The sequence below is a fragment of the Cryptomeria japonica genome, chromosome 4 (genome assembly GCF_030272615.1).
Source record: "Cryptomeria japonica chromosome 4, Sugi_1.0, whole genome shotgun sequence".
In the NCBI taxonomy this organism is placed as follows: Eukaryota; Viridiplantae; Streptophyta; class Pinopsida; order Cupressales; family Cupressaceae; genus Cryptomeria; species Cryptomeria japonica.
Genome location: NC_081408.1, coordinates 441,554,952 through 441,627,040, shown reverse-complemented (window position 1 = coordinate 441,627,040; position 72,089 = coordinate 441,554,952). Strand labels below are relative to the sequence as shown.

Genomic DNA, 72,089 nt, shown 5'->3' with positions numbered 1-72,089 from the left:
CGCTGATGTTTCACTGGGTTGCGAGAAATGTGAATGGCACTCTGGTTGTCACACCAAAGAATAGTGGGACAATCTGGAGGAAACCCAAACTCTGTCATCGACTGCCGAAGCCATAAAACCTCCTGACTGGCTAACACTGCTGCTCGGTACTCAGCCTTTGTAGATGATAATGCAATAGCAGACTGCTTCTTGCAAGACCATGTAATAGGACCAGAACCAAGGCAAAAAATGAAGCCAGAAGTAGACTTCCGATCATTGACATCACTAGCCCAATCGGAGTCAGTGAAGCCAATGATATGAGGGGATCCTGAAGAGTATTGAATGTCATAATGTGTGGTGCCCCGAATATATCTCAAAATACGTTTGGCTGCTTGCCAATGGCTCTCATGAGGATCATGGGAGAACCGAGAGACAAGGCCAACCGCAAAGGAAAGATCAGGACGAGAATGGGTCAGGTACAACAGACTGCCAACCAACTGCCTGTATAAAGTGGGGTCTACTGAAGGAGTAGAGCAAGTTGAAGACAAAACAACACCTGACTGAAATGGAGTGGGGGCAGACTTGCAATCAAGCATGCCAAATCGCTGAAGCATATCAAGAGCATACTTCTCCTGAAAAATGGAAATCCCATCCGAAGACTGAATAACCTGTAGACCCAGAAAGAAGTGCAAGAGACCAAGATATGTCATCTCAAACTACTCCATCAAAGCTCTCTGAACACTCTGAATCATGGAGGATGAGCTACCTGTAATGATGAGATCATCTACATATAGCACAAGAATCAAAAGATCACCCTCCTGACGCTGAATATACACTGTGTGATCGGAATGACAGCATGTGAAGTGAGAGGAAAGCAGGAATGAGTCCATCTTCTCATACCAAGCCCTGGGGGCTTGTTTGAGACCATACAATGAACGACGAAGTCTGCAAACCAAAGAAATGTCCTGCACAAATCCCTGAGGCTGCTCCATATAGATCTCCTCATGTAGGTCTCCATGCAAGAAGGCACTCTTCACATCCATCTGAAACACTGTCCATCCCTGTGAAGCTGCAAGTGAAAGTACCAGGCGTATAGAATTCATCTTGGCGACAGAAGCAAAGGTCTCAGAGTAGTCAATACCCTCTACCTGAGAAAACCCCTTCGCAACAAGATGGGCCTTATACTTATCAATAGAACCATCTGCAGCATACTTGGTACGATACACCCACTTGCACCGAACCAACTTTCTTCCCTTAGGAAGAGGACAAAGATCCCAAGTATGATTCTTCATCAAAGAAGAATACTCCTCATCCATGGCCCTATCCCACTCTGGGTGTCCTGTCGCCTCTGAAAAATTTTGAGGATCATCTGAAAGGGTATGACTCAAAAGACTAGAACCAGATGTCTGAGCACGAGTGCGACGAGTATCTGAAGGATCACCTACCAAAGAACCAGCTGCATCAATAGTATCACGGGCCCACTTCGGCAAAGACGGAGCAACTGGTGGTGGTGGAGATGGTGGATCATGATCTACATCATCCTCAAGAGATAAGTAATCCTCAAGAGATGAAGAGGAAGGAGTAGGCAATGAGGGAGAAGCTGGTGATGGAGAATCCATCTGAGGATAGCACTCATCAAACTGGACATCCTGCCGAAACAAGACCTCTCTGGAATCAGGATCAAACAACCTGTATGCCTTAACATCCTCATAGTAGCCAACAAATATGAGTGGTCAGCTCTTCCTCTCCATGGCTATCCGCTGAGCATCAGGAATAAATGCCCAAGCCTCACTACCAAAAACTCGGAATGTAGAAACATCAGGCTTGACATGGGTCCAAGCCTCCTCAGGAGTCATATGTCGTAATGCCTTATGGGGCATCCGATTCTGAATATAATTGGCACAATTGACTGCCTCAGCCCAAAATGAAGAACTCATAGCTCGAGACTGTATCATACAATTTTCCATCTCCCGTAAGGTTCTGTTCTTTCTCTCAGCAACACCATTCTGTTGAGGGGTATAAGGAACTGTAAACTGATGATGTAAACCATGCTCAGTGCAAAAATCTCTGAAAGCCTGATTGACATACTCCCCCCCATTATCTGTGCGTATCCTCCTGATAGAAAGACCAGATTGCTTCTCCACAAATGTCTTAAACTTCCTAAAAGAGTCAAAGACATCAGACTTGTACTTAAGAAAGTACACCCATGTACGTCTAGAGAAGTCATCAATAAAAGTGAGTACATAACGGGCCCCTGAAAAAGAAGGAGTTGGAAAGGACATAAGATCACTGTGTACCAACTCTAGGGCTGCCCTAGCACCAGAGGCTCGACCCTTAGGAAAAGGATCTCGATGATGTTTGCCAAGGACACAACCATGACATACACCATCCGTACAAGAAATCTGTGGAAGCCCAATCACAAGTGCCTGTGTACTCATCTGCTGTAGATATCTGTAATTGACATGACCAAAACGCTCATGCCAAAGCCTGCTCACTGAATCTGCATGTGCTATAAGAGAGGAACCAACAATGTCTGAACTCTCAAAGCCATCAAAACTATATAAGTGAGATGCAGAATCCACACTCCCAGTAGCCACAACCAAGTCAGGATCATGAAGATCTCGAATAACCACATCATGAGGTGAGAACTCAACCGTCTTACCAGAGCCAGAGTGGCAAATCTAATAAACGGATAGAAGGTTTGTCGAAATGTCAGGAACCAAAAGCACATCCTGAAGACAACCACCATCCAATGAAACAGTACCAGAACCCTGAACGAAAAGTTGTGCTGAGTCACCAACTGCAATATGTCTAGTGCCTGTAGGAGCAAGAGCGGTGACCAAATCCTGTGTGTGTGTCATATGGTGAGAGGCACCAGAATCTAGAATCCAAGTGGATGTGGAGGACAATGCTCGTGCAGAAAGAGCATGACCTTTCCCTGTGGGCTGTGAAGGAGGCTGTGGTGCACTGATATTATGCTGCTGCATGGCTTCCTCCAAAGCCTCTAAACGTTTCCAACACTTAGAAACGGGATGTCCTTCCTTGCCACAAAAACTGCAAGGATCACCTGATTTCTTCTTAGTCTTGGAGGAAGACTCACCAGACTTTGAAGATTTACCCTGTTTAGAATTGGACTGTGGTTTTGAATCAAACTTAGGTGGAGGCTTGGAGGGATTCTCATTAGCCTCTGAATCTTTCTTAGGCTTCGGTTTCTGCTTCTGTTTTCCTTTGGAGGTCTGGGCTACCAATGCTTGGTTCTGTGAACCTGAAAGTGAATCCAACTACTTAAGCTTAGCTTGCTCACGAGTCAGACGATCACAAAAGACCTCAAAAGAAGGCATGACATGGCGAGCACCCAAGGCATCCATGGTGGAATAGAAGGTCGAAGAGAAGATCTGAAATGGACCCCGAAGCTTGGAGAGAATTAGGAAAATGCACTCTGTATCAGTCTTAGTCTTACCACAACCCTGCAAGATAGATCGTTGTTGTTTGAACTTCATCAGAAAGTCCTCAATAGAGGGAAACGAATCAGGTACCAAGGAAGTTAACTCTGCCTCAAGCTGTAAGGCTCTGAACTCGTTGACAGTACCAAAAAGTCCATCAAACTTGGTCCAAATGGCTCGAGGAGTGATACAACCCTCAAGATGAAACTGGAGACTGTCGGAAATGTGTAAAGCCATCAATCCCATAGCCTGATCCATATTGTTCCTGTGCTGCATAATCTCAAAAGGACGTGTCAACTGAGGCTAAACCTCATCCAAACAGGACCATAACCCTTTTGACTGGAGAAGAGTCATCATGCGACCCTTCCAAGTGTGGTAATTATGCGGTGTGAGAGATTCAATAGGTTTGTCTGCCATCCTGTGAATTGTGCCTCAACTGCTCTGAATTTTTAATTATTATTAAGTGGTCTTTCAGAACTAGACAGAAGATGCAGAAGGGGGTTTGATTTTTTTTGTATTGGTGTTTGTAAATTCTGGTTTTCTGATGTAAATAACAGAAAGCAAGAGAAAACACCCCCCCACAATGCAAAAAACTAATCCCCAGTACAAACTGAAAGCCAGAAAATGATAGAAAGCAATAACGGGTTGAGAAAAAATTTGGAGCACCTGAAGAATTTTCTGATGAAATAGACTGTAGATCTAGAAAGAGCACAGAACCACCTTTCTGACGCCTATTCGCTTTCGAAAAACGGAGTCCGTATGCAAAAGATATGGCTCCTGGAGTGCAAAAAACTTGTTCTAACTTTTACTGGCAAAAAACACTGCAAAATGGCAAAATCAGAGAAAAAGACCTCCATCAATTAGATCGGGCTCGGAACCAGCGTTCCAACGCCTATTCGTTTTCGAAAAACGGAGATCGGACGCCCAAGTTATGCCCGATTTTGTAAAACTACTCCTAAAGGGACCCAGATGGGCCTTTAAGCCCTCAAGGGCTTAAAAAAAAAAGCCCCTGGTCCTCTGGGCGACCAGGGGCGGGCGCAGGGGGGCGGCAGCGCGATGGCTGGGCGCGGGCGGCGCGCGAGCTGCGAAGTGGCGGCGCAGGGGGCGGCGGTGGAGACCGGGCCGCGGCCGGTGGTGACCGCCAGTGATGGTGGCCGCTAGGCTGCGCGTGCCTCCAAAAAGGGCTGCGCCCGGTGGAAACAAAAACTATGGTTTTTATATTTTTTTTTTATTTTTTTATTTTTCGCCTTGGTTTTCGTGCCCTAGGGTCGTACGGCCTTGGGGCCAAAAAAAAATTTGCCTCCTGGTGCAACTGTGTCCAAATCGGACGAATTTTATATGGAAATAGGGGTTTTTGGGCGCTACGAGCTCAACGGTGAGGTCTGTTTGGGCTCAAAGTTCACCAAAAAAAAATACCCCCTATTCCAAAATAAAAAACAGAAGACAAACACAGATCTGATGCAACCAAAACCTGGATCTCAAAATCTTTCAAAAGTCTGAACAAGCTGCAGCAGATCTGGCTCTGATACCATGTAGGATTTGAGAAATACAAATCCACATAACCCAAAAGAAACCTGCATGCAAGAAACTTGTCACAGAGAAAGAGAGAGAACGAATACAAGGGTTTTGGCTCTGACAAAGAGAAAAGATGTATTATCAGAGAAAAAATGAATCAAGAATATGAATAATACAAGAGATCAATCCTTATAAAGGAGATCAACACCAAAAGGAAAACCTAACCCTAAGGTGTGAGCATTTAATAATTAAATATTAATTATTAAATGACTAATGTATGCATAAAGAGAAATCTTAAGAGGAGAGCAAAGTTAATTAATTACTTTACTCTAACAGCTTCTTCATACTCATCCTCAGATTCAGGGTTCCTCCACAAACCAGCCAATGTGTTCTGGATTTTGTTCCTCACCTCATTCTTGAAGTCCTCCATCATCTGCTCTTCTCTCTGGGGGTTTGTCCTTCTAGGCGGCATCTCCTCTTCCGCTACGGTGAACTGCCTCAACTCGGTGATCTGACTACCAATTTTAATTGCCTCTCCTCGGCGATCTATTGAACACACGTGCACCCTACCTCCAATCGGCGATCTGTCCACCAAAAGGAATACCTCAAGGTTCGCAAACAACTCTTCCACCAACCGGTTCATAACCAGCTCTGAGACCAATTGATGCAGCCATAACCGGTGAATCCTTCAAAAGAGAACTGGTCGGCTTATGCTGCAAGAGTAACACGATGAAAGCAATAGGAAAACATAGAAAGAACACAAATTTAGATCATATTATTGTCTTAGAACCTCCAGCAACCAACCGGTTATCATCATACAATCATCATAGAACATCTGGTAGTTAACCGATTACATGCAGGCTACAAGCCAGATACAATCCAACCAGGACTCTCAGAATCAACCAGATCACTAAAACCAAATCTCAATCCCTATTTTGATTTCTACCTCCTCTGTCCTACAAATGATTACATAATACCCTATATATACCCTCTGGAACATATCTAAGCCGGCCATAAAATATTACATTTACCAATGCAGGAAAATGAAACGTGTAACTAGGTCGGCCCCAAGAATGAAAGAAATCCTTCCGAAAAATAACAACCAAGAAGTGTAGATCAGCAGGAAGGTCGGCCACACGCCAAAGAACATCGAACAATATCCCAAATAGATCCACATGCCAAGAACCATTCCGATAAAGAAGGAAGACTAACCAGTAAGCTCAAGAACTGTCCCGGAACCCAAAAACAGTCAACCATGATCAATAACTAGCTAGAAAAGAATCCAAAAGGATTGAAAATCTGGAATTAAGCACATGAACCAGCCTGTAGACCAAAAATAGGATCTGCAATGAAAAGCAAGCAACTACCAGTAGGAACAAGAACTAAACTGAAAGGAAATATTTTTGGTTGATGAAAGATTGCTCAAAGACCGGGGATGCTACTGACCACACTACTAAGATGTATTCAAGGTTTGCCTAGATTTAATTTAATAATTGCACATGTCACCTTTTATATTTATCATTTTTTATATCAATTAATATATATTTTTGTATATGCATAAACAGTCATCATTGTGCTTTTGGCCCTGAGGATAAAAGAAACATTGAACATAAAAACATGAAAAGGGTACAAAAGTTTACCCAAAAAAGGGGTTGTCAAACCCACTTTTATGTTAGGGTTATGTATGGCAAACTAAATGTTACGATTATCGCGTACAATGAGTTTAGCCATCAAGATGAGAATGGTGAATTTTCTCATGGAAAAGATGACCCTTATGGTGATCCAAGAAGCAGTTTTGCATCGAGACTATCAAATGAATATAAATCATATATTAAATCTTTATTATTAATGGGTGTGGGGATTGACACTATATGCGAACAACACTACTTAGATCATGTTCTAACAAAGTTGATGAATAAGAGGGGCACATGTTTGTTGAGGAAAGATGCAATGAATGCATGGAAAAGAGTGTGCTCCCTTCGATCACAAAAAAATGAAGATGATGCAAAAAGTGTAAGCCTATTGCATGTAGAGGAGGAAGATTAACTTCTTCTACTATAAAACACTAAACAGTGTGAAAAATGTTCCATTTATTGTAGGCATCCAAACACCATGGATGCGAGAGATGATGGTGAAACATTTGTTGGCATTTGCATGAAGATTGCATTAATGATATGTTATGTTGTCATTGATGTCAATTGAACCGGTAATGATATTAATGATGGTGTTGATATTGTTGTTATTGTTGATATTGTCTTGTAACCGGTAGGAAGAGTTTTGTGAAGGTTATTGTAAACTGGTATGTAAGTTTGTGAGTTGAACCGATAATCGGAGTAAAAGGTTAAACCCTTTCTATGTTATGTAACCGGTAAACCCTACCAGTTGTTTTTGTTAAACCCTAACCGATTAAGGTTGTTGAATTGGTTATGTTGGTTTATGATTTGATGTTGAGCGGTAATGATGATGACACATAAGGTCATTGTATGAAGACAAGTTCAAAATGTTTTGGTGCATTTGTTTGTCTAGGGAAGGAACAAAATGTATTGCATCTAATGCAAAGCGCATCATGAGTTACTAAGCTCGATGAAACGGTAATCAAGGAGCGGTTGAGGTTTTCTTGATTGATGTGATGAGATTGCTATGAAATCCAATGGTCATGCTTGTACCGACTTGTTTGCAATCTCGATGAGAGGATTAGATTTTTGTTGTGTTACCAACCTAGTTGATTTGTATTTAAGGTCGATGAAGTTGTTTTGTTTTAGTGTTGGCAAGAGTTGGCAGAAATCAGTGGAGTGTGTGGTTGCCTCACCGGAGAATGAGTCTGCAATTTGAGTACAGGCAGATAGAAGCTTAAATGGATCTGATCAAGCAAATGTAGTGCTATTTAGATAGATCAAGAAACTCCTATTGTTTTCTGACAATTATAGCAGAATTGAAATCCCCTAACCGGGTAAGCTCTAACAAGCTTGGTTACTTATTAAATCCTCTAACAAGGTGGTCCATTAGATTGGATTTTGAAATCCTCTACTGAGGTTACTCCTTATAGGGTATTTGCTTCTAACAAGGCATTTGTAGTCAATCCCTTAACCGAGTGATTCCTAACAGGATCAATTCTTAACAGGGCTTTTGTAAAAGCTTTAACAGGCTAGGCTCCTAACAGGGCGAACTTCAGAAGAGTTCAAATATTTTCTTGTGAGTCTCATCTCACCGTGGTTTTTACCTATTTGGGTTTTCCACGTATAAATACTTGTGTCATGTGGTGAATGTTTTGTGGTTATGACCTTATGATTGATTTGATTAATTATTTTTGATAAGGCATGATAACTGAAAGTGTTGAGAAATGAAGCATTTGGATGTTTACAAGTTTGGTGTTGTTTACTGTTAAGTTGCTATAACAGTCAACCGGTATTCTTATGAGTATTGATCTTGACAGTGGTATTTCATTGATAAGTTTACTTTGTGAGTTTGAGTTTGATTTTGTATCAATTTTTCTAGTTGTTGATTCACCCCCCGCCCCTCTCAGTAATCTACCGAATACTTATTCTTTCATCATACCATCAACATTCACATCACTCAATTATCACAATGGATTCCACATTCTCAACAAATAAACATGTTGTAAGTAGAACAATGTTTATTATGTATTTATGAATATTAATTTAGTTGTTGATTTATTTTATCTAAAAAAATAACTCTTCATAGAATTTTTCATGTGCAGTATCAGTTATATACCTTGTTTGTCTTTGATGAACAAGAGGCTGGCATACCTATTGCATGGGCCAAATCCTCAAGAAATAAAGTTGAGGATATTAATGAATGGTTAACAGAAGTTTACAAAAGAGGTAAACAATGGAAAGAGGATTGGCATGTCAACACAGTCATGACAGATGATGTCAATGTTGAGATTGAAGCAATCAAGTTTTATTACCCCCAATTTATATTTATGTGAGTGTACTTGCTTAATATTTAGTTTATAATAATATATTCTTTGTAATTTATAATGCTACTTATGTACATTAAAAATGTAAATTGTAGATTATCCTTTGATTGCCGAATAATTTTATGTATTTAGCATGTATGTAGGGCATGGTTGAAGAATGTGTATAGGTAAGCCAATCTTTAATTAAAATAAATGGATTAAGTTATATTCTTGAAGATCATAACCTTGATATTATGTTTTATAATCCAGGTATGTCAGTAATAAGGATATTAGAACAATTATGTTTGATAGATTGGATCAGATAATGTATGCTATGAGTGATGACAATGAAGACATCACTACTGACCTGATAAAAAAAAATTGGAGGAATTCAAAGAAGAGAAGAAATTTATTGATTACTTTCAGAGAACTTGGTGCCATGATGAGAGTCGTATTGGTAAGATCACCAAATTATTATTTATGGTATCCATGCATTTGCATCATTTAAGTTGTTTATTGTGTATATGTTAAGACATCAATATGTTTCTTTATATAGCGATGTGGGCAAAAAAAATTAGAGGTTTTCCTCATGCGAATCAAGAAACCAATGCTTCCATAGAGTCATACCACTGCCACATCAAGAGTCACCATCTAAGTGATCATTCTAAGAAATGCACAAGGAGAATGGATTGGCTTATCCATACACTTCTTCCTAAGGTGGAGCCATTCTACAAAGATAAAAGATAATTGCAATTATATGGGTTTTTGACTAACTTCAAGAAGGAAAGATATTACAAAACTTCTTTACAAAGATCAAAAACAATAGTAGATAGACACTGTTGTCCATATGATCTCCTCCCCAACACATTAAATAAAAATCCAAACAGATCCAACAAAATGGTACCTTGTCAGAAAATTTGGACCAGATTTGCGTGTGTGTGATTGGCGATGGGCAAAAAGAGGTAACACATGCAAACATGTGTTGAAGATTTTAGATCTTGTAAAGAGAACCCAAATAAATGAACAAGGTCAAGTTGTTGGTAAGTGACTTTTGACATTTAAGTATGTTCTTGATATCTTGTAATGATTATTATTTTTTCTCTAAACTATCTAGAAATTTTTTCATTGAATTACAGATGGTGTCACTTTATTAGTTGATGGTGATCATGATGTTAGTGGGGGTTCTAGTCGTAAGAATAATATCATTGGTAATGTTTATAGGTTTCATAAATTTTTTATTTATTTGTATGGTTCTTATAATAAATTATAAGTCCAATTACAAATACTCACAATCCATCAAAAGATCAAAATGTGATTGGGTTGCAAGTGGTGAAGACTAAAGATCTGGTAAATTTCAATATCATAATTTTTTAATAGAATATTGAATATTTTTAATATTCTTTTTACTAACTCATTTTATTTTATTATAGATGGTTTGAATTCATCTAGTGCTTCCAATGATAAATTTCAAAGTCTTGTTGACTATATGAACTCACTGTTGCAAAATCTACCAACCAAAGAAGATGATAAACTCATTTTTATTGAATGTGCTAAGAGATTTAAAAAAGATTTCCATGCATATCTGTCTTCCTCTTCAAAGTTTTCATCGATTCCTAGCTTATAGGACATGTCCATGAGACGAAAATCACCATGGTTTAGTCCAAGAAAAATGCACAAATGTCATTCTCTTCATCGAAGACACAATGCCATTCATCAAGATTTAAATGAAAGAGTAGCAGAGCATGAAGAATTCTAGTTCCCTTATACAAGTGGTAGAAAACAAAAGAAAAAAAAGGTCTTAAATCGTTCATGCATTGGCGTACAAGAAGAAGTTATAAATAAATTAATTTATAACTAATGTAATGTACATGTTTTGATGACATTAGAATGGATGATCATGATCAACACTATTACCAATAATTTTCTACACTAATGGTTGGGGAGGAAAGATATTGTTTCAATGTGTAAATTTGATTACCTTCTAGTTAACAATGAGAGCATGGAGGAAGTAGCTTCAAGATTCACAATAGACACGTCATTTGTATATCATACTTTTGGGCATACTTTTGACTTACATATTATATATGTACATCATTTTTTTCTATACAATTACAAGCAAACATAGCTTAACATCTGTAATTTTTTGTACATTTTAAAATAAATTTAGATTGTATACCTTAATGATTACCTTGCTCTTAATGTCATAATTAAGCAAACTTAATCATATTATTCACATGTTTTTTGAATTTAAACTTTTATGACTAGAAATATAAGGTGGTAAATTTTATTCAACCTTCTGATCATTTAAATGGTTCAACCCTTATAACTTCATGCCTTTTATGCTTAGAAATTGTGATATTATTCTAAGTACATACTTTCATTTGAGTTATTATTGTCACCATATAGTTGTGTCTCTTAGTTTCAATATGCGACCAAAAATAAACTATTTCAAGCGGCTCATTCAATATGCTATTTTTTAAATTTTTGCGCTAATTTGCTTCTTATACATAATGAATATGTAGTTTCACTTCACCTTTTGTATAATTTATAATTATGACAAAATTTGCAATTATGGATGTTCTTAATTTCAGCTTGTTTGAAGAGGGCCTGTAGCTCAATCATTATGCTACTTTTGGAATTGAAATCAATGTGCTACTTTGCATGATATTTTCTTGAGTGATTGTGAGGAACAACATTATCAACACATCTACATTCTCTTGGAGGGTTTTTATGGCTTCTAGGTGATCTTGTTCTATTTTGTTTAATCCTTCTTATGGTATTTGAAGATCTTTAGTGTAAAGATGGTGTAGCTAGATTATTTTATCACATCAGATTGTACTTTTATTTTGAAGGAATCGCATTTACATTTCTTAATACCATTAAAAAATCCTAGCAATCATGAAGGTATAAATTCCAAAATGAGGATTTCATCAAGGCAACCCCCTCAAACAACCAACCAAACATTTTTATTATCTTTCCTTATGTACACATTTCATGTAAGAGAAAAACATAATCTAGTGATTTCATTCACCATCTCTCTACTGCTTTTTTTGGTTATTTAACTTTAGTTTTAAATAGTTAGTTTAGTTAATTGTTTTGTCATTTTGGATATTTTATATATGCTATGATCTTGTTATCTTTATTGTTTTGTCATTTTGGATATTTTATATATGCTATGATCTTGTTAACTTTATTGTTTTGTCATTTTGGATATTTGAAATCTAAACTATATAAATATTCAAAATTTAGCATAGAACTAAAATAATGTTTTAAACTACTTAACTATTTTGAGACAGAAAACCTACACTACCATACTCTTCAAGACAACTTCAATGCATGAGAACAACACACAATAAATTATCTTAAAAGTAAAAAACTTAGACAATTTATTCTATTTGTTGAAAATAATTACTTCAAGAGAAACATAGTAACTCAAAATAACATCATTTAAACATAAACATAGTAACTTACAATAACATTAGGAATTAAAAACACTTATCTATGAATCACTATTATTTTTCTCTAATCAAGAGGTAGCTTTCCAAAAATCAGAACTTCTAAGAACTCACAATATCATCACACATAGATTGTCACATTTACTCAAAATCCTTAGATTGTCATATTTACTCAAAATCCTTAGAACCATATCTTGGTTTTACTTGTGAAATTTGAGATTCTCAAGCTTAAAAGGTCAGGCCACTTAAAAGAAAACAACAATTATGACAATATTGAGTAGTCTTGATAGGGTGGCCTTGTCAAATGGTAAAGTGGAGACCAAAAACATATTAGAAAGGTTCTTAACAAATTTTTCTAACTCCTAAAAAATTAAACTTATAAAATATGATTAGAAGGCATGCAATTTAATGGAAAATTATGAAATCTTGATCCACATAACTAAGATAGATAATGAAAGTTGGAAAGACAATGATTTAAACTAGTAAATGATATTCTATGGCCCTAAAAATGAATAAGGATGTTGGTAACAATGCATAAGTGTTTCCCTGTAAAAGATTTCATGCATAATGAAAAATAGGAAACAAAGAGGCAAATGGACCTCTTCCACTCGATAATATGAGAAATCTATTACCATATATTGAACCTTGGTGTCGATATGGACTTGTGATAGACAATTGATCTAAAAAAGACGATTATTTAACATTATAATAAAATAACGATGATCTAGACGATGGTCTTCACCTTCTTAGGTGGAATATAGGGCGATGGTCTTCACCTTCTTAGGTGGAATATAGGGCGGCCTTAACATGGGAGACTGGCCTATTCCATTAAATTCTAATTTTCTAAAATTGTATAGGGAAATTCCTTTTATGATATTGATCACTTATTCAAACTATATACTTGTATTCCACCTATAAGAGCATAAAACATATACAAAAACAAAGGTTAAGGGGAGGTTTGTCTCTATCGGTCCCGTGTGGGATTTCAAGTATGATTCTACATCAAAATATTTTATTATTTAATATCATGTATGGGACCAAGAAATTTAGTGGACATGGAATGGAACCTTATAACATAATCATCAATATATACATTTTATTCTTCTATGCAATGATCACAGCCAACGCTCGGAGTGGCTCTCTCAAAGAAGCTCTTGCACTGTTTCATGGAATGCCAGAGCCAGATGTGATTTCCTGGACTGCAATTATAACAGGGCATGCACAGAATGGTTATGTCGAAGAGTCGTTGAATTTATTTAAGGAAATGCAAAAGTCAAACCTGAAGCCAGATGGTTTTATAATGGCTAGTGTTCTGAGTGTATGTGCTAACATAGCAGCACTTGAATCGGGTAAGCAGTTCCACGCCCATATTATTGTGAGTGGATTTGAGAATGATTGTGTGTAGTGCACTTGTTGGTATGTCCAAATCTGGTATCGTAGAGGATGCGTATCATATGTTTGACAATATGCATCAACAGAATGTGGTCTCCTGGAATTCAATAATATAAGGTTGTGCCCAGCATGGAAAGGGAAAGGAGGCCCTGCAACTGTTTGAACAAATGGTGCAGGGTGGCATTAAACCAAATTGGGTTAGCTTTGTTGGTGTGCTCTCTGCATGCGGGACTGCGGGATCCCTGCCTTCACCTTTCACGGCACCACCTTTCAACGCCCGCTCACGAGTTTCCAGACTGCAGGGAAGGAGGGGCCACGTGCAACAGATGTCAGACAGGAGGGTAGGGAGGCTATCGTTCAAAGGAAGCGGTAGCATCAAAAGGCTGCTACAAATGATAAAGTGCAGTGACAGTACCATATACATTTCTTTTTGTTATTATCCAGTAGAAGGAGATGCACTTTAGACCTTGAAGAAGTTGTCAATGACAGTCATTGTCATAACACAAAGAATGAATGCTTAAAGCCAAACTTCACAGTCCAAAGGATGAATATATAAGTCACTATATACCAGTGTGTGCATCCTATGGTTGGTAATTTGCAGAGAGAAAGGTCACAATTCAAAAGAAACAGAGAACATATTGGAGTCCACTGTCAAGGAAAGTGGACTGTTAAAGCCTGAAGTTCCTACAAATCGCAGCCAGGACAATGAAGGAAAAGACAGAAAAAGTCATAGAAGGTGTATAGGTTATGAGCAAGAGTTGCAGTCCAAGATAGTCGCCCCATAAACTCAGTCTCATGATAGTAGCAGCCCTGTTGAGGCATATATGAGCCCTTAGAAAGCAGCCCTCATCAAAGGAAGTTCAGGTATTACTGTCCAAGAAACAACCATCAGCTTTGGCCTAATATCACAGTGATCATTTGAAGTTTTCTGACAATCCATAGTCAGAGAAAAGAGAGTGTTTTGCAAGTTATAACAGTTTACTAAGGGGCTTGTCTGTGTTAACTGATTTCTAGGCAGAACTAATAAAAAAAAAGTTAAGTGAAAACATTAGTCTCCACCTATAGATAGGCGGGACTAATAAGGACAATTCTGGATTCGTTCAAGGCGCTTGATAATAACAGCTTTCCATAATTTCAAACTAAAAATACAATAAATAAGAACTGAAGTACCCAATCAATAATTTGGTTTGCAATTTGTACCTTTGAAACTGTCAACTAGAGAAGAATTATATAATTAGATTAGTTGCAATTATGTAATTAATTAATATGAAGGAATATAGATTGTGTAACTCCATAGCCTACTGTACAAAAATCTTGGACACTATTTGCAGTTCAATGAAGAATTTGTTATAGTCAGGGAGGGTGAAACTGAAGAGAACGATTTCTGAATTCATTCAAGTGGCTTGATGATGACAGCTTTCCATGGTTTCAAGCAAACAACACAACAGCTAAGCAGAAATAGATTATGTAAACTACTAAAGCTGTAAATATCCCAGTCGATTCAGTTATAAGGTCTGCATGGCCTCTGTTATTTGCCAATGCCACCTTATGACTCCCAACCACTACCTCCAACACTCCCATTACTACCTGCTGCTGCATGATCCCATCCACTAGGCTGTTTAGCCCAATCTTTTGAAGTGCTTGGCATGTCATCACCAACTTTACTGAGACCCTCTTGTCTGCCTGTACTATCTTTCAATGTAGCATCACGATCACTAACTTTGGCAGAATTCCAGCCATCGCTTAATTTTCCAGTATCCCACCCATCACTTCCCCGTCTGTTCAACTCACTTTCCCCAGAGCTCACAGGCCAAGCTCCTCGTGCAGGAGATTCCGGAATTCTGCTGCCAGAATTGCTGCCCCATTCCTCAGTTTTTGATCCCCATGCATCACCAGAATTTCGCCCCCACCTATTGTTAATATTTGCTTCATTGGCTCCCCTTCCAGACCCTATACCTCTTCCATTATTTCTTCCCCATCTGTTTCTTCCATCCTCGCTCCACCTACCTCTCATACCTCCACCCCTGCCCTCATTTCCACCTCTATCAAATCCACCATCTCTTCCTTCGTTCCAACCAGCACTGCTACTGCCACCACCTCTTACTCCCCTTCCCCTTTCTCGACTGTTTGGTGGCCTAGGTAAACCACTTGGAAGCCCACCACTGGCACTATGAAGATGATAATCATTTCCACCTGTTCTTGAACCTGGTGTGGATGATCTTTCCCAATCTGTACCCATGGGGCCCTGCCAACCATCTCCCCCGCTATTAGTGGCTGATCCTCTCCAACCACCATCTCCCCCTCTACCACCATCCATGGCTGACCCTGCCCAGCCACCATCTCCCCCTCCACCACTGTTTGTGGCTGATCCTCCCCAACCACTTCCAACAGAACCACCTCCACCTGCAGATCCTCCCGGACCTGGGCTTTTCATGGGAACCATTGCTGCAACCGACCTAATTGGAGGAAGAGAATCTTGTTGGACAAGATCATTTATATGCTTTTGAAAATAGGAAACCAGCTTGTCCAGATTGTCAAACATTCTCTTTCTGAACTTAAATCCTTTTGGATATAGCCCAAAATACTCGTGATGAGGATTTGTACTCCTAATATAACTAAGCAAAAATGCCCCAGGATGTTCATGTGAAACAGATATATAATATGGAATTCTTGTTGGATTTTCATATTTTTCCTTTCGTAATGCATCATCAACCTCTGCTTTTGTTCCCCTCCTGAATTTCCTGTAGTCAAGGATTGCCTTCAAATTGCTAATGAGCGGATCCACATATCTATCTATGACCTGCATTTTAAATTTACAAAATCAGTTAAAACATTCAAGCCTTCAAAGTAAATTTCAAGCCATGAATTCTTTAATTCTTTGTCATGGTAAACTTAATTTTGTGTTAGGCAAACCTCATCAAGATCTTCAAATGTCTCCTCCCCAATTGAAAGTGTTTTCCCAAGTCGAAGGAAACTAGCAAAATCCCTATGGTCTTTTCCTCCTTCCACAATATCCTTGTGAGCATAAACTCCATCAAATATTTTCAGAGTTAGCATCAAGTGAGTAGGCCCTTTCAAACTTGGACGGATAATACTCTCTCCTGCATCTTTATCTGATAAAAACTGTACGAAAAGGCAACCACAATGTAGTTAAAATTATGTCATTGAATATAATATCAATTGATCATCTTAGAATGCCTATCCTGCTACCAATGCTCAGGTACATACATGCAAAGCTGTCAGCATATGGATTTGGTATACCTATCTGTTCTATGCTTTGAGCCACATTATATTTATAGAAAATTTAGAAACAAATATGATATAAATGGCATGGAAATGAAGCCAAATTTCCAAAATATCAGGTGGGATACCTGTGTGCCTTGTTGAAGACTTGTAATTTGCAATTTGAAAATAAATAAATAAATAAGGTAGCATTCAAAGAGATTTGCCCTATTTACTACTGTAATGAATCTTACAGCAAACATGAGACAAGAAACTATGAGCAGAGCCTATCTAAAAGAAGGATATTTAAACAGGAAAATAAATTAAAATTTGTGCTAGCCACAGAAGGTAACTATACAGCCTGCAGGTGTACATAACAATTTTCAATTAATCAAAATAAAGAGAACATTATAAGCTACGTATTTGTTCATTTTATAGAGGCCCTATTTACTAGTAAAATGGATCTTCTAGATGTCATGTCCCCATCTTTATGCTTGATAATAAATAGATTTATATGTAAAGGCATGATGTAAAATAATTATTTGAATTGGTGATTTTTATGAATGCTTGAGGGCAAGCATTTTCAAGGAGGGGAGACTGTGATGTCCCCATCCAAATGATAAAGCTCCAGAACCAAACAGAAGAAAGCTCCTTGTATTATCATGAATAAATCATGACAAAGACAAAATAGTTCGGTTGATTTATTGAGATGATTTTATATCCTTTACTGGATCTGCTCGTTGGAGCATCTGCCTTTGGCATGTTCCGGTTGCATAATTCAGAGGTAATATTCAGAGACCACACTATCGATAACAGTAATTTAATAATCACTAAAAAGAAAGCTGTGATCAATAACACATGGTAATAAGAATAACCAAGATATAGTCAGCAATTAAAAAGGGATGACACTCATCTTAATCATATTGTCAATAATAATGAACAGCTAATTACAATAATAGTCGTTGTATATATTTGGACAAGGATCGATTACAATACACCAGTTTGTTTACCGCCACAGCAAAAAAATTGCATATATGATAATAAAGGTATTAACAACAGCGACTATGATCATCTATAATAACAACAGAACATCTCCAATAAGCAGTTTAAAACATTATTAAACCAAACGGGGTGTTAAGACAAGTCACCGATCGAAGGTTCAATTCATCATGGTGCAAGTGTGATTCATTAGAAGAATGAATCATTTAATATTCCAGGCGATAAGAGTTTGTGTTAATCACAAACAAATAAACAATATGAAAAGTGTGGATTTTATAAATAACATATTTGAATAAGGATGCAGTGAACTTCTATTCAGAAGAGATGCTCTTCGTATGAAAGGGATATGCACTCAGAGTCCCATGTATAAATAAAAGAATATTTGAAGGAAGTATACATCATTTAAAGTTAACCAAAAGCAGCGATTAGTAATAAGTAGAAGATGTGATTAAGAAAAAGTAACTATTAACTAGAGGCTATGACCATTCAAAGGGATGCCTTTCTATATAAGTCAAAAGGCATACATAGAGGTTGGGCTCATAAGAAGATAAGATATAAAATGGGAAGAGTGTCTGAAGAAAGGGGGGATTATCAAGGCAGCGGTGAGAATTCCATAAGTTTAGTTATGACTGGACATCAATACATCTCCAGACAACAGCAAGTATAATATGCACTAATTAATAATTTAATATGTTAAGAGGCTACAGCAGATATATATGTGAAATACATAATCAGATTTTATTATTCTATGCACTCAGAAACATATATTAATTCACCATCATTTATAAATATTTTGTGAGGCTACAGCAGATATATATGTGAAATACCTTAATGGTTTCATCCTCTGAAATATTCAGGAAGCGTGGATGCACAATCATCCGAGGCTTGAAAGATTTTTTTGCAAGTTCCTTTGCTTTCCTTGCATTCTCTTGTTCACTTTGTTTAATGGTATCCGCTTTCGCAAAATATGGATCCTTAACCTCCTTAACCTCTCCATTCTGCGGCTGCCAGTTATCATTCCTCAGCTCACTCGCCTTGCAAGTTAAATCAACTAGATACTTTGCTTTTTGCATAGATTTCACCCGACAGGTAAGGATGCTGCCTTCTGCAACCTTTTCTATTGGATCTATATCTATATCATCAGAAAGCTGTTCCTTCATTATTATACCTGTCAAACCTGATTCCAGATCACAAATTATGCGATTATTTAGGACTCTACGGGCAGTTGCTTGTACAATTTTCCCCACTGAAAGGGTCTCTTCATTTTCTCCAGTTAGCAGATAAAATTCCTCATCCTGGGATGGCTCTTTATATGGTGTTCGCCAATCCTTGAATCCATGTACCAATTCAATCTTTACGTCAGCAAGTGTTTCCCGCTTTTTATTGGATGTCCTTTGTTCCACGCTTCTAGCATATTCATCTATATCAAGAGTCATTAACAGATTGGGATATTTTTTGACATGTTCAACTGCCATTTCTTGTGTTTCCTCATCCATGTCATCTATATCCTGTCCTGCATCTTCACAATATACATCCTCAGCCATTTTCTTGGCTAGTTCATATGACTCTGGATGAATTCTAGTATCATCCAATGGATCCATAACATGGTTCCCAGAAGCTGCTTGCCCAGTCCCTCTAACCCTTAAAAAACCAGCAGCATTTATAAATACAAGTCGCTTCATAGCTTCTAGAGGGGTCAACAATTCTCTGCGACTGTAAACCCTTCCAGCCCTCAAAATAGCCCTTTGTATGGAAGCAGCTTTTCTTGGTCCAAGGCCAGCTACAAATTGCAGAGGTGAAAACATCCATTCATGTGATGCTGCTAGGTTTATGTCAACACCAACTTGGTTGGTTACTGTAACCATTACCTGTTCGACAGCTTCATACTTGTCATCTAGACTCAGGAAATGTTCCAGTGAATGAAGCTTCAATGATAATATCTCCTTGCCAGGACCACATAATGTTGCAACCATGGCCAATGGATTCTGAAGATACCGACCAAGAGCCACAGCACGCCTCACAATCCCTGCAAGATTTAATTCTAACATAAGGTTCTTTAATCCATTATTTATTAAGTAATATCAATGATCCAGATTTAGTTTCTGCATACCTCTCTGTGTTGGCAACTGATCCTGAGAGATGCGAGAATTCTCATAAAGTGTAGGTAAAAATTCATCTGCATAAACAACATTTATCGTGTCCAAGCCTTCTGCCAAATCACGTGGATGCTCCTCCACAATCTTAAAAATAACCTGAGCCAAAAAACAACAGAACCCAAAATCAAACGAAGCAACAATTACAAGTGTTTACCCATACTTTTCCACCAAACCTAGAAGTCAATTATTGAAAGTATGAAACTAGTATACTTATATTTTAAAAATATCTATGTAAAATTTGCCAAGAGATATCAAATTTCAAAATATTTAACATTAATAAATATGAATAAATCACTGTACCTTCTATGTGACAAATGAGAGCTAAGCAAGAAATTACTCACAACAATCAAAAGATTCAATATGAATATGTTATTAGAGGCATTATGCAAGAAGATGAAAATAACTCAACACATGCTTTATAAAGCATCATATACAAGAAAATATGCAACAATCAACAGATTTACTATACATATATTTTCATTAGCCAATTGTATCAAGTCACAAATTAATACATTCAATTTTAACAACTACATAAAATGTCAGAAATTAATACATTCAATTTTAATTTAAATGATTTATGTAAGAATGAACTTTTAATACATTATTTTTTTTGGATAATCCATTAAATCTAATGCTTATAAATACATGTCTCTTGGACCTTTGTCAATAGCTAGCAGTCTCGATGTTTCCCATTTCTTTAGGTGATCTACAAAACATATAAGCTAACCTACAAAAGAAAAAGATGCACAACAAATGAAATCGGTTTGGATATAGCCAACAGGATTAATGTCATTAATATAATTGAAATTTTCAGTATGCGGATTGTTTCTGAGATCAACTGTATAGATTTTAGATTTTATATTGACATTTCAAATAACTCTCTTTTTTCTTTCTTTCTGATATATTATTGAAGAAAATTTGAAACATCATTGTTGATTTAAAAACAATCTCCTCGATGTAAAATTGTTTTCAAATGCATAATTGATTTAAAAACAATCTCCTCAATGTCATTATATCCAAATGCTGCAAGCTGCCTTAAAATGGTGGCTAGAGACAAGGACTGGAACTATTCAAGGTTAGGAAAAGTTTAAAAATATAACAAAAATTGAGATACAGAGCTAAGCTAAGAGTCGATATCAACGAAGTGTCATATGTAAAACAAGGCTCATATCTGATGCTCTTAAGGATTCAGCGCATTTCTGGTTATATATAATATCAGTTAAAAGACAAATTTCTATTTAAATGTGTTGTAATATTCTGCTAACAAAACATAACCATTTTATGACACTGTTACACTGGGAAATCACTCAAGAATTTTGTAGGTCTAGAGGTGCCTGGATGTGCATTTACTATGTTTTCAAGCTCTTAAATTTAAAGCCAGAATCGCCAAGAAATAAAGCAATAAAGAGGAGGCAGTTTACAGCGGCAAAATATGGTTAGTTATTGAACCCAGGAAACACAATTTCTGTTGCACTCAATAAAAATAACACCAAGAATGGATTGATCTGGAGATTATAAAAGCGGATACACCACAATAACTTGGCATTAATTTAAGGGAATATATGCACAAAATGGTCCTGTTAAAACAAAACTTCAAATAAATTCTGCAGCCAAGTTACGTGGAATTGCTATACAAGAAAGAAATTTTTTCCAAACAAAAAGCTAAAATGAGAACAGGATATTGCAAATAATAGGGTTTTAATATGAATATGTTTCTAGCAAAAGAAATGGAAGAAAGACTCTTGGTTCTATCAAGCACTTTACACTGGTCTCTTGAAATGTACAAGACAAAACTTATATGGAAAACACTCATAGCACAGAATAGATCAGTCTGACAGTTTTATACAAAATGGTGCACAAAAAACATGAAATGGAAATTCTATATTGCCCTCAACCTCCTTCAGTTTCACGTCAGCATAGCCAAATCATGCACATTTAAAATATATTAGTCACTTTATCAGTTACAAAAAATTTAAATGCATGCATATGCTGGGTGGATATCAATACAATCACTATATTTGCCATTTTTTACAAATCTATTAAGTGTGCAGCAGGTTTGCGGTGTAATATAATTTGTGTTATCGCTAGGTGGCAGAGATTCCTCTGACAGATTCGATTTTTGGAACTGTCATTCGAATGAAATTTCAACTGCAGGCATTTCACAACCACTAAAGGGCAGTATTTAAACAGGCATGAAACTGTCAATTTTTTCTTGAAAGCGTTTTGTGTTTACAGACGACTTTGATTCCATTGTAGATCGCCTCTCGGCAAAATAAGTAATAACTTAAGTCTTTGTTTCATACCTCAAAGATATCATCCTTCAAGTATTTACAACGCAAATTTGAGGCTCCCAAAACAACTATATGAGGTTGATGATCCATCATAAACTTCAAAAGGCGCTGCTGGTCATTCTCCTTTCGCTTTTGCAGACCAGAATTCTTTGAACGAATACTTAGATGTGATGTAAAAAGAATATCAAGAACTTCACCAGCAGGATCTAGCATCACAAATGTTGTTGGATCTTTATTGGACCCTTGACAGCAGACCATTATACGTGTTTCTGCATCTTCTTCAGATGACTCGTCATTGTCAGGTTTCTGACGCTGAAAAGGTGCAACTGAGACTCTCTTCCACAGCTGATATCCATAGTCCTGAACCAGCCAGTTTTTGGCTCTTGCAGACAACACTATTCGAGCTTCCTTCTCCATACTAGGCAAAATGTAATTGCATATGGCATCCTTCAATATTAATTTACGTTGTTCATTCCAAAGCTGTGCAGATCTGCTCACCCCATCACTAAGATAGAAAGCTTCAAATTCATTCATTAAAGTGCCATCTAAGTCGTCCTTAGGCAAACCAATAGTAACCTGAAGAAGTTTCTCTTCTTCAGCTTTCTGAATGAGAAGCCACTGTGCATCATCAAACTTACTTATTGGCTTGTTATTTAGCCACTTTACCCTAGCATACTGATGAAACGAACCTATAGCATTGTTACCATCAGCAGTAGGCTTTGTAGTTACAACTGCCTTTTCCATATAGAAAGTACGGGCATATTCCTTAACAGCTGGCTCACAACTGATTTCTACTGCTGCCTGAAAAAAGCACCAATATTCCATTAGATGATAAAACTTTACCACATGAATCAAGCAATACACAATAAAAGTGATGAAAAATGCATACCATGTGCCTAGCACCTTTGAGCACTGACTGTGGATCCCCAAATTCTCCAGCAGAAAATCCAGCTGCCACATCCTCCGGTGCATTACTATCATCTTCAACCTCATGCATCTGCACAATATTTACAAAAACAGACCTTCATTCATTTGCTGAAAAGTAGCCAACACATCATATTAACAGCAGTTTTAGATACAGAAGACAGCCAGTTACCTTATACATAGCTAATAGATTCTTGCCCAGTTGCTCAGAGGTAAGACCGAAATTTCTTGATACAGCCCCCAGTCCAGACTTCCGACAGATGCTATACATGGATTTGCGTTTTGGCCTCTTGAACTGACCTTCTTCTACCTCAATTTCATCGGGAGGAAAATGCAGGTTAAATTTTGTATCTAAGTCATCAATAGTCCGTTCAGACTCTGCATCATCAAGGGACTGAAAAACTGTTTCTAATAGCTTCCATTTGATTGGATCTCTTCTTGCTTCTTCTCCAGCACGTTTCTCATAAGATGCTTTTAGAGCAGTCTTCCTCCTTTGAAGTAGAAGCCATTTTCTATCCCGAAGCTGTATTTCCCACAATGCCTAAAAACAGGATATTGTAAGCCACTGGACATTTTGCTGTCACATAAAGGCATACTTAATCTATATTCATACCGTGTACATTTTCATTTTAGACTTGATCTATATTCTTACCTTGTACATTTTCATTTTAGACTTCTTTTCTTTGTCTGCGGCTTTATCTGTGGGTTTATCTGCAGATTTGTCTGCAGCTTCTGTAGAGCTGTACTCTAGATCTCGAAGTAAATTGAGACACATTTCTTTCCGATACATAGCAATAAAGGGGACCTTGCACATTCAACACTTTACAGCTCAGACAATTTATAATTATCCAATAATCAGTCCTCGACAAAATATTATGCATTATTTCACCAAAAAATGCATTATTTTAACAAAGAACACTTTATTTCACCAGCATACAACAAATCCATGTAAATTTAACTTTACAGAAATACAAACGAGCTTACTTCTAACTTTTGATCATGGAACATCTTTAACACATTAGCAATATCCTTCACTACTTCTTCCTTGTCCAGCTGTGCAATATGCTGGAACTCTTTCCTAATGGGTACTGCTAATGAGCCAAATACTTGCTCATATATCCACTTTGCCTCTGGTACTGTATTCTCATTGTGTGGAACCGGACCAGTAATCTCTTCAGACAACTGAAGAAAACCAACAGAATATACTCAATATTGAGACAACCCAGAAAGTGAACTAAAGTTTAAAGCACATACTAAAATAAATCATAATAGCAGGCATAATACAACGGCTTTACAAACTTCAAACTTTACAGTGAAATAACTAGCATCAAAAAGATTACTTTAACATTTAAATTTCCAAACATGGATAAATAGAATAGTAACTGTAATACATTAGACAAAATTTATCATCAATAAAATATAAATTTTACCCACCTGAAATCGTTCAGGCACATCTGTTTCACGAATATCATCATCCTTAGCTGTCATGTACTTCTCTGCCAGAATGCTTGGCTCAAATTCATCCTCAAGTCTCCTTCCACCTTGGTCATCATCAAGTCCTCCTAAACCATCAAACCCTCTTGCTTTCAGACCTTGCTTTCGACGACTCAAAAGTTCATCCACATCACCAAATATATCCTGTGCTTCTTGCAAAGCAATAGATGATATGCCTGGAGCTTGCCTGGATATTCGTTTTTTTGATTTCCTCCTCCTCCTAAAGCAGAAACCAAAAGAAACTAGTTTTGTAAGACATGAACCAAGAAAGTAAATACATTCACATCTTGGATTATAAAATAAATCATCTTAATAAAATTGATAATGAAAGGAAATACAAAAAAAATACCTTACAGGTAAGCCGTTTTCATCCACTTCTTCTTCATCAACTATAAAATCTGCCATTTCATCTTCTTCACCCATGTCCTCCTCCTCCTCTTCTTCAAGCTGGTCTTCCTCTTCTGCAACATCTTCTGGGGGCACTCCTGCAAGTTTACAAGTACCATGCCTAACTAAATGATCTACTCTAGAAAAAGATCAGACCTTACATTACAACTAGGCAGAGCAGAGAAAAAAGGCAAACAGCAAGCGAACCAAGGAGAGGATCAACAAACCCTTTATAAGAATAATGTTCATACCTTCATCATCCCCAAACAAACTACGTTTCAATTTTTCCTCTGCAGTGGCACCTGTCCAACCACCCTCTTCCAACTCATCCTCATCAGAAAAGCCCGTCTTTTCCTCTATGCGATCATTCTTTCCAGCTTTCTTAAGGCGTTTAAACTTCTTGCTGCCCTGCTTTCAAACAAAAATACCAGATTAATTATTTTTCTGTAAAAATAATTGACTCAGAAAGTATAGACAGACAGAGAGACAGAGACAGAGACAGAGACACACAGACATACAGATTTTGGACGGTGAAAACCAGTCACATTGGCCTCTTGTAGTAACTCATAATCATCTTCATCAAGTTCATAATTCTCTTCAGCCTCCCTAAGCACAAAAACAAACAATGAAATAAAATAAAATAAATAATAGGTTTAACAAAGTAAAATAATACCATTTCCTAACATAGAAAGCGTAGGGAATCAACAGTACTGGAGACTACCTTTTCTTCCTTTTTTTTTTCCTTGCTTTCATTTCTTCATCACTACTTTCTCTAGCTTCCTCTTCTTCCTCTTCAACATCATCAACTATGAAGCCATCTTTCTCATACTCATCCTGCCCCTCCTCTTCATTGATCATACAAAGTACATTTATTATGCACTTCAATCTTTTATCATTTAAATCATTGTTTGAACTTAAGCAAAATTTCTAATTTCACAACAAAGATATCTTGCAACAATGAACATAAAAAAATCATGCATATGACTTCATTCAAGGCATGACTATGATCGTAATAAGAGAAAATATGCATATGTGATACCTTCAGCCTCCTCTTCATCCTCTTCATCAACTGCCTCTGTATCACGAGCATCTCTGATGTCACTTTCTTCATACTCTGGTATCAGAACCCCTTACATAAATTAGGTTCAGCCCAAAACAAGAAACTAAAAAGAAAGTAAAGATTAACAAACAGTGAACAAACGGACTACATCAAACATTAAACACTGTTTACTCAATTCTTAGGGTTGTGAGGGAGGAAGACCAAAAAGCAAAAAGAAATTGCCTACAAACAGAAATAATCCAACTTCATCTTATTTATTAAGTTGGCAGGGGCATGACAAAGTAGGATGCTGCTAAAGACTATGATAGATTAAGTTGGCCCTTCCTTTCTGTAGCTCTTAAGGCTATTGAATTCTCTTCTATGTCGACGGAGTGGGCTTAAAATACAGTCACAAGGGCCTGCTTTTTTGTTTTGGTAAATGAAACATCTCCATGCTTTTCTAGGCGGACCAGAGGGACTAGACGAGGATATCCTATCCCCTTACTTGGGTTGTTCTCTACCCAAAGAAAGGAAAGTTTTCTAAAAGATTTGACTTTTTCTCCCAACCTCGATCCTATCACTCGATTGTAATTTGTAGATGATATCGCCCTTTTGCAAGAAACTTCATTGGGTGAAGCTCACACTTTCAAAAGGATTTTGGATTGTTATGGTTAGCTTCAAGGCAATCCATCAATGACGACAAGAGGACCTGCTATCTCCTTATTTTGGTTCTTTTATCTCTACCCAAAGAATGGAAGGTTTTACAAAAGGTTTGACTTTTTCTCCCAACCTTGATCCTATCGCTCATATATAATTTGTAATGATAATGCCCTTTTTGGAGAAACTTCCATGGGTGAAGCTCACATTTTCAAAAGGATTTTGGATTGTTATGGGTTGGCTTTGAAGCATTTCATCAATGTTGCCCCCGCCAAAAATACTGAAGCATAGATTGTAAATAGGCAATTAAAATTTAGTGTCCATATCATTAATATAATGAAGTGGCAGCACTAACAAAAATGTTCAAACAAAATTCAATTATATTTTTCAAAAGGGAGCAACGGTATGAAGGGTGGTGTCTCCCTCAACAATTGGGTATAAAGGAAGATCATTTCATTATGGAGGATATCAATTGGGAATGAATTTTATGTGACTTTGCAAGTAATTATCTTACAGCCAAAGAAGATGAAAACCCTCGTAGGAAATTAGGGAACCAGCTACTCTATACAATATGTATCTTGGTGTTCTGCTCTTTACCGATCTTTGGCCAAGTTATGTGATGAAACTGTAGAAAAAGTTGTAAGTGCTTAATTTGGAAGGGAGGGTTTTGAAAAGTAGGGTAATAGTACAAGCCAGCCCAGTTCATGTCCATTTTGCCCCTTCCTAAATCTTCTCTCTCTAAGATCAAAAGCCTTTGCAGGAATTTCCTTTAGCAGAGGTATTTCTGCAGGCCAAAAAGAATCCCCTTCTCAGTTAGGATAAGGTTTGTCAAAACAAAGAATAAAAAAGAGCAAGTTTGAAGGATCTTAATCTTCATAATCTAGCTCTTGGAGCAAGCTGGCATAAGATTTTTTCATTTTTTAAGGGACCTGATCAATGATGAAGCTCTCTAATATTTATTTAATTTGGATCCTCTTAATCTTTTCACTAAAGAAGACTTCCCTTGCAGATCCTCCATTTGGAATTTCAGAGTCAAATCAAGGGATATTATCAGGTTGAAGCTTTCTTGGTATGTATGGGATGGCTCAAAAGTGGAATTTTAGACTGATTTTCAGTTTGGACACCTCTTTGAGGAGCCTACTCTTGAGTAAGCTCATGCTATCATGTTAGAGAGTTAGATATCAAGTTAAAAGATAACTGAGAGATGATTTGGAAGGAGGCAGATTACTAGAGAAATTGGAGTTCCCTACCATTTCCTCACTTGCAGAAAGAAACACTTGCCTTCCCTTCTAAATGGCATTAAAATTCCACAGTTGGATAGAGTTGATGTTTCCCAATAACATCACAACCTATCAGAAGCATAGAAAGTCCAATGATAACTTGCAAAAGGGAGGCTTCTTAGGTTCTTCCAAATCCAGCAATCATATTCTCCTTCATTATGAGTTTTCCTTTGCTATTTGAATTGTCTTGCTCAGCTTTTTAAAATGTACTTGGTCTTTCTAGAGATTATCTATCTCTATGTGTGTTGTTTTCTCAGAGAAACCAAGAACCTAGTTCTCTATGGAAGACATCTCTTGCACGTACTCTTTGGGGGATTTGACTCAAAAGGAATAGTAGACTTATATGTGATAAGGCTTCACCTTGGCAGCAAGTTTGGTCGAAGATTCAAGTAGTGATTTGTCAACTTCTATTGGAAGTATTTCTCAACTAAGGAAAACCACTTTTTGAAACTTAAGAATATTTCCCCTCTTCCTCTAGTAAAAATCAAGATGGATGAAACCTCCACAGGTTTCTGTAAACTTAATTTTGATGGAGCTTCTAAAGGAAATCAAAAGCTTGCTGGTGCACCTGTTGTTATCAAAGACGATTTGGTAAGTTTTTAAAAGGTGGTTTTGTTTACTATAGATGATGATATGTGGTATTGTAATTTAATTACAGTTTTGATGCTACAAATATGTACATCTTGATGATTTTATATATTTCTTGTACAAAGGAATCCAAAACAAACCTAAAAGCAAAAAAACTGTCGTAAAAGCATAGTTGAACTCCATGTTACTGAATCTACCCATTTTGACCTTGGATCCGGGTCTAATCCATACTTATCCAAATTCAGGTTTAGTACAATTTCTGGTCCAAGTGGGTGCAGAAATGTGACTGGGTTCATCCTAGACAAACCTGTGAGCCCAGACAAAAACTGGGCAATTTCAACATGCCAACATGGAACTCGTGATTTTTTTTGACTGAAATTTGTTTCTTTTTTCATTTTTTAATATTTCCAACATAGTTAACAGACGGTTAATTTTTGACAATTTTTGGTAATTGCTAGCTGGGTACTCAATGAGTCTAAGCCCTTAACTAGTGATGCTTGTAAAAAACGTGGATTATAAACCCCAAAAACAGTATTTTTTGGCTTTATAAGCATTTTTTGCCTTATCAAAAATTATGAAAATGGTGTGTACTATTAAGGTTTGTGTGGTTTTGAAGGTCTTCATTTGGGCTTGGTGGTGGGGGCTGCCCCCAGACCTTGTGAGGGGCACAGTAATATTGGCCCTGATATTAATCTTTTCAGATTACAAATATATAATTTTATTAATTTATGACTTTTATATTTGTTTGTACAAATGAACCCAACCTCAAAAAAAAAAATTGCCAAATCCACAAACTAAATCTTTGAAAGATCAATAACAAAACCAGTAACTTAATCTGAACTACTAACTTGGCTTTCACTAATTACATCATATGAAATTTTACAATAGGCCGATTTCATTATTTTCTTCTATGGTTATGGTACTTTCCAACATTTACAATATGCTTAACTTCCACATTATTTTCTAATCACTTCATATTCTCCGTAAGCATCTCCATTTCCTAATTTCTAGATTATTTTGTCATCACTTGAGATTTTCCAATGGCAACTCTATTCCATTTCTTGTAAACGAAGTTTCACACTTCTCAACTAATGCTTTCAGTTTTTTAAATATACATTTAAATTTACCATATTTGAAGGGAGGATTGAATTTCAAATAGCCACAGTACAAGTTACGAATGATGATTTTCATGCAGCCCCTCTTTTTCTAGCCCTCTTTTGTGTAAAAAGGGTTTATTCCTAAAATCTTTGAAAGTACATTCCTTCATGGTATGACCTTAAATCTTGTATTTACAAGGACTTTAGCTCGCATTTGGTTAATAAATAAACAAGATTATACTATATTCCAATAATACTAATGTTCTACTGCTTGACATTGAAGTTTAGCAAGATAAATTGCACAAAGGAGGGGTTTAACTACCCAGTATGGAATCCAAAAGATTTCTAGTGGAAAATATTTTGAAAGAATATAAATGCATGAAGAATCGTTATAAGACAACAAAACCACACAAAGATCTAATACAACATATAAGAGTTTTGGCATACATGCCACAGAAAGAAAAAACACATTTAGCTTTTAACTATACAATTGAACATTTTTTAATGATACCAAAAAATAATTATGCCCATGTAAATGCTGCATCAACTTTCCAAAGATGTTGAAATTTTCACATTCCTCCCCCCATGAATATTGCTACAAAAACAGGTCCTCAAATATATGCCTCATACTGAATATTTCCACAACTAGACAAATTATTGAATTAACAATATTGTACCTGCACAATTCTACCGTAAACAAGACTTATCTTAAGTCTATTAAATTCGACATACCTTCTTCATCATCAGACACAATATTTCTGGCACCCATGTAGGAATGAAATGAGTAATCTGCTTCAACGCCCACAAACTGAAAAGGAAAAACTATCTCCTACCACCCTGAAAAAGACGAGAAAAAAATATATGAAAATCCAGAAACACAATTCAAGTTAATCCAATCACATAGTTTCCCTATTTCACACCTTAAAAAATGTGAGAAATGAAATTAAGATTGCTCAAATATTAAACCATCAAAAAACTGATTTGATTTGCAACATCTAACTTATTCACGTCCACCTACATGCAAACCATAATTGCACAAGTAAGAAAAATCAAAAGAATTGAATTGATGAAAGCACATCAATGTTCAAGGATAGCTGCAAACAGTCATAGCACATGGTGCAGTTCATGGCTGTAGGATTTTGTGGAAATCAAAATGTAAAACAATAGATCGAAAAAAAACTCTCAGTTTGTACAACCTGAGTTGGCCTAGTGGTGGAGAACTTGTGCTCTTGAAAGAGAAGTCACAAGTTCAAATCCCACAAGGGGGTAGGGTATGTACACCTTATCAACTTCGGCCCATTATCAATCAAAAAAAAAAACTCAGTCAGATTTTAAAAGGCATTTAGAATGTAACCGGCATTGTTCATCAAGTGTAAATCAAATTATCAGTGAATAATGTAAAGCCAATGGTTCTTTTTAACTGCCTTTCTTTTAAGATCTGAACTCTCATGTATCACTCATGTAACTTTTACATTCCTAGAATAATAAGAGATGATTTTATCCCAAAAAAGGGGAAGGTTCAAATGTTGACTGAAAATATCTCTCTCTCACTCAGAGTAAGAGGAAGGCTTCCAAACATCTCAAACTTGTTCAAAATTAACCCTCATACATACCAAATAAACCCAAAAACAAAAAAAGACAGTGGTGAAAAGCCAAATATATCAAACTCTTACGGGCCTAATTTACACCATTTGCCAGTCAAAAAACCATGATCACAGCATTCTCCAATAAAATTACAAAAATTAAAACAAGGAAACATACGAGGAAACTTAAAAGAGAGACGATGCGACAGCTATTGAAATTTTGTAGAAATCAAGATGTAAGGCAATGTTTCAGAGAGACAAACCCCTCCCCGCCAAGAAAGGGACTTGAAGACGGTAGTAATAGAATTGGCATTACTTATGAAAAGTAAATCCATAAGCATCAATAGAGATGCTAATCCAATAAAAGCGCATTCATTAGCTGTATTGGAAAGGGAGGGGCCATGCATGTAACCCTGTTGTAAGATTGGAGTGACTGTTTTGTTCCTTTGATAAAATATATCCGATATTTCTTTGAAAAGATACAATAAAGTAGAAACCCTAGATATAGTGCTCACAGGAGGAGTCTTACTCTATGCCAGGGATACCAAAACACTCAAAATAACATAAACAGAGACAAGTCAAAATCTTTGAAACCCACTGCAAATCTAGACGAATAACTCAAAGCAGACAACTACTAATTAAGGGTTCCATTTTCCCATAGTGAAGATACTTACACTCTCTAAATCTGTACTAAATAACACAAAACGGATATCTACTTAAGTTACACTATTTAAGAAATTGAAAGGAAAAAGGGCAAATAGCTCAAAACAGACAACTACTTATTAAGGGTTCCATTTTTCCATGGAGAAGATACTTACCCTCTGAAATCTGCTGAACTTTCCAGCCACAGAGGCAATTGATTACAAAGAACCAAATACTGAAAAATCCGCCCCGACCTTAGGAAAAATTATACGAGTTCCACAATAAACTTGAGGACCAGCTATCCAAAAGGTTGAGCCCACTACAATATTTGGCCAATTGGATTTAACACTCCGCAATTCCCCAACTCTTCTCAGTATCCCTTATTTCTCTATAGAAGAATGAGAAAAAAAAAGATGCCTTTGTAGTTGGGGTATTCTATCCAACACAGTTTTGTTTGTTGATAGTGGTGATATTATACTATCACTTGCACCTATAGGAGGTTCAAGGGAACACCAATAGGAAATGAAAGGTAAATTCTGAATGTATTTTACTAGTATATAGATATTTAGATAACAATAGAAAGTTATACAGATTTGACTAAAAACATGAATGTTAATTTGTACAAATTTTCTTGAAATTTTCTCATTCTTTGGAAACAATTAGATTCTTTTGAAAAAACATTCCATCACACTATCTATTGCTAATAATGCTTATAACTGAAAATATAAACTTATAAACAAATGAAACAAACAATGTTCACATTCTTTGTGTTGAGAGAACAAAATTGTCTATAATACATTTATTATCATGATATTAGAGCTGCCCAACTAGAAAAGATGTTATCAGAAGGTCTCTTCAAGAAATTCTAAAAGGTGATTTAATCACAAGGAAGATGAAAAGAGCTGAAATTATTATTAAGCAATTGCAAAAAGTTAAGCTTCGTGATTGATCATTATTTTGAGCTAGTTTCAACAATATCTGAATTAACTATTTTCCCCTTTGTTAGCATTGAAGAGATGATTAATCCAGATAAAGTTAGCAGTTGCTGTCACGCTTTACTTTGTTAAAAGAAAAAACAAATAATCTAATAAATAAAAGCAACACCAAAATGCATCTCACTAATAATAACAGTGGGAGTTACAGATTTTTAGCAGACAAAACCATTTAGAAGAAGTTGACAACCATGGAATACCAAATCAAACGACAATTCAATAATTAGGTAAGTTGTTAAATGAACGCACAACTTTAATTGAACATATCAATACTGCAATTGTTTTCCATAAATTAGCAAACATTTAATAAAAATTACTCCAGCACCATGTAGAATTGGTCACAACTAAACTAGACTAAATTCAATCAGAAACAGACAATTATCACCAACCACTACTGCCTTAAGAAAGCACTCTAGCTTTAGGGAATATGGGCATCCTTATCATATATATAAGAAAGCTATGCTTCAGGCTTTCTCACACAACAATCTTGTTACATTTTACAATTGTTTGAAAATGACTGCTACTGCTTCAAGCAATCCTGACGCTTATAATGTTCATAATGTTAAAAGAGATGTTGTACTACCTGTTGTACTACGTGCTTTTAATTTAGATCTAGCAATTCCACCTGTATCTGTGCATATATTTTTCTGTTATGACAAACCCTCTGATTGGACTTTGGAGTATGATTTCTCTTTTGAGAAATTCCCTCTCAAGTGCATTGGTGTATTATTATGTTTTTGCTGGAGAATTGATCACCAATAGTGTAGGGGAGCCAAAGCTTCTTTGCAATAACAAAAGAGTTGAATTCACACAGGTTTATTCAGCAACTGCTCTAGCTCAGGTGGGGTTTTATGATCCTGATACAACAGTGGAAGAGAAGCTTGTCCCTTTGCTTCCAAACTCCTCCCAAGGCAGAGGCAACGCAATATTTAGTGTTCAGGTACTAAAGTTGTACAACTCAATACCCTTCATTCTATCTGTGGTGTAGAATTTGAACGAAATGATTGCTCCTAGTATTCTGCTAGTTCTTAGGAGATATCATTATATTTTCATATCGATAAAAAAAATTCAAAACTATAGCCTACTTGAATAAAATTTGACATTTAGCCAGTCTTGCAGCTCTTTGATAATCTAGGTAATAGTTAGCCAGTCTTGCAGCTCTTTGATAATCTAGGTAATAGTTTTGAAATTTAAAAAGCATATCAATCAGGATCTATATTTAAATTGTAGAACATTTTGAATATTTTTATAGCTTTTTTCTGAAAAATAAATAAAAATTCAAATGATTTGTTAATTGAAGAAAACACTAATACAACAACAAGTGTATTCAATTATACTTGAAAGAACCAATGATGCCCATACAAGTAATGGTTACTCTAAATATCATTGACCCTATAATCCATTATTTTTATTCAGGCTGCTTTAAATATGCAGGTGATGGAGTTTAGCTGTGGAGGTATAGCAGTTGGCTGTACATTTGATCACAAGATAGCAAATGGATTTTCTGGCAACATGTTCTTCACCTGTCGGGCCAAGCTTTCTAAAAAGGAGTCCATTGATTCTCTAATTCCAAGCTTTGTATAATCTAAACTACGCCCTCAAGATCCCCCTGTTCTCAGTGAAAAAGTCTGTGTGAAACGAACTCCAGGAGGAAGAAGCCAGCAAATTGAATATCCAAGTTTAGCAAGTAGAATTTATCACCTGAATGCCCAAAGCATTGAAAAAATTCAAGCTTGTGCAACTGAACATGGCAAGAAGTACAACAAACTGGAGGCTTTCTGTGCTTACCTATGGAACCTACTAGTGAATTTAGATAGCCAGAAGATAAAGCACTATAGAATAGGAGTAGCTGTTGGTGGTGGACCATGTTTGATGAAAATGGGAATGCCAGCTAATTATTTTGGCAATGTTCTAGCCTTTGCATTTGGTGAACATAACCCACTAGAGAAAAGAGAAAACTGAAAGGAAAGCCAAATATCCAATCAATGATAAACAAGCAAAATTTACAAGGGGATGTAAAATTTGGTGACAAAGGCGAAATTGGAATTTAGTGACTCACATGAAAAAAGTTTCATTTTCTATTGCTCAAAGCCCATGTTTCAAAGGTGATAAGCTTCCACTCATGTTAGTATTTTCCTACAGTACTCAATTAACAATGAACATGACCCAAAGTTAAAGTTGAACAATCTTCCACTAGAGCCCCAAGTTTCCTTTTACTCAAAGGATGAGAAACTTGCATGTCCCTAAAGAGAGGTAACATCCATCAGATTTGGGATTTTTCTGCTTTACATAATTAACACGATCCAATAGCAAACATAGCCCACAAAAGCAGCGTATAAATAAAAAAACCCCAATTTTCCAAAATTTATAAATCTGACTGACCCATGGTGCTCGCTACATTCAGGTACAGTGGATAACTATAAACAGTGAAGTCTTAAAGTTTTCATAAAAACAAAGTTCCTAAAGCTTTTTACAAACTGAACTATAAATCTCGGACCAAGGAATTAGAAGGTAGGTGTTACTTGGCAATGAAGAAAGCATTGAAATTTCTCGAGAAAAAAGGGCATTTTTTCAATTGCATATTGAGATCATAAGGCTCTTCCCAATGGCATTTTTGGAGAGTCGCAGTACAGAAAAACTCAACAATTCTCGAAACTGCACTACCAAACACCCATTTCAGGTGGGCCAACGATGGGTAAAATTTGTTGTGTACCTATCCATGTCAAACTACTGTTAGTGGGGAAAGATATTTACCAGTAACAACGGTAAAAATAAATGGAATATATTTTTTGATGTTTCACTCCAACACATGTTTCACACAACAGGAAGATATGTAAAGCTAAATGTCTAAATAAACTAATTTCAGTGCGGCCAACCATTTGATATGTGAATTACCCTGCATGAAACCACCATACCTTAAAGCTTTTTAAATTATAAATATATAGAGAGAGAGAGAGAGACTCGATTTTCCTTATAGTTTGTCAAGTCCCAGCCAAAGAAACTGATGACAGCTCTGAATGCCCTTCCCATGAAGAAGACTGGAAACAGAGATTAAAAATTAGAAACCATAAATAGCCCACTGTGTGGGGAGGATAAACTTTTACGTTGTACCACAGACTTGTCCAATAGATCTACTGCGACGAGCGAATATCATTCAAACCCTTCATTTTTTTTAAATCTAAAGGCCAATCAATCGAAAGAAATAGAGAAGCAGACAAGCTAAATGAAAACCAAACCACCTTGTAATTTCTGACAACCCATGTAAGTTGGGCGAAGGGAGAAGGGAAAAATTGTAGAAACAGCAGCGAACAGAAGAGACCAGGATCGGGAAAAGAAATGAATCCCAAAAAAACTCATTGAAACCGTGCTAAAGGGCTTACCTCAAGATTCTGTTTTCAATGACGGAGAAGATATGGGCAAACTTTGCAATGGAAAATATTAAGAAACCTACGAAAGCAGATTTTTTTCAAATGAGACGAACCAAAACCAAACCCTTACACAACTACTGCTTCAATATGTTCGTGCAGTAAAGCGGTGATTAAAACGGCGAAAACCAACAGTAAGGTATGTATTGTGGGCAAAAACTTCTGAAGGGGCAAATAAGCGAGGAATGATTCTACTGCTTAGCGTGAAGATTTAAATGCTAACTGATTGCCGACAATAGAAACTCGTTTACAGACATCAAAAAAATTACATTTAATAATGGCAAAATTCAAAGAGATTTGATGCCCGGTTTCTTATGAGCTCCAAAAGACGCCAATCTTCTGCACAAATCGTGTCATGCGGTTAATGAAGCCCATGAAAAAAAGGGGCAAAGTTTCCAGGAATAATTTACAAAACCCTTAACACGAATCGAAACCAATCCCCCTACAATAGTTGCTTCAACTGCATGACATATTATTCAGAAACAATGAACGAACATAAAAAGGGAACCACATATTTCTCACCACTTGATCTTTGGTTGGTTGGAGCCATGCTGAGCAGAACCACTGGAAAACAAATATAAATAACAATTCTTGACGGAAGAAAGAATAGTCAACTGAAAACCCTAACAGCTATCCAGTTTAATGGCGTGAGACAGGTTTCCCGAACATCCGTAAGCGAGCTTTCTCGCAAAAGAAGCCTAGATCGGCTAATTGCATAAGGGAAAGTGGCCCGCTGGTAACAGTGGATAGCAGCGCAAAATGATCATACACAAAGGGCGATCACTCTTGTAAAACTTCAGTTCAATTATTTTTATATCGCAAGAAATACCTATAGTTTTTAAAATTTATGTTTGTAACGGGGGAATTTTATGTTTCTATCCATACATATTTTCCATTTATTTTTTTGTACAAAAAATGTTGTAAAAGATGGTAAGCAGATTTTTAAGGTAAGTATGGTAGTTTTATTTTATAAGAGTTTAAAAATTATTAAAATATTATATTTGTTTACAATTTAGTTCAGTGGTTAAAATGGGGTATTGTTCTTAGTTATTAAGGTTCAAACACTTGTAGAGGTCATTATGATTAGGATGGATTTGAATGTTTACTTTGTATCTTTGTCCATGTTTGTGGCTTCATGTTCCAAATCTTTCATGAGGTTGATGTGTTTATGGACTTTGTGTCCATGTTGGACTACCGGGCTCGTAGGTTTGGACCATTTGCATTAATACAATGTTTTCATGTTAGGGATGAGGTCTCATGTGACTTCATGCTCCAAACCATCATTGGGTGAGTGTGCTCACTGACTTTGTGTCCTTGTTGGACTAGTGAGGTTGGTGGATTGGACTATTTACATTTATGTGGAGTATTCATGCTTGAGCCAAGCTTTTTAAAAAAATCTTATTATTGATCAAAAAATAATAATTAAAATTAGTAAGTAATTTGGCAAATAAAATAGCAAATAAAAATGTATTTTAGTGGGATGTTGTTGGAGGAGATGAATGGTGGACAAGATTGTGGAGCGATAGAGATTTCAGGGGTTTTGAAGGTCATTCAAGATCCTTTTTGGCCTATGAATGTTATGGCTTTCTTTTGCATGTGTGTGAGGGAGGTTTGGTGTATTATTAGCATTGTACCAATGTATTTTGTGTGTTGTTTTATGCTTCTTTTCAAATATGGCGATGAATTTTGTCTCTTTGAGGTATGTCTAGGGTTGTTTTATTGGGCTGCTTGGACACTATTTTTTCTTTTTGTATGATTTTCTTATATTTTTTAGCAAAAAGCTTGTGCAAGAGATCTAATGGATAGTTTTGAGGGGGGCTCCTAGGGGGATCCCTACCAGTTTCTTTCAAACATGTGATTCATATAGATGAGAGCTTGACCTCTAAGCATGTTAATACCATAAATTTTCTCATGTAGACCACACATAATGCTTGATCTAATACTAAAATAGAGAATAGCTTTGATTTAAACAAGTGCTTAAGAAAAGTCTCATATGACCTATTGTGGTTATTAACTTGGAGATTGTTGATGAAGATGTGCTTTATTTATCAAAACATACTCTGGTTTATAAGTTTATGGCTCTTCAAGCCACTTTGCCTTTCTTACAAAATTAGGTTTGTAACACTTAGCAACCAAAGGGGAGTGTAGAGATTATTTAGGTTGACAATGGCTTCTTCTTCTTATTGTTTACTGCAATGACGGATAGACACAAGGCTTTTGAGGGTGGACCATATTTCCATAACCAAGAAAATTTGTTTATTAAGCTTTGGCATGTTGGTTTTGATTCAATTAAGGATCTCTCCTCTCAAATTCTTATGTGGGTCTATCTCCTTAGGTCACTGTAGACACCTAAATTTGACTAATTAATTTAATCAAATTTAAATCCTATTCTTCCAATTAATTAGTCCCCCCTTTACATATTCTCCTACAAATTAATTAATCCAATTAATTAATATCCCTCCCCCCCCCTCTTTTGATTAATTAATCTAATTAATTAAATCTCATTTCTTCTATCCTATTAATTAATGTCCCTTTTCATCCTCTTAATTAATTAATTTTCCTCACCTCATTTAAAAATAATTATTTAAATATGTCACTTTCCTCCTACATTCTAACTAACTAACCTAACCCTTGTCCTAACCCTAGAGTGATAACCAACTCTATCCATCCAAATCTCCCCTAACCTAGTCATCCTCCAAACCTCCCAACCAACCCTGTCCTATCCCTCCAAACATCTCAACCAACTCTATCCTATCCCTTCTCCTTCCTCCTTTCTTCTATTTAATCCCCCCATTTTTTAGAACAAATCATCCACTTTCATACACCCATACCGTTACTTTGGTGGAATTATCACTCAACTCACACTTTATCATTTTCATTCATTATCCATCCTTATTTGTATCATCATGGAGCAATATCGAGCATCCAAAGACGTCATTGAGTGCACATAAAATTGAGGAATAATCAAATCGAAGTGGGCATTTGGTTTGCGTTTGTGTTATCATTTTATGCTTGTTTTGATTTTATCATTCTAATCTTGAGGTGTATGATGTCTTGTGTTTGCTTGGTTATTTAGTTTGGCTTTTAGCCCTTCGTATTTGCACATATTTTTCATTGCACAGTCACCTATGGAGTCCTAGAGGTTGTGTATTTTTTGTTTAATCATTGTTCTTCTTGGGAAGCCACTTGACCCTTCTCATCAGATCCTCAGGAGAAAAGTCGTGACTTATGCTTGTATATGTGTCAAGATTGATCTCAATAACCCTTTGTTTGATTCTTTGAAAATCTAGTTAGGGAATATGAATTAGATTCAACAAGTGGATTATGAGGCCCTTCCATTCATATGTCATCTTTGTCATGAGTATGAGAATCTCTGAATAAATTACCCAAAACATATTCCAGCAAATCTCTCTCCCTATTTAGGTGCCCTTAGGGACAACAAATGCAAATACAAAAGGCAAATCTCTAGTTACTAATGATCAACTTGATGCAAATGGCTTTATTATTGTGAGATATTGTAACAAATGAAAAGAAATTGTTCATCCAAAAAAGAACTTCTCTATAGGTAATTTTGGTAACCATTAGATGTTCAAGAGAGATTTTTGGAAGTAACTAAAATGAATCATGATAGTTTCAAGAATAATCAGGAGTTGCATGAATTAAATTCAAGTAACATTTTCATGTCTTGATTCATTTTCTCCTCCTACATTGCAAGATATTTCTTTGGTTAGCAAGAATTTTGATCCTAAATACATTGAGAATGATACTAAAGCTCGAGAATTTGTGACACACGAGAAGATGGGGATATTCTTAGCCCTATAGATTTGATTCAAAGGGATTTAAAGGAGGCTAAAGAAATTTCAAAGATTATTCTTGATCTAACGAATAAAGATGAGATGAAAAGGAAAGGACCTCTCTTGTTAGAGATTTAGCAAAAAATATATTAAGAAAGGAGTTCCTAATAAGGGTCCAAAAGTGGGGACAAAGAAGCATCAAATAAAGATTAAGCTGATCGGAGAATCTTTGGTGGAATCAGATATCATCAAAACTATTGACACTCATTTTTTTAATCATTTGGAATTATTGTTTTATCTTGGAATGTTAGGGTTTGACTAGCATCCTTCGACAAAAAGATATTTGGGATCTTATCTGTGAACATAGGCCAAATATATTGTTCATCCAAGAAACAAAGTTATCTATGGAAGACATGGTTGGTATTTCATTCAAAATTTGTCATGCCAGTTATTTTTTATGCATTGCAACTCTTGACAACACTGGGGGATTGGGTTGCCTTTGGAACCCTCAATTTTACCTTGATCTAGATCTTGGCGAGCAAAAAAACAATTTCCTTGGTGGATTTTTGCTTTGATTCAAGAGAAACTAATTTTCTCACAAATGTGTATGCATCATTTGAGCTTGTAGGTAATACTTTTCTTTTGACACATATTAGATTTGTTAGGTATTTTATTCCCTCTTTTCATTGGATATTAGCAAGATATTTCAATGTGTTGGACTAATTAGGACACTTTATCTAATTATTTATTTATTAGTTCCTTTAATTGCTTTTTCACTTAAGCTAAACCTAGGTACTTTTTCCTTTCATTTAATTAGGATAATAATAGCTTAAGTTGTCTTATTCATTATGATTGTGATACGTGGTGCTAGCTAATTTAATCTTGCATTAGGGTTTTGCATCTAGGGTTCATTCATCCTTTTACAAGGATTCATTCATTCATTGTAATTGTATCTCCAATATTCTTGTGTGTAATAATACAAAATTCTCAGGTTGATATTGAGCATATTATCTTTGCTTGATCTCTTTTGTGTGATAGGTATTTTGCATGTAGATGATTCTTGGCTCCTATTATTGTATCATCAACTTCTAGATGGTATCAAAACATTGGATCTATCAAGTTCTTATCCACATGTTTGAGGGATCCAACCTTGGGTATTTTTTTTAGCACATTGGGCTCGAATAGAGGTTGCCATCACGTTCATAGCATCCCAAAACCCTAAGATCGGCTATTATTTCGTCAAAATTCGAGTGGTTGAAATTTTGGTTCAATTTGGCTGAGGACACAAAAATTGAGGCAAAATCCAAGGATAGTTAAAAAAATCTAGGCACTTTGGTGCAAAACAAAGATCACCATCACGCTCAAAAGACCCAAAAACCCTAAGATTACTAGTCAAATCATCAAAATTGAAAGTCAAAAAAATAGGCAAAAATTTTGAGGCGCATTTTTCAATGTTAAAAATTTGTACATCCATACGGTTGTGTTGTCACTAGCATACTATTGTACCAAACTTCAAAAAAATCACGTAGGTTTTTATAATAAAAAAAAATATGCACAATTTTTTTGCACACTCAAAAGTATTTATATAAAAAAAAAAAAATTAAAAATGAATACTTTAAGTATGCTTGCACAAGTAGGGTACACCTACGCAAGCTTTCCAAGTAGGGTACATGTCAACAAGGTAGACTTGCAAAAGCATGACATCGGGGCTTGATGTGCATGCCCAAAAAGAATATTCCTTGGAATATTCTAACAAGTATTTTTTTTCTTCTTCCAAAGAATATTCTGACAATAAAGGAGAATATTTTGGTGCAATTTTTAGGCAAGGGAAAAAAAACATCATGATTGAGAGAATATACCTATAATATGTTGCTAACGTTATCTATATGGATGCCACATCATCACCTAGGTTGTCTTACAAGCCAATTTGACCTACCTTCAATTTTTTGGCCATAACTTGGTCATATGGGCTCAAAATTATGCAAACGAGATATCGTTGGAAAGATGGTTTAGCATCGATCCAAATCTAAAAGTAGTTTTGTCAAGTTTCAAACCAATTTTCTATACCATGTCTCCAACTTCAGCCTTTGGTTTTGTGCTTTTGGGGTCATATCTTGCACATTCGAACTTTGATTTTTGAAAATCAAATACTATCAAAAAGCTCTCAAAGTCCTCTATCTAGATATCAGGTCCTTTTTGTAGAATTTTCATTGGTTACTCAGAGATCTTAATTTTTTCCTTTTGGGCTCTTTTCTTGGAATACGTGCAAAACAATTCTTTTTTGTGATTCAAGTAAAAAAATTGCCATTAAGAGGATCTATATTGTTGTATCAATCTATTTCTATATTTTTTTTCATAATTTATCATGGATCCAAATCATGTTTCTCCCCTCACTCCATTCAGTTATTATGATTGGAAAAAACAAATGGAGATTCACTTGAAGAAACAAGGGTCATACAGAGTGACCATGGGTATAAAACTTGAGCCTACAACTATTGTTGAGAAGAGAAAATGGTTCAATAGGTGTGATGAAGCTTTTGGGACATATGCATGTTAATGTCTCTAGATCTTCTATTTCTTATTAAGTTTTACACCACACCCAATTAGATCTGGACTATATTGGAGTCCATGTTTGGGAAGCAAGATACATTTAGGGGTTTCTAGCTGGACAATGAGCTTTAGCTTGAATCTTATGGATTTTGACACATCCAAGACTTCTTCATGAAACTCAAGTCTCTCTTATTATAGTTGCAATAGTATGGTATTCGGAAGGAGGACTCTTAGTTGATTCTCTCCATCCTTGCCAAGTTTGCTTCTAATTATTCAAATTTTTGTTTCTACCTTTTCTGCCACCAGAAATGCACTTGGTGCATGTTTCACCATGACTTCACGTGATGAGTTTACTTCTTAATTCACTCAAGAGAAAACCAAGTTAGTTTAGATGGGTTGATTGAAGTCTTCCAAATCATAGGTTCATGTTGCTTCCCAAAGCACGATAGATCAAAAGGCTTCACATGACAAAGGCAATAAATAAAAACACAAGGATTCTAAGTCACATGAGCAGACCAAGAACACACAATCATGTGATTCTTCAAATTCTTTTTCCTCTTCTAGGAGGTCATCATCGAAGAATGATAAGATGAAGTGTACATATTGCACTACAATAGGACACGATGAGCATCGATGCTATGCAAAGAAGATTGATGAGCTGACACATATTCTCCAAAAGCATAATATTTAATTGCCTTCATCTAGTACATCTTCTACTCTTCAGGACCTAAAAATTATAGGTCATCTTCTATGGCACATGGTGAAGACAAGATGAAGGGCTATGCTCTCTTTGCATCCACACTTTAGTCCTCTAGGTGGCTTCTTGATTTGGGATCCTCACATCATATAAAATCATCAAAGGGTGTGTTCTCTTCTTTGGAGAATCTTTTATTTCCACATTTTAATGGGTAATAACACTTACATGGGGTTACTAGGAGTGGTTCTATTGAGATTGATGGTGGCATATTCAATAATGTTTTTTGTGTCCCTTCATTGTCTTCCAACCTTCTTTTTCATTTATCACTGTGGGACAGGCAAGATAGTTGAGTTCACCTCTGATTCAATGTTCATCAAAGATTTGGATAGTAGAGAGCTTATTATAGTTGGCAGCACGGATCATGCAACATAGTTGTATGGGTTCTCTCATTTTGCTCCCACTGAGCATGAAATTCCATTGTTTGGTCCCAACTCTCATGCATCGATAGTAGAATGGGTATTTGAGGAGAGATTCAATCACTTGAGCCTACGTGTGCTTCACTCATCCACAGTGGTTCCTAAAACTTGTGCCAATCCTCCTCCATCGCTTTGCTCTTTAGATATAAATTAAGTTCAATAGGTTCATTGTTCCCTTCCAATTTTGATAGAGTGGGATGAGTACTTGCTAGATATTGTAGGATTGTTTGATACATCACACCAGATATTTGGGACATGATTGAGGATATTTCATTCCTCCTTGATGTAAGTTTGAGAATTCATGTCATCCCATCTTTAGTGTCTTCAGAGATTGTTCATCAAGTATCTTCATGGTTGTTTGGATTTGCTTTAGTTGATTTGGCATTTCATGATTCAAAAAGTTGGATAGTTGAGCGGTCTTCTATGGCACACATCATGAGACATTTCCTTCCATCTCCTTTCATGGATTTGTTTTTGCCTTGGCCATTTGATTTGTTTCTTCCTAAGGAGAGGGACATGGATTGCCTCTCTTGGATCTTCATCAACATTCATATTTAAGCCTTTGTCTTCAACATTGGAGCTTCTCCCTTATGGGGGGGATACATCATCTCTTCCCTTCTCTCTCGTGAGGGGGAATCTTAATTGTACTTTTGTCACTGATTCAATACTTAGGGGGAGATCTTGAGTCCTTCATGCTTGGCACATGTACTTTATTTTCATAATTTACTTTATTTTTCATTTATTTCTCTCTTTTAGAGAGGGTTTTTTTTTCGACAAGGTTTTCCTCCTTTTCTCTAATTGTGATAATTGCATTGCTTTGTGTTGGTTTGTGCATGAGTACCTAGTTAGGCCTAGTCATCGGGACTCATTCACGTGTGCATTTTGCATTCATCATTAGCTTCCTAACTACTCCCTAAGCTAACATTAAGGGGGGATGTTGGAGTAATTAGGACACTTTATCTAATTATTTATTAATTATGTCCTTTAATCACTCTTTCACTTATTCTAAACTTAGGTGATTTTTCCTTTTATTTAATTAGGCTAATAATAGTTGAAGTTGTCCCATTCATTATGATTGTAACACGTGGCACTAGCCAATTTAATCTTGCATTGGGGTTCTGCATCTGGGGTTTTTTTTTATATGAAAGATAATGGAGGAGTACAAGTAGATTAATTGTCTATACATGGTGTAGTCACATAAATCTATCCATTTTAATTAAATAAATATTTTCTATTTATTTGATTAAAAACCCACTAGCCATCGATTAATTAAATTAACATTTAATTAATTCATCTTCAAACATTCTCCTATTAATTAAATAAATTATTCAATTTATTTTAATTCATTCATTTAAACTAAATTCGCAATCAATTAAATGAATAAATTCTATTTATTTCATTTAACCCCCTTTCCTATTTTAAAAAAATTAAATAAAACATTTATTTAAATCATTAAATCCCCCCCCCCCCACTTGCATTCTCCTAAAAATGCAAGTTGCACCTATTTGTTGAAATAAATGAATTTTATTTTAATAAAAATCCTATTTTCCCTCACCCACCAAATCCACTTGCAATCCTAATCCCCTTCTAGATTCTTATAACCCCTTCCCAATTAGCCTAATCCATCCCCTAATTATTGTCACATTCCTAAGCAACTTGGAGCCACTTCTCAAAGACTCCAAAGTCTTTGAAAAGCATTAAATGCTTTATGTGTTCAACAATTTAACCTCTAAAGTCTTCCAAACCACTAATGGCTCTTACATAACCATTTATGGTTAAATCCACTTTGACCCCTAACTCAACCCTCATGTAACCCATGTGTCTCCTCAAGCATTTATTGTTTTGACCATGGTTATCCTCACTAACTCTTGCACAAGAGTTTATCCATTGGATAAAAGCATTATTCTTTGAATAATAAATTTATTCACTCAACTCAACATTAACCCTACCTCCCAAGTTAACCCTCATGTCATGTCAAGCATTTAATGCTTCTTCCCTCTCCTCTCAACCCCTCTCATGTTGACACTTGTCATCCTGGGATTGGGTTGAAAGTTCTCACATAGATCTTAAACCATTCAATCCTGACCCTTGTTGAGATTACTCAATCTCAACCATCCATTGCTCCATTTTACCTATAAATAGAGCTCACATTCCTCATTTTCAAATCCTCAAAGCATCCTCAAGCATCTAGCATTTTTAGCTATCATCCTGAAAACTTGTATGCATTTAAATTATAGTCATTTTTAGAGAGAACATTTTAATATAACTATTTACATTCACTCTTTTGGTCTAAAATTAACATTTGCACAACATAGATTAATCATATTCAATCTTGAACCTCCATAAGGCATCCATAGTGCAAAAAGTTGTTGAGAGCTACATTCATTTGGAACTCGGAGAGGAGAGGAACAAGGGAGGAGGAGCTACAAGCATGGTGGAAGGCATTTGGAGATGCCTTGTTGTATTTGCTTTCATTGTCAAATGCTCTATTATGTTTTTAGTGTCTCTCTTGGTATGCCTGCTTAGAATAGTCTTTGGTTGATTAACACTAACTCTCTTTGTTTCTTGTGTTTTTTGTGTGTGGTCTAACCACGGGTTTTTCTAATCCTTCCATTTTGTAGAACATCATTTGGTGAACCCAACGTGAATCCAACACCATAATTTTTAAAACTACTAACATTTTTCATGATTTTACTTGCTACATAGGTTGCACTTTGGCGCTTTTGAACACGCTTTAGTGCTTACGAAACTTTGTGCTTTAGCGCTTTTGTTCACCAGAATAACGCTATTGTTCTGGAAATAACGCTATTGATCTTAGTTTAGCGCTTTTGCACTTAGATTAGCGCCTTTGTCAGTAGTTTAGCGCATTTGTACCCCCTGTTTGACAGAATTTATTTATGTTCGACAGAATCTTTTAGCGATATTGACCATAGTTTAGCGCATTTGTAAGGAGTTTAGCGCATCTGTCAGTTATTTAGCGCTTTCGTGTTAAATAGCGCTTTTGTTTTTACACAGAGTGACGCTATTGTAACAGAGAGTTGTAATTTTTTACTTTGTAACCGAAAATCAAAACTTAGACTTGTGGAAGCCCACCTATACCTCATTTCATTTTTTTTTCTAACTGTTTGATTATTTGTGCAGGGTGAAGAAGTTTAGAGTAGAAAGCATTTAAGTTTATTTCTTTAACTTTGTTTTTCAAAATTGGATAAAATAAATTCACTTTCTTTTTGGCTTAAAAAAAACTGAACTTCACACTTTATTTGGGGCTCTAAAATAAATCACATTTTTTTTCAGCTTGGGCTTAAAAAGAACCCCACTCACAAGCTAAAAAGAACCACAAAATTCACATCAAAGTTTTCTTTGCAAGTTAGAAACAATCTTTTTGGTGCTTAAAATCAAACAAATTTCATTTTCTTGTATCAAACTTAAAGAAATTCACAATCAACACTTCATTTGGTGCAAAAGTAAAAAGAACAATCAACTTGTCCAAAATTTTCTTGTTTTTTAAAAGCGATTTACTTCAAGCAAACGTGTTTTTCATTCAGTTGACCAGGATTTCAAATTCTTAGTTTACTCAACATTTTGCCTTTGAAGTTAAAAGAACATTGTTGGAGCAACATCTCCAAATAGTTAGATCGCATTGTGATGAAAATGGTTAAAAAGAACAAGTGATTTTTGTGATTGGCACACTTGTGCAAAAAGGTTTGTTGAGTGGTCCTACTTCTAACACACACTATCCTCTCCCTTGCCTTTCGTGGTCCTAGGTGCAAGAGAAAAGTGTTAGTAACACTCAAAGTTTATATATTTAAGAGAGGTCTACCAAGAGACACATCACTCTTGGGAACGACCTCGCGCGGTAAATCCCTTGAGTCGCTATAAAAATTAAGTGTGAGCGAAAGCAGTAGCCTTGGATATAGTTGTTCCTACAGTGTAACTTGTCGAAATGACAAATAGGCCCCACCACAAGTTACAAGGCTCTTAAGTGAGTCACTGCAGAATGAACTCATGTCCAAAGACATTGAAAATTACTAAACACCTTTATGTAGTAGCCCACCCATTCTATTGATTGAGGATATTTGTGAGAAGTTCAGTTCAAGAGAATGGATGATTTTTCTCCCAAGATACTCACCATACATATTTCCTTGGGTAGAAACATAACTTTTTGAAAGGCTACTTGTAGCTTGATAAAAGTGGTGACTCCCCCATAATAGGGATCATCTATTTGTTATGCTCATGCAAGACTTAGTATATCACATCCTTACCTGCCATGACGGGATTCATAAGGTATGTAGTACCAAAGTTGAAGAAATATCAAGATGTGGGTTGAAATTATCGCAATTGGCCATTTGACCTTAGGGATAAAGTATGTTTGAAGTGTCTTCGTTTTGTGTCAAGACTAGTGATAAACTGAGCCGACTTTAGGCTTTTTGGAAAAACATACTCAAAAACATTTGGAAAGAGGGTCATAAAAGTCCAAAGATTGGGTTGATTTAGACCCACACTTATTTGTGCCTTTTGAGGCAACATTCTTGTGTTTGTGTGCTTGCTTTGTTTTCTTGTCAAAGAAAAATCAAAAGAAAAGTCAATTCCAAAAACAAGCATTCATCCAACACAAAATTTTCTAAACACCAACTTTTTGGCAAAACAAACAACAAAACCAAAGAGACAAACAAAGGTATCAAAACTATATGACCATCCTTCACATTTTGAGAAGGAAGAATCTTCATCAAAATATTAATTTGAAGAAAAGACCATTAAGCTCAAAGGCTTTCATCAAAAGAAGGAGATTTTTCTATCTCAATAAACAAATCTTTGTCTCACATAGAACCTTCTTACGTCACATGCATCTCTATCTTCAAGAAAAATCTAACAAATTTGATCAAGAGTCTTTAAATTGCAGAGCTTTTACTCAATATAGAGCTTTGAGCTATCATAAAAGTAAAGGAGACAAAATCAATCCTGCTTTCTTTCCAGACAATTGCATCACATATAACTCAACTAGGGAAGAACCACCAACCCCTGAAAGAGAAGAGGAAGAATTTGTCCCATTTGTAACACATTTTTATTGAAGTTAACATTTCATCCATTCTCACATTCACACATCATCAATCCATTCCAACTCTCGAAACATAAAGAGGTCTTGTACTAAGTTTTTTTTTTATATTGCTTGAATAAAAAACAAACACATCACTTTTATAGTGTCTCTACATCTAGGATAAACTCATCCTAAGAGGCATTTCTATGCAGGTTAAAACTAGTCTATGAGTGCATCCTCACATTACTAGGTAGTTGGATCTGTAACACATCTCAGGCCTCTCTAAACCTTATCATATCAAACATTGTTAACAAATACAACAATCAATTCATAAAAGGACTTTGGTAACATCAAACCTTTAGTGCTGGAGATCCATATGCTAAACACTTCACCAAACATTTATCTCTCATTTCATCATCAACTCATCATCATTTTCATCAAACTTCAACAAAAACTTTCAAACAAAATGGCTCAAACTAGATCAAGGACTAGACAACAAGAAATCGAAGAGGAAGAAGAGGAAAATCTCAATGAATTCCAAGAAGCTCTTGGAGGAAACATAAATGATGAAAATCCTCATACTCCCACTCTTGAAGCAATCGAAAGGGCACAACACAACCCTCTCTTCAATCGACTTTTTGATGAGATCCTCAGAAACAATGCAGATGCTCACTTTTTAAGACTTGCCCAAGAGGGAGCCAAACTACCCTCTGATTTTGATACAACACAATTACGACAAGCATCAGAACACCAGAGTCGTAATGAGGATGGAAGAGTTCAAGATCACATCATATACAACCTTCATCAAGGAAATCCCCCACCTCCTCCACCTCCAAATAACATTGACATGTTGCGGCAACAAGTCGAGAATCTCGCCCAACAACTCCACAGTGGTGTGAAAATAAACCAATTTTCACTTAATGATATTTGTCCCTATCCCTTTGATAGGAAAATATATATATATATATATATGCCACCTTTTCCACGAGGGTTTGAGACACCTAAGTTCGAAAAGTATCAAGGAAAAGGAGACCCTCAGGATCATGTTAGAGAATTTTACTCCGCTTGCCTAGAAGTGGCATATGAAGACACATACCTAATGCGTCTCTTTCCTCAGAGTTTGGCAGGGACAACCACGCAATGGTTTTCCCAACTCACAGGCGACATTAGGACATTCGAAGAACTTGTCCAGAAATTCATTGCACATTATTCCCATAACATAGAGCGCGATGTCACCATGGCAGACCTGTGTAACACCAAGCAAAACTAGGGGAGCTATTTCCAGCTTTCCTGCAACGATGGCGACAAATGTCTAGCAGACGTTCCCTTCAGCTACCTAAAAAAGAGCTAGTGGAAATATCTGTTTCCAACTTGAATGAAGAACTGGAATTTCATCTAGACATGAAAGGCACAGAGTCTTTTAATGACATGATCACACGGGGTTTAAAATGTGAAAGGGCCCTCATAAAAAAAGGGGCTTATCAAAATATTCAATGAACCAAAAGATGCCCCTTGCCCGCGCTTCAACAGTGATAAACCTAACTTTTGGAATAAAAATAAAAATATTGTCAATGATGGGGTTGTAGATGCAAGGACTATCAAGAGTGCACAACTTGTGGTCCGATTTGCGAGGCAAAACCCCCCTCATAATACCAACATGGTTCCTCCCCCACCAAATCAAGGATGCAATGTTCAACAAGAAGAACCAAGGCAAAGACAACAAAATTATAAACCAAAATGTACATACACTCCCTCAGGGGAACCTATTGAAATAGTGTTACATCAATTGGTCTCGTCAAATTTAGTGACCTTACCCAAGACATCTAATTACGAACCTCAGGTCAAACCTCCATGGTGGAGGGATAATGAACATTGCGAATTCCATCAAGGGAAAGGGCATAAAACAAGTAATTGTCATAGATTGAAAGATCTTGTTCAGCATCTTATTGACCGAGGCAAGATTGAAATTGAAGGACATGACCCAAAAACCACAAACAATGATCATCTTATGTTTAAGAATCCACTTCCATCACAAGATCAAAGGGGTCCTTCCATGTCAGGATGAAACACAAATACCAATGATTATACGCGAGCAGCTTATAATTACATTGTGAATCACCTATATGATGTCGATGAACAAATTGCAACCATTACCATCAAAAATCCAAGCTCTACTTGCAATGTTGTTACGCAGTGTAGCAAGATCACCATTAAAGCAGCTCTACAAGGCACCCCTTCCATCCTAAAGCAATATAACCTTGTGGAACAATTAGATAAAATGCTCACACTTATATCTATCTTAGAGCTTTTGTGCTTATCCCCATCTCATAAAACAATATTGGATCAAGCTCTCCAAGAGGCGTTAGTCCCTTCCAATCTAAACATAGATCAATTTCAAGCTATGGTTGGTAGTCTAAGGTCATCACCATGTCTCACTTTCTCGGAAAGTGACAATACATCCTTTCAGCAACCTCATAACGCCTCACTCCATATTGAAGGATTTATCAACCAACACAGGATCAAGCGAGTCTTGATTGATAACGAAGCAAGCCTAAATATCTATACACTACAATTGGTCACAACATTGGGATATGCAGTTGAATCAGTGGATCCCTGCAAAAAGATAACAATAAAATCTTATGATGATGCAGAGCGTTCATCCAAAGGAGCAGTTGTGTTACCAATCCGAGTGGGCCTAGTGGTGAAGCACATCATCATATGTCAAGTTCTGGACCTTCCTCTGCCGTATAGTTTGTTGTTAGGAAGACCTTGGATACATGCCATGCAAGCCGTTCCATCCACCTACCACCAATGTCTCAAGTTCCCTCATAACGGTGTGGAAATTACAATCCTAGGTGATGCAAATCCCTTGCATATTGTCACAATATCAACCATCAACCCAATATTACCGTTCCCAACAATAGAGAAGCTATCCCATCTACATCATATGTAAGTCCAACCTCTCTTTCCAGTTCAAACACCACTATACCCAAACAAGAGAAGCTAAAAATAAAAACGGCAGAGGAAGGTCCTGGGGAGTACAATCTCAGCCAACTCTTTGTGTTGGGCAACTACACACTTCTCCTAGAACTCATGGTAAACCTCAAAGGTTACTTCAAATGCCACTGGTCAAGCCAACATGCACTTTGACGCCTTTTATCCTTGGAAAGAGTCAAGAAGAAGAGACCAGAGATGAGGACTTAGCAGAATGGAACTATAAAGACCCTATCACCACGGACATCCCACAAGTTAAGCTTCCCACAAATCAATATGGAAAGGGCCTTCTCATTATGCAAATAATGGGCTATGATGGCCAGAGTGCGTTGGGACCTTGCAAGCAAGGACGACATGAGCCGCTGCAACCAAAATTAAAGCCTAAAGATAACACTGGATTAGGCTTTCAAAAGGAGACTCTTCCTAAGCTCTGATTCAAAGGAAAACCCATCAAACCTCTATATCAGCCTAAAACTCTAAAGAGGTCACCTTTGATTATATCAGCAGCACCAAGCACCATACCAACTACCCCACTAAGGCTAAAAATCCCAGCAATATCATCCACAACACCAATCATCCCACCAATCAAACCAACAATCCCATCATCAGCAACAACTGCATCAATAGCACCATTAGCAGTATCGGAACCCACAACAGTATCAACAACATTGGCAATTCCATCAGAAGCAACAGATTCAACAACATCGATACTCCCCGTATCGGATTCACTGATCCCAATAATCCTTCCTGCAACACCAATCATTTCATCTACAAAGGTACATCAACCGATCACACTTGCAGTATTTAACTCAAAGGATATCCCGGTATGGTATAGTAATTAGATATTGGAAAGCGACTCAGAGACCGACTCACATGAGTGGGAATTTGATTCAGTACATATCAATACTTTAGATGAGGAAGACACATCACCACCTCCACCTCATAAAGAAATCCCTATTTACGGAGAAGCACATATTAAAACCTCTTGGGTTCCTGAACTGGAAACATCTTCCACAGACCCTACATCACATCCTACGCCTGATTCTGATAGGGAGAGTACCATCAATGACCTTCACCACAATGTCTTAACCCTCACTGACACCTCTTATGAACTTAACCTGATTGATGAGGTAATGCCCATTAAACATCTCGAACCCATTGAATGGAACCGATCTAATCCCCCATGCCTTGACCCATTCCAAAACGATGAGGCAATCATTGACTTTTTAGAATTAAGGGATAACATACCAAGTGGGGATCACAAAGTTGGATTCTCCATTGAACTAAATAGCACAACATACTTTGGGGTGGATGCCAAACCTTTCAGCTGCAAAAATATAACAATAAAACATGGATCTTCTAGTGAAAACCACACTGTGGCGCTGTTAGATCCCACAAAAGTAAAAAGAAAGAGTGTATCCAACGGTGAAAACCTCTCTGAGGTGCCTGAGGATGAAAGGTTTGACATCCTCCCCTCTAGTACACAACAGGAACAATCCATAATCCTTATTGAAGAGACAAAAGAATACAACGTGGGGACTCTCGAAACTCCTCACCACATACATCTGGTATCTCTTTTAACTCTAGATGAACAACCTAAGTTTGTCAAATTCTTCCAGCAGTGTCAGATCAACTTTGCATGGTCATATGCAGACATGCCTGGTCTTGATCCTGATTTAGTCATGCATCACCTCACCATAGTAGAAGGAGCTAAGCCTGTCAAGCAAAAGCTTCGCAAGATGCACCCCCAGATTGCAGTACTAGTCAAAGTAGAACTTAAGAAACTCTTGGATGTTGGTTTTATTAGACCAATTGATTATGCAGATTGGATATCCAACATTGTTCCTGTCGGCAAACCAAATGGGGGCATCTGTATCTGTACTGACTTCAGAGATCTAAACAAAGCATGTCCTAAGGATGACTTCCCCCTACCAAACATTGACATGATCATGGACCTAACATCAAGACATGCCATGCTTTCTCTCATGGATGGCTTTTCAGGTTACAACCAGATAAAGATCGTGCTAGAGGATCAACATAAGACAACCTTCACATGTCCATGGGGAACATATTGTTGGAATGTAATGCCTTTTGGTCTAAAGAATGTAGGGGTGACCTATCAAAGAGCAATGACCACCATCTTTCATGATATGATGCATACCATAATGGAGGATTATGTCAATGACTTATTGGTAAAATCATTAACAAGAGAGGGTCATTTAGAAATATTGGAGAAAATCTTTGACAGAATGGAACAATATCATGTTCGACTCAACTCAAAGAAATGTGTCTTTGGAGTAACCTCAGGGAAGCTTCTAGGATACATTGTCTCAAGCAAAGGCATTGAGGTCGACCCTGCAAATGTCAAAGCAATCATGGACATGCCACCTCCAAGGAATATCAATCAACTAAGGACATTACAAGGGCGGCTACAATCCATCTGAAGATTCATTGCACAACTGGTAGATAAGTGTCACCTCTTTACACACCTGTTACACAAAAACATCCACTTTCAATGGGATGCCAGAAAGCATTCCAGATGCTTAAAGACTATCTCATGAATACACCATTGCTGATCCCACCAGATCTGAGTAGACCTCTATTGCTCTATATTTTAGCAACAAATATAGCATTAGGAGTGCTACTGGCTCAACATAATGCAGAAGGGAAAGAGTGTGTTGTTTAATACATCTCTCGCACACTGGTTGGCTATGAACTCAATTACACACCTATTGAGCGAGCTTGCCTAGCAGTAATTTTGGCAGCCATTAAACTGAGGCACTACCTATTAACACATAAAGTACAACTCATTGCAAAAATCTATCCACTAAAGTACTTACTCAGCAAAGCAGCATTGACTGGCCGCTTGGCCAAATGGGTGATGATTCTAAGTGAATTTGACGTTGAGTATGTGGACCGTAAGGCTATCAAGGGTCAAGTTATTGTAGATCAATTGGCCGATGCACCTCTTATAGGCGATCATCCCCTCATTTCCAATTTTCCAGATGAAGAGATATTCATGGTCACAGCAACACAACCATGGAAACTATACTTTGACGATTCATACACTAGACATGGCTCGGGGGCAGGCATTCTATTTATCACACCTCAAGGTGACAGCATCCTGAAGTCTTACAGGCTCACATTTCCATGCACGAACAACATAGCAAAATATGAGGCCTTGATCACAGGACTCAAACTAGCCATACAATGGAAATTAAAAGAGCTACAAATATATGGCAACTCCCACCTGGTCATCTAACAAGTCACAGATGAATATCAAACCAAGGATGATAAACTCATGTCGTACAAGCAAATGGTGGACAAATTAAAGGCATCATTTACTACTATCATCTTTGAGAAGATACCTAGAGATCATAATCGAGTTGTTGACGCTATGGCTACTATTGCATCTCTCCTAGATCTTCCACAGAATTCAACACGCTACGAGTTCTTGGTAGAACATCTTTGGATTCCCGCTTATGATATCCCCAAATCTGAGATGATATGTCACCTTGTTGGTTCCGAATACCCATGGTACGGTGAGTTTTACACCTACCTTCGCGATCATACACTTCCTCTTAACCAATTGAATAACCAACATAAAACTTTCATTCGCCAAACCGCTCGATATACCATAATTGTTGAAACCCTATACTGATGCAGTCTTGATGGTACTCTCCTTCGATGTTTGGAACAAGATGAGATAACAAAGGCCTTGGAAGAGGTACATGAATGAATTTGTGGAGCTCACGCAAGCGGTCCTTCACTAGCAAAAAAGATCATACACGCTGGATACTATTGGTCGTCCATGGAAAAAGACTCATACTATTTTGTCAGAAAATGCAAGAAATGCCAAGTTCATGGAGGTCTGATACATGCACCAGTACAGGAATTGCAACCAATCACAACACCATGGCCCTTTTTTCAATGGGGACTTGACCTTGTGGGTAAAATTCATCCATCTTCATCCAATGGCCACAAATTCATTATTACCGCCACCGAATACTTCACAAAGTGGATCAAAGATGTTCCACTTACCCAAGTCACCGACAAGAAGATCGCCTCATTCATCCTTAATTACATCATCTTCCAGTATGGTGTACCCATGTCCATCATCACAGATAACGAACTTCCTTTCAAAAATCAGGATGTCCGTGAGCTCTGTGAGAAGTTTCACATCCAACACCGCTTTTCCACTCCGTATTACCTACAAGGAAATGGTTAGGCCGAGGCATCAAATAAAAACATATTGAGAATCCTCAAGAAGACAGTAAATGATGCCGACCGTGATTGGCACGTTTAATTAAATCTAGCACTATGAGCATATCGAACTAGCATTCGAACCCCTATAGGCGCAACTCCCTACTCACTGGTCTATGGCGCAGAAGCCATCCTTCCTATTGAGGTCGAGATACCATCTCTATGGGTTTCCTTGCATAATCTCATAGATGATGAAGCATACAGAGTATCATGTCTTCAAGACTTAGAGCTCCTTGATGAAAAATGACAAGTTGCATACAACCACCTCAAAGCCTATCAACAACGTATGAGCAGAAGCTATAATCATCGAGTTAGACCTCACACATTTGAGGTAGGTGATCTTGTTCTTTGAGAGAATCCTCGTAACCAACCAAATAGAGAACATCAGGGAAAGTTTGAATCAAACTAGTTGGGTCCATATGTTATCACTGTTGTATTTGGGTCCGGGGCATATCAATTGGCTACTTCAGAAGGAGAACCGCTAGTAGATCCGATCAACAACATGCACCTCAAACAGTTTTATACATAAGCTGTACAAAGCATCAGGCTCCAATGCATATAAAAAAAACAACAAAAACATTCAGATAAATGTCTTGAAGAAAATACAAAAAAATCAAAATAGTAAAGAAAAATCATGCATCCAAACGGTAAACAACCACTCCTAAACAACCACTCCAGTGGCACCTTGGGTAAGTATGATGGTGAAAATCTGGCAAATAGGCACCACTCATAAAGGCTATGGCTCCATTGTCTTTCAGACTTGTTGCGATCACATTCATTGCATCCACTCGTCCATCAGTCAAAACCATGGCTTGTTATTGATCTGCAGTCGAGGATAATACTTCATGCGTCTTGCATCCCACTTTTTCATAGTCATGTATAAACTGGGGGCAATGCCCTTAACCTATTGATGGAAGTGGATTCTACATTACTTGTGATTCATTGAGTTCTTCATTTGAAAACACTCGCAAAATACCAAAAACATTCAAAACTATCTCGCAAAATACCAAAAACATTCAAAATTGTCTCACAAAATACCCAAAACATTAAAAAACACTCACAAAATCCAACAAACATCAGAAAACATCAAAAATCAAGCAAAAACATGGCAACACTTTGTATATACGCATCCACGCAGATACCAAACAAACATTTTGAGATACTCTAACAACGATCACTTATCACATCGACCAAACAATTAACACAGGTACGCACAACTGTCTTAACAGGGATGCATCCTTCCTTACCAAAACAAAGACATGGTACCATTTTTATTTGACAAGAAAATTATGTTTAAGCTATCAAGTACTTGGTCGGTTTGTTAGTTATTTATTCATTTATATTAGGTTCCCACGCTACTCCAAGATATCCACAAGTGATTAGAGTAGTCGGGATGGTTTGTAAGTATTGTTTTTATTTGTGTATCTTTTGTGAATTATTCCAATGAAATTCTGGGGCATGTACTGATGGTGTCTACGTGGGAAGTTCACTAAGCTACGTGATCATATGCAAAAATCTAGTCATGGAACACTACAGCTTACTCACTACAGCATATACCTCAACCATATGAGCATGAACCATTATGGAGGGTCCATATTCTTTATTCTTTATTTTATGTTGCTTGTTTGCAAGTACAATTCTCCATCCTTGGTTCCTACTGCCTCATCCAAGATTGATACTACCATGCTCAATGATGAAAATAAAGCACTATGGATCGTCATTCCATCTCATTTGTTTATATTGCATTCTGTTGTATATCACCCATCTATTTAATCATTCATTATTCATATGTATGGTTTTGTATGCAAGTGCGAACAAGTTTTTAAAATGAGACATTATTTGGTCTTGGATACAATCACGACAGAGTTCTCTGATACATCATTTGTGCATCATGCAAAGTCTAAACAACCTTGCATTCATCTATCATGAGCACATCACATCATTATTTCATTACATTTAGTTGCATTTGAATAAACCTAGTTCATTATCATGTACGTGTATATAGGTTTTATAAACTTTATTCTTAGATATTCATTAGAGGGCATTTAATATCATTTAGTTTCATTTGCATACATATAGTTCATTATCATTTACTTATATTAGTATCATTATATCATTGCAAAAATCAAGACATTTAGATTCATTTGTATACATTTCTCATCATTGCATTTATAATTAGCCATTACTATGCATTCATTTAGTATCATTTCACATCATCATCCAACATCATTTAAGCTTGTTTACCATACATTTGTTTAGATTTCCTTAGTTGCATGCATCCATTTATTTATTCATTAGTTAAAGTGCATTAATCTATCCATCTAGAATAAAGAATATACTCATTCATTTTCATCTTACAACGATTTCATTTAGGATTCATTAAAATGCATTCATTATCCTTTTTAATTGCATTAAGGTGCAAATGCTCATTACCCATGAGTTGCATTATCATCACATTATCATTTCACTTAATCGTATTTTATCCATATTTAGAATCATAACAAAAACCATTTGTCTCAACATTGGTTTATACATTTTACACATGCATTCATTTAGACATCATTACATAAACATTTGTACTTTGCATTTGTTTATCCATATTGCATTCATTTTAATCATCTATATGCATTTACATACACCATTCAATTCATTTCATTTCAACACATCAAACATTAATATCATTGTTTCATCAACATAAAACACAAGTGCTATCTATTTCATAGTTAGCATCATTTCATTATGCATATATCATCATCATGGCATTACATACATAAAGCATTTCATCAACACATCATACATACATAAACCTGTATCCACATGTTAGCATCACATTCACAAAACACGCATATAGGAATCATCTCATAAACACATACATATAGCAAGTACTAGTATCTATCTAAGAATAAATCATAGATCATCATCCTGCATAAATCCATACATCTCATCCACATACATATCATCACAAAATATGGGATCTCCTCATATATCACATCATATCATCTCGCAAAAACTTACATGTATCAGAGTACAATGATGTCCAAAATATCGGCTACCAAGAGCCATCCAAGACACCGTCCAAAATGACAATGTAATAAAATACATAAATTCTCTCTCAAATACCACTTTGACTAGATGTTGCACCACCATCACCACCGACACCACCATCACCACCTACTCCCCCACTACCCCTGGCCTCATCTGCCATGGTCTCGCCTAAAGAGTCTGAAACTCTACTTAAGCCTGCTCATAAGGTAATACTGGCCCCCACAAGAACCTCTCTCGTACCACCCGTGCATACTCTCCAGACCCACTCGACAACCCCTACCTCCGTCCAAACTGTCTCAGCACTCTACTAGGTACCTGTCTCTCCACATTGTAGGTTGTCCTACCAATCAAGTATCATGTCATAAATACGTATGACAAGGCCTCTGCATCATCCTCCTAGGGCTCACACTCAATATACGGCCTTTAGATCACTGTATCCAAATCGTCGAGCGCCCGTTACCACCACTCTAACTTCCCCAGGTGGGGTTGACTCATCATACTGCCATACATATATACATAGGGCTGATCCACTGCCCTAAATCTCAGACTCACCGGTCAGGTCATAGGTAGGTGCTCCCACACCCAGATATGTAGCAGAGTGATCCCCAGTCCCAGTGAGCTCGCCTCTCGGTATACTACCTCATGCAGCTCCCAATATAAGTGTGACAGAACGCACAGTACCCATGCAAAGCGGGTCCCCTCAATTATCATCTGCTCTATCACCTGGCCCCAACCCACGACCAGTCCATGAGATTGTCAATCTAGTCATAACAAGCCCCCAACAATACTTGATAAAACAGCAGGTAGTAGCTCATATAATGTAGCTATATCCTCCCATGCTACTGAGCCATCATGAATGAACACATCCTCATCAAAAAAATCGTTGCACTGTTGTTGTCCCCCAGGCTCGGTCATATGTCAACAACTCCCCTCGAATAGGAATGTGTAAAATCCGCCACACATCCTCTAGTGTCACATTCATCTCCCCCTATGCTAGGTGAAATGTACAAGTCTCACTGTGCCACCGCTTTGCCAATGTTGTCATCAAACTGCGATTCGTCTAAATCACGGGCATATACATCACATTGTACAGGCCTGTCGCTGCAATGCAATCAACCTCGGCCTCTGTCAATCAATCTCGCAACACCTGTGTGGTTGGATGCCTCTCTTGCATCTGTAAGATGCAAAGCTCCTCCTACACACGCACATCAACCATCATCATCAGTTGTTTTGTTTCAAATTTTCTTAAGTTTAAACCTAAACTATCAACAGATACTTTGATCAAGTATCTTTGGGTCTCAATAGGTAAGCAATCATGGCACACCTAGACTACAACAGACATTTATCCTAATGACCTAAGTCTCAACATGACTGCTATGGTTCAAAACAACTAGCCTCTCCATCCATCCATCATTGGCATCAGGAGATTCTGGGGCATCTATTTTTCACACAATAGCGCTACTCTAATAATAATCGCGCTACAACAACTACACATTAGCGCTAAACAAACAATAGCGCTAGAACAACTACACAATAGCACCATTTCAAACCAATAGCGCTACAAGAAGGACTCAATAGTGCTCAAATTGCAAACGCGCTAAAACAACTACGCAAATGCACTACAAATTGCAAAAGCGCAATAACGCCATAATAGCGTTAGTTTAATTGACAACAACGCCAAAACATAGTTTTAGCGCTATTGTTTTGACTCAACTTGGACAAGGTAAAAAACCTATAAAAAATGCATGAAAACCAAAATTTCAAATTCACATATCGTTGGTCCGTAGTCATCTGGCCATTGGAATCGACAAACTCGCTCTAGCCGATGATCTGCTATCGGTACCGACATCCTGACTGCTGCTCGCTCTTTCAACAAGGTCACTATCAGAGCTCTAAAATCACTATGGAGATGAATGCAAATGACCCTGTTGTTGGCATTTTTTATGTTTATGTTGTGATTGTCATTGATGGACACACACTTGCATTGAGATCCCCTTTATATGTATGAGTTAGAGCACAACCGATATTTGTTCCAAACAGGTATGTTGTATTATAGTCTTTAGACTATTGGTGCTTTGCAGAATGTGTTTCCCGATCTAAAGCAGCATGTTGACCTCACGTGGTTCATGGATCCCAAGTGGTACGAGGGATTAAAGTGGCATAACACATTTTTACCAGTCTTCAGTTTTGTCAAACTGACAACCGACATTTTATATGAACCGGTAATATTCTGTGATGAGTTACCAACTGACATTTTGTGATGAGTTACCATCCACCAATTGTTTGACGGTGTCGACACCATAACGGTGCTTTTTATGTCATGGTACCAAGTATGTCCAGGTTCATTGAACCTAGGAAATTGTTATGTAATCCTATTAGACCGACATGAATTCCTTTATAAGGACATCATGTCTAGGGTTTTAGGTTGTTGATGTGGTTGTAGTAAAAGTTTATGTTGTTGCTAGGGTTTAAGGTGGTTGAGGTGTTGGAGAGAATATGAATGTGTAGAAGACTGAAGTAATGCTGGAGTGCATTAAGAACGAGCTATCAAGGATCTAACCGAGCAGTCTGTGCTACTAGCTAGATCAAACACTTGTTGATTACTCACATCTTTGACAAGTCTGAAGCCCTTAACCGGGTAGGCCCAAAAGCCTTTTTGTAAATCCTCTAACAAGGTGGTTCACATCTGTGGATCTAAAATCCTCTAGCAAGGTAGTCTTTAATCGGACTTATCTCCTAACAGAGATTGAGATTCCTAACCCGGTAAAGAACATTGTAAGACCTTAACCGGTCTGACCTTAACCAGTGTGGTTTCTATTCTGCAGATAGTTACTTGTGAGTTCCATCTCACCGTGGTTTTTCCCATTTGGGTTTCCACGTCAAAATCTCTTGTGTTATGGTGTTTTTGCTTCTGTGGGTGAATGCATTATTAGCTATTTGGTTTGCATGTGTGTTAACAGGTTTGCCTGCTAAACTGTTTTACCGGTTTACTATCAGTCTTGAAAAGTGTTTAAGAGCAGAGATTTTTGGCATACTAATTCACCCCCCCCTCTTAGTATTCATCAATTGGTATCAGAGCCAACCTTTCTATAAGTTTAACCACTTGGAAAGAGATATGGGGGAATACTCTATAAGGGAACTTACACATCGGCTCACTTAGTCTGAGCAAGCCTATGATGATCTTATGGTCAAATACAAGGCATCTCAAGCAAAAAGGAGAGAACATGCTGAAAAGTTGATGGAGCTATCTGAAAATAGTTCTTCAGATGAAGCAGACATGGAAGCCCTAATTGCAGAAGTAAATAAGTTGAATGAATCAAACTCCAACTTGAGAAAGGAGTTGGAAGGACTGACTATCCAGATGTGTCAAGAGTTTGAGAACTGGAGGAAATCTGAAGATCTGGTGGAAGAAAGAGATCATGAGATCTCCAAGCTGAAACAAGAGATCAGTGCCCTAACTGCTCAACTCCATGCAAGCAAAGTGGAAAAGGAAGACATGCAAGGAAAATTGAACATTGCCATCTCTGAGAATGAAAACCCGTTGGAAACAAATGCTACTATTTCCAAAGAACTCTTTGAGTCAAAGGAAATACTTGCTAAGTTCAACAAGAGTACTATCAAGCTAGAGCAAAAGCTTGAATCTACCAAACCGGTCAAGAATACCAATGGAATTGGTTATTTCGGTCATGAGGAAGGTGAGACCTTTGGTACAAATGATGGAACATCAAAGAAACAACCGACATCAAAGGATAAAGGTAAGCAAAAGTTTAAACCTGTTTGCTTCAACTGTCTTAAAGAAGGACATACTGCAAATGTGTGTAGGAGTAAGGCTTACAACAATTTTCCTTATTTCCTAAACGATAAACCTAGATCCTATAGATTCAATGGTAACTGTTATGCATGCAACAAGTATGGGCATAGAGCATTTGAATGCAGGTCAGTTATGAACAACACTGATAGATATCCTCAGAGGACCCAAGGAGCTGGTCCTGAACCTTTTGTGAACCAAAATCACAACCAGTTTAATGCTTTCAATCATCAACAAAGAAGCGGGGGTTATCAAGAGGCAACCAGATAGAGAGCAAACTGTATGGTCTGTCATGGTCATGGTCATACTACTGCAACATGTAGAAAGAAGAATGGAAACATGAACAATGGAACTTGGAGAGCACCTGGATTGGTTTGCTATCACTGCAACAAACCGAGTCACATTGCCAGATTTTGTAGATCAAGAAAGAACATATCTGATGATATACCGATCACTCCGGAAGGAAACATTGATGTTGACACCGTTCAAGCAGACATGAACAAAACCTGGAAGAAGAAACCGATAGTGTTACAAGAGGAACCGGTTTCTGCACTTAGTGTGGAAATCACGGAACCGACAAACTAAGCTTCAGAAAAAGCTTAGGGGGAGCAAACGGTGAAATGTTTCGAACCCTCGGTTTACACCGGTAAAAGACCTTAACTGGTATGTGGTACCTGTCATTTGGCAAAAGACCGGAAATGGTAAAAAGGCAGATTAGGGTTTACGCCCTAATGGAGGAGCATTAATGACGGTAGGTGAGGAATATGTTTAAAAGCATTTCTCACTATCAGTTTTCGAGCGAAGAAAAGTTTTTCAAAGAGCAGAGCGACGAAAAGGCGATTTGAGCTAAGATTTTGAAAATTTGAGAAACCGCGAAGGAGATTCAAATTCAAACTACAAATGGTCAAGTGGAGAACACAAAGTGGTGATTCAGCAACCGACGGAGTGTGAAGTGAAGCAGAATCTGCAAGCCCTAAATTCACATGTTTCAAAAGGTATTTCTCGAGTTCTTAAAATTTCTATCATGGCTTCCGCATCTCATACTAGTTCTAGTGCATCTGTCGAGTCTGCAAGTTTTATTCAACGAAAGTCTAAGTATAATGCCCTATCACAAGTTTCGGCTGGTGTGATAGTAGAAGAGGGAATTTCTGACTACATAGATTGCAAGATTGAAGACCTAGGGTCTCTAGCTATCCACTCCCAGTTAGGTTTATTTTGTGGAAAGGATAAGAAGATCAAACCAGAGTATAATATTTTGGAGAAGAAGAAGCTCCACAATGTTGTTTACTTCCTGGAAGATTTCACAGAGGATCATATAAGGATCATTCTGAGCAGAGTCCATGGTGACAAGATGTACCTAGAGAGAGCACATGATATCATGTCGCAGGCAATTCATGCAGTCACCGGATTCTACAACACAGGGGAAGTGCCAGCCCTAAGGACGGTAAGCAAAATTGAAATGTCCAAGCTCACCGGTTTAGTGAGCGACTCACAAGGCATGACAGTCAATTCTATCAAGGATGATCTGGTTAAGTATGCCTGCATGGTGATAGGCTACCGGACATTCTCTGCCAGCAGAATTAACTCTGTATTTGGTGCAGCGGTAAATGCCGCTTATCGGATGATAAATGAGGATGCATCATTTGACCTATGCACTGGTATGCAGAGACAACTCTTGTTGAATCTGAAGTCGATCAAACAGGATAATGCACAAAGGTTCAAGTTTGGACAACTACTGGTTGGGTTGTTCTTCTATTTCCAAGGCTACTTTCCAGGAATAGGAGATGTCCAGTGGTCTGCTGACCAACCGGTGACCAAGCAAATCAAGGAAAGCATTCAAGCAATTGGAACTGGTTACCCTGATGTTTTGAACAAGTATTTTGATGAGTTCAGACAGAAAATGAGCCAAAGAATGAGGATATCAGGTGACATCGTCAAGAAATATGAAGACGATATCTGTTTCACCATCCAAGTGGATAAATGCATAATGGAGGCTGTTGAGCCCAGATAGGAAGAAGTGGAGCCAATGGGCTATGAGGTGATGTACGATATGCTAGAAGGGTATGCCTCTACCCTTATTGCCTCACCTCTTGATCCTAAGGCAAAGAGGACCGGAACCTATCTGGAAAGGGTTACACTGGTCGAGGAACCCTTTGCAAATGAAGGAAAAAAAACCTGCAGTGAAGAAGGCAAAGGCAGTGCCTGCAACATCAACACCGGTTACTACTGCAACTCCAAAAGTGACCAAGCGGTCACCAGCCAAGAAGAAATCAAAAGCAGCATCGGCTAAAGTCTTCGAGAGGAAAAGGAAGACAAAAAGCAATACACCAGACTCAGAGGAAACTGTGTCTGAGGAGCAGCCCAAGAAGGCAAGATAGACAAGAAAGAAGACAAAGAATGAACCGACATCATCTGCACCAGTAAATATTGATATCTCCTCCTTTAAACCTTTGACACATTATCAAAGAACAATAAAGAATATTAGGAGAAAATTGCTACATGATTTAATTGAGTATTTTGATGACTTTAATGATGATGAAAAAGAAGCGGTTGAAAATGAAATAATTCAGTATTTATGTGTTAGTGACTGGTCACCTTTAGAAATTACATCTGAAACACCAGATTCTTTGTATAAGTCCTTAGACAATAAATGGCGCGTTGTCATAGAGCAGGAACAGGAAATGAGAGAAAAAGTTTTTGCCGAACATTTTCCTGATGTATCAAATTCAGAACTGTTCTATGTATTGAACAAATACAAAGGTCTTTTCTTCATGAGAAGAAGAAGACTCCTGTTACTGGAAGGGAAGGCTAAGGAAGTGCTCAAGGATACACACACTCGTGCTCTACAAGCTCTGAAGATGCATCAAGTGGCTAAAGCCAACCGACAAGCTGAGAAAGAACTGGTTATAACAAAACCGGATGAAGCATTTGATGATGAAGGAAACCCGGTTGCTGAACCGATCGACACTATTGATGTCGATGCCCTGGACGTAGAAGATGTTACTCAGGAAACACCATCTAAGGTAATAGGACAGGAGCAACAAGCTAAACAGGTTGATAAGCAAGCCAAGGACAGACAGGAAGCGGCAAAGGAACAGGCCGAGCAGAGGAAAAAGGATGAAGAAGAGAAGAAGAAGAAGGATGAAGAAGAGCATAGGAAAAATGATGAAGAAGAGAACAAGAAAAAGGACGAAGAAGAGAAGAAGAAGAAAGATGGAGAGGAGAAGAAGAAGAAGGATGAAGAAGAGAAAAAGAAGCAAGAAGATGAAAATAAAAAGAAAGAAGAGGAAGACAAGGAAGAGGAGAAGAGGAAGGAAGCAGAGAAGAAGAAGAAGGAAGAGGAAGAAAAAGAAGAGGAGAGAAGCAGAGAAAAGGAAGAAGGAAGAGGAGGACAAAGAAGAGGAGAAATGGAAAGAAGCAGAGAAGAAAAAAGCAGAGGAGGATAAGGAAGCGGAGAAGAGGAGAGAAGCAGAGAAGAAGAAAGCGGAAGAGGATAAGGCAGGAGAAGCAGAAAAGAGCACCCAGATGGAGACTCCGAAGGCAACAGGGAGTCAAGCCAAACCAGCTGATCTCACCAGTCCTATCAATCTCCAGTCTGCAAGTGAAACGAAGCTAATATAGAGCATCAAGGTTGCTCAAGAGCGCCTTGAAATTATTCGAAGGAAGAAGGAGTAGGATGTAATTCAGGCGGCTATGGACACTCTTACCGGTTTGATACCCGGTACAAATCTTCCCAACACCGATTCATCACTAGCTAAACTTAAGCTCCTGTGCACAGTAGTGGATGATCAGGTGCAGAGCCTAGAAGAGGTAGCAGAGGCAAATGTCAAGAAGGAGCATCAAAAAGCTCTTAACATAGCTTTGGTGAAGAAGTTGAATGAGCTCAGATCTGAACTGAAGAAAGAACAAAAGGATATAAGGGACGCTCTAGATGAGGGAAATCTACTACTTAGTAAGATCTACCAACCCCATCTGTTCTATGATGATGTGCTAACTCAGAAGCAAAAGTTTTAAATAGACTTTTAGTCCTACATGAGCACATTCAAGCCACCTTATGATTCCTTTACAAATTATGGGCAAACCGTTCACCGGTTTCACATCCAGTCAGCAAAAATGGAGCAAGAGATCAACACCCAGTCTGGAGATTTGCAGGAGCTACAACTGGTTCTACTCCCATGATTGCAAATTCTTCAGAAGTGCTATCTAAACCTGGATTCCTTAACAGTTACACTGGAGATGAGCACAATTGATGCCATGGAATAACAAGTCTCCCAAATGCAGACAAAAAAAGAAGTAGCCACCTCCCTACTTGAGTCCTGGTCTTTGTCGATGAAACAATTCTTGCAGGACTTTAAATCTATTTTTGACAAGTATTATTCTTTATTGTCATAAACTTTTATTATTTTAATATCAAATGAAAACAGGGTTGTTCAGTTGTACTTTGTCATTGTTGGCAAAGGGGGAGAAGAATTCTACTTGGGAGAAGTATCTGGTAATCAAAATTTTGGTATATGCTCTAAATATCTCAATGTTTATGCTCTATATGCAAAAAGTGTTATACATTGTATTGTTAAAGGGATAGTGTATATGCTTAGGGGGAGCAATTTTGCTAATGGCATGATTTTGTTGTAAAACACTTAGATGTCAAAATTTCATTTTCCTGAGTGTTGCCATCAATGCCAAAGGGGGAGATTGTTGGCAATTTTTATGTTTATGTTGTGATTGTCATTGATGGACACACACTTGCATTGAGATCCCCTTTATATATATGAGTTAGAGCACAACCGATATTTGTTCCAAACCGGTATGTTGTATTATAGTCTTTAGACTATTGGTGCTTTGCAGAATGTGTTTCCCAGTCTGAAGCGGCATGTTGACCCCAAGCGGTTCATGGATCCCAAGCGGTACGAGGGATTAAAGCGGCATAACACATTTTTACCAGTCTTCATTTTTGTCAAACTGACAACCGGCATTTTATATGAACCAGTAATATTTTGTGATGAGTTACCAACATACATTTTGTGATGAGTTACCATCCAGCGATTGTTTGACGGTGCCGACACCGTAACGGTGCTTTTTGTGTCATGGTACCAAGTATGTCCAGGTTCATTGAACCTAGGAAATTGTTATGTAATCCTATTGGACCGACATGAAATCAGATTCCTTTATAAGGACATCATGTCTAGGGTTTTAGGTTGTTGATGTGGTTGTAGTAAAAGTTTATGTTGTTGCTAGGGTTTAAGGTGGTTGAGGTGTTGGAGAGAATATGAATGTGTAGAAGACTGAAGTAATGCTGGAGTGCATTAAGAATGAGCTATCAAGGATCTAACCGAGCAGTCTGTGCTACTAGCTAGATCAAACACTTGTTGATTACTCACATCTTTGACAAGTTTGTAGCCCTTAACCGGGTAGGCCCAAAAGCCTTTTTGTAAATCCTCTAACAAGGTGGTTCACATCTGTGGATCTAAAATCCTCTAGCGATGTAGTCTTTAATCGGACTTATCTCCTAACAAAGATTGAGATTCCTAACAAGATCTATTTTGGTAAAGAACATTGTAAGACCTTAACCGGTCTGGTTTCTATTCTACAGATAGTTACTTGTGAGTTCCATCTCACCGTGGTTTTTCCCATTTGGGTTTCCACGTCAAAATCTCTTGTGTTATGGTGTTTTTGCTTCTGTGGGTGAATGCATTATTAGCTATTTGGTTTGCATGTGTGTTAACCGATTTGTCTGCTAAACTATTTTACCAGTTTACTATTAGTCTTGCAAAGTGTTTAAGAGAAAAGATTTTTGGCATACTAATTCACCCCCCCTCTTAGTATTCATCAGTTTTTACCCCTTCACCTCCATATATACCCTTCATCGTAAACCTAATTTTACCCCGCTCACCGTCGTGGTCGCCGTGAACTTCCAAAACCTCCTATTTCTCCATTTTATCTCCGATTTCTTCCATTCTTTCATTGGTATTGCTAAATTCTTCTCTTCTACCTCCCTGCCAAATTTCATTCTTTTTCGAGAGATCACCCGATTTTTCAAAATTTTCAGCCCATCTCTCGAGGGGGCATACCACCGATTAAATTAACATTTAATGGGGCATATTTCTTCACACCTATTTTTCTTTCTTTGAAACGACGTGATAAACTGCACTGTCTCAAAGAGGGGTAAATGTAGTCACATAAATCTATCCATTTTAATTAAATGAATATTTGCTATTTATTTGATTAAAAACCACTAGTCATCAGTTAATTAAATTAACATTTAATTAATTCATCTTCAAACATTTTTCTATTAATTAAATAAATTACTCAATTTATTTTAATTAATTCACTTAAACTAAATTCACAATCAATTAAATGAATACATCTTATTTATTTCATTTAACCCCCTTTCTTCTTTTAAATAAATTAAATAAAACATTTATTTAAATCATTAAATCCCCCCCCTCCAACTTGCATTCTCCTAAAAATGCAAGTTGCACCTATTTGTTGAAATAAATGAATTGTATTTTAATAAAAATCCTATTTTCCCTCACCCACCAAACCCACTTGCAATCCTAATCCCCTTCTAGATTCTTCTAACCCCTTCCCAATTAGCCTAATCCATCCCTTAATTATTGTCACATTCCTAAGCAACTTGGAGTCACTTGTCAAAGACTCCAAAGTCTTTGAAAAACATTAAATGCTTTATGTGTTCAACAATTTAACCTCTAAAGTCTTCCAAACCACTAATGGCTCTTACATAACCATTAATGGCTCTTACATAACCATTTACGGTTAAATCCACTTTGACCCCTAACTCAACCCTCATGTAACCCATGTGTCTCCTCAAGCATTTATTGCTTTGACCATGGTTATCCTCACTAACTCTTGCACAAGAGTTTATCCATTGGATAAAAACATTATTCTTTGAATAATAAATTTATTCACTCAACTCAACATTAACCCTACCTCCCAAGTTAAACCTCAGGTCATGTCAAGCATTTAATGCTTCTTCCCTCTCCTCTCAACCCCTCTAATATTGACACTTGTCATCCTGGGATTGGGTTGAAAGTCCTCACATGGATCTTAAACCATTCAATCCTGACCCTTGTTGAGATTACTCAATCCCAACCATCCATTGCTCCATTTTACTTATAAATAGAGCTCACATTCCTCATTTTCAAATCCTCAAAGCATCCTCAAGCATCTAGCATTTTTAGCTATCATCTTGAAAACTTGTATGCATTTAAATTATAGTCATTTTTAGAGAGAGCATTTTAATATAACTATTTACATTCACTCTTTTGGTCTAAAATTAACATTTGCATAGCATAGATTAATCATATTCAATCGTGAACCTCCATAAGGCATCCATAGTGCAAAACGTTGTTGAGAGCTACACTCATTTGGAACTTGGAGAGGAGAGGAACAAGAGAGGAGTAGCTACAAGCATGATGGAAGGCATTTGGAGATGCCTTGTTGTATTTGCTTTCATTGTCAAATGCTCTATTATGTTTTTAGTGTCTCTCTTGGTATGCCTGCTTAGAATAGTCTTTGGTTGATTAACACTAACTCTCTTTGTTTCTTGTGTTTTTCATGTGTGTTGTCTAACCATGGGTTTTTCTAATCCTTCCATTTTGTAGAGCATCACATAGTATATCAGTAATTACAAAGCATATACCCAAAGTTCAATTGAGTAATCAAAACAAAATTTCTCAGCATAATGTCTCGATCCATATGGCTGCCATGAACAAAATAGATTACAAAAAAGAGCATTCAAGAAGAGTGTTGGGATTACTCAAGAAGAGTGTTGCCCTCTTCATCATCCATCCATGCAATCCACCCATGTTGTCCTTCCATCCAAATTTGTTTCTTTCTTGCAAATTCAAGGAGAGGGATGGCCTCTAGAATATTCACTATTGCATAAGGAGCTGCAACAACAACAACAACTGGGGTCTTCCTCTTCTCATCAAGCTCTTCCATGAAATTGGATAGCCCAATGTCAAACACATTTCTTTCCTCTGTGGATCTCTTCCAGGTATAGCCTTGTGAAATCTCCCATGAAAACATCTTAACCTGTCCATCCCCAACCAATTGCTCAAATTTCTTCCTTGAAATCTTCATGACAATCGTAACCTACCAAGAGACATTGTGAAATATGAGTCTCCTAAGAGACTCTGTAAGCAATCTTTCAAGGCCATTAAAAAAATCATTATTTCTAAATTTACAAATCGACTATAATATTACAGATGAGAGCACATACCAAAAGACATTATAATTTTTTGAAAGCCCTGACACATACACCACCACACATTCCCAATTAATAATTTTTGTATTAACAAAAATGCCAAACATCTTCCACACCTCCTTAACAAACAAACATTCAAGAAAGATACGCTTCATAGTTTCAAGAACTCTACAACATGAGCAAAGAGTAGGGCCACCATCTGATAAATAAATAGGCAGCCTGTGAAGAAGGAGACACCATGAAAAACATCTTTGTTTAGGCTCAACTAGCTTGACCTAAAGGTGGCTAAGAAGCTTGTTCCACATAGAACCCTCGAGGTTAACATTCCAACACTTATTAAGATGGTCCATGATTTCATCCCCATCCACAAGTTGAGTATAAATATCCCTGGCTTTCACCTTGGGAAGAAGAGAGCCATTGGGTCATTCAAACCGAGAACACTTATCCATTTTGTTGTCGCAACCCCTAGGAAGAGAAAGTGCAAAGCTTGCTTCTCTCAACAAAGTATAAGTTCTCCAATGGGACTGGGGGATGTCAAAGTTGTTACATAGACTAGGCCAAGAAATGAGATGACCATCCCTTGGGATGTCGCTGAGGTACTTGATTCCTTCAGTAGCCCAATTTTTGGTCAAGCATCCTTGTGTAAGAGCTAGAGGCTTACCCTTATGGTGCATGTTCCACCAAACTGAACGCTCTCCACATATCAGATTATCCATACTAA

General features: G+C 37.2%; 1 protein-coding gene across 5 annotated transcripts; it reads right to left on the bottom strand.

Moving 5' to 3' along the window:
- Positions 1-14,919: 14,919 nt before the first annotated feature.
- LOC131030388 (transcription elongation factor SPT6-like) lies at positions 14,920-37,274 on the bottom strand. Of its 5 annotated transcripts, none has more exons than XM_057961199.2 (18): positions 37,002-37,274; positions 36,749-36,818; positions 30,570-30,674; positions 26,216-26,290; positions 25,898-26,021; positions 25,695-25,782; positions 25,428-25,587; positions 25,139-25,274; positions 24,730-25,009; positions 24,280-24,477; positions 23,948-24,100; positions 23,468-23,836; positions 23,261-23,368; positions 22,384-23,172; positions 20,035-20,176; positions 18,752-19,950; positions 16,617-16,826; positions 14,920-16,503 (listed from the first exon to the last, which is right to left on the bottom strand). In XM_057961199.2, the coding sequence occupies exons 3-18, from the start codon at positions 30,604-30,606 to the stop codon at positions 15,250-15,252; spliced, it is 5,322 nt and encodes a 1,773-aa protein (XP_057817182.1). In that variant the 5' UTR covers positions 30,607-30,674; positions 36,749-36,818; positions 37,002-37,274; the 3' UTR covers positions 14,920-15,249. The 5 variants fall into 5 exon arrangements, with proteins under 5 accessions (XP_057817182.1, XP_057817191.1, XP_057817172.1 ...); XM_057961208.2 differs by having other exon boundaries at positions 36,749-36,815; XM_057961189.2 differs by lacking the exon at positions 36,749-36,818.
- Between the last annotated feature and the right edge of the window lie 34,815 nt (positions 37,275-72,089).

Excerpts from the sequence above, each read along its gene's own strand:
- LOC131030388 (XM_057961199.2), bottom strand. The coding sequence starts at position 30,606 with ATGGGTGCCAGAAATATTGTGTCTGATGATGAAGAAG. Across the intron at positions 25,783-25,897 it reads AAAAAAAAAAGGAAGAAAAG|GGAGGCTGAAGAGAATTATG; the intron begins GTAGTCTCCAGT and ends TTTTGTGCTTAG. Across the intron at positions 16,827-18,751 it reads CAGAGGATGAAACCATTAAG|TTTTTATCAGATAAAGATGC; the intron begins GTATTTCACATA and ends CTTTTCGTACAG.